General features: G+C 35.3%; 1 protein-coding gene across 9 annotated transcripts; it reads right to left on the minus strand.

The window, feature by feature from the left end:
• Nucleotides 1–26,698: 26,698 nt before the first annotated feature.
• On the minus strand, nucleotides 26,699–51,211 carry LOC109427566 (protein quiver). 9 transcript variants are annotated; one of them, XM_019703137.3, is made up of 5 exons: nucleotides 50,816–51,211; nucleotides 50,033–50,364; nucleotides 41,338–41,388; nucleotides 38,378–38,524; nucleotides 26,699–29,021 (listed from the first exon to the last, which is right to left on the minus strand). In XM_019703137.3, the coding sequence occupies exons 2-5, from the start codon at nucleotides 50,064–50,066 to the stop codon at nucleotides 28,789–28,791; spliced, it is 465 nt and encodes a 154-aa protein (XP_019558682.2). In that variant the 5' UTR covers nucleotides 50,067–50,364; nucleotides 50,816–51,211; the 3' UTR covers nucleotides 26,699–28,788. The 9 variants fall into 9 exon arrangements, with proteins under 9 accessions (XP_019558682.2, XP_062705950.1, XP_062705949.1 ...); XM_062849966.1 differs by lacking the exon at nucleotides 41,338–41,388 and adding an exon at nucleotides 40,619–40,672 and having other exon boundaries at nucleotides 50,033–50,310; nucleotides 50,816–51,209; XM_062849965.1 differs by lacking the exon at nucleotides 41,338–41,388 and adding an exon at nucleotides 40,619–40,672 and having other exon boundaries at nucleotides 50,033–50,344; nucleotides 50,816–51,209.
• Between the last annotated feature and the right edge of the window lie 20,878 nt (nucleotides 51,212–72,089).

Raw genomic sequence — 72,089 nt, forward strand, 5'->3', positions numbered from 1 at the left:
AGTCTTCACTTTCTCTTTTTGTCATATATCTATGCACTTTTCCTGATTTGTCAATACTGAAGATTGTTAATGTTTGCAAATTTTTTTGTTCTGGTTTTTGGTAAGAATTCCCCTTGAGGTTTCTGTAGGAAATCAACTTTTTGTGGGCTTACCCGCCAGATATTTTTTTTCTTGCAATTTCTAACAATGGATACTTTAAGATTTTTTTTTAAATATTTTCCACAGGAAATTCTCACAAAATATCACTCATAAATTTTCAGAAAATTTTCAAGAAGTTACACCAAACGTTTCTACGGCAATTTTTGTCGGCAAATATAGCTATAACGTTTTTCGAAAAATGGTTCAAAAATCCCATCCTTCGTTCTTCCTGAAGCTCTGGCTCTGGTAATTCATCCAATATTTCTTTGGTAACTCCTGCAGTAATAATTTGTAAAGATGGAAACCTTTCAAGAATTTCTTAGGATAGTTCTGCATTATTTTATATTATTTCATTCAGGACAAGGTATTTGGAGTACCTTTCTTCAAAAACGTCCACAAAGATGTTTTAGGATTGCATATTTTGTGAAATCCCACTGATGAAACTTCCTGGTACCCGCATGATATTTTCAAAGAACTGCCTGCATGTTTTTTTTTCAGAAATGGCTATTATTATGCGTTTACATATAAATACTACATTTACTTCAAAAGCAATATAAAATCACAGTACTTAAACATATACAGTCAGGTTTTTTTTTTACGCGGGGGATACGTACCGCGTAAAAAAACTCAGTTCAAAATTCGAAAAACCGCGTAAAAAAAGTCTCACCATTTCTCGACGAATCATGCAAAAATAAGACGATGATTTTTTTTTAGACTTAATTACTTTATTACCTGATTCAGAGGCTTCCAAGATATTTTAGAGATATATTTCATCTTAGGATGTTCATGCATTGGAACAAACATATAATTAAATATATCTGTGATTTTATCTAACGGGAGTTGTGTTAGAACTCCAGAATTTCATTTTTAACATTTTAAAGATGGAAGTCCTGAATAGACTTCATTAAAAAAGAAAAGACAAAAATCTCGGTAACACCGTGGTTATTTTTTGAAAGATCTTCTGAAAGAAGTTCTGGAGAAATTCCTGAAGCCACAAAGTTCTCAGATTCTTGTCAGTTCATAGAAGATAAAATAAAACCTTCTATCGAACTTTCACTGCAAGCTACTAGAAGATATAATAATGAAGATTGAATCAAAGAGCAAATACTCTCAATATTCCTTGAAAAGCTTTTCAGGAAACAAATCCTACAACTTTACGAGCTTTAGAAGAAATAACATGATAAACAACAACTTTAAGAACTATTTTTGGATAATGAGCACAGTGTCATAGACAAATTCGTTGATGGTGCATAAGAGAAAATCCTCCTTTGAAGAGTAAAATTGTGGCGAAATTCGCAAGGAAATTTTCGAATTAGGTTAGTTTTGTTAAATTTAGTTAATTAAGGTAATTCTGCATACGTTAAAAAAGGCTAAAATAAAGAAAGAAAAAGAAAAACAAGCTCCTGTAGAGGTCCTGCAGAAATTATGGTTTTAAATACCAACATTGTCCAATCTACGGATTAAGATTTTAAATGTAAAAACTGACGAAGCCTAACTTCATTATTTGTAAATTCCATCGCCATCCGCAAGCTTTCAAAATTATTCATCCGTATGTAGGTTCAGTAGAAGGAATGTGTGTCCCAGCTTTGCTCTGACTTTCGATTGTCTGCTATTAACCAAACACTCTTGTACTTTTATATTTTTATTTCCGGATCACCTCCTGTCGTTATTCGTTTCACTACACTGCAGAAGGTACCGTAAACCGGAGAAAAATTGATCTTCGGATTGAAATTGATCTGTCGTTTTTCCGTTAGATAAATCATACTTTATATAGTTTCCTTTATAGTATTGTTCTGTTGGGACCAGATACTAACTGAAATGTATATGGAAACTATTGAAACTATGCTTTATCTCATGGGAAAACGTATGATCAATTTCTACCCGGAGATCAATTTGACCCCGGTTTACGATAGTTAAAACGTTCTTGTCTGCACAGCGACAAGCCCGCAATATTCTTCCGAAAAATAAACGACTAAACAGATGCATTAATATGCACGATAGCTTGATGAACTTATAAAAATTCTGTACACTCAAACCTCCATTTTGGTAGGATCCATTTAGGTAAAATCTATTTAGGTCCCTCCATTTAGGTAACGTTACCTAAATGGAATTTGATTGTGTTCAGATCAGTTGGAGTACTTAAGATTAGGTGTAAGATTGGTTTATGGGAAAGAAGTAGTGAGTGGTGTAAGGGGGTGGGTATGGGGGGAGGGGGATGCAATGTTGCCCCCTAAACTCCCCCCCCCCCCCTTCCATGCAGTGTTGAAAAGTGTCGGTATCCAGCGTCATTTCCAGCTGAAATTGAGATAATCAACCATCCTTCCATCATTCAATTGATATCAGCTCCAGCATTGATGACGTCAAACCCGACACCAACCTATCATTCACCTGTTTTTATTTTGGCCACCAAACCCAACATAGACCCAACAGTTGTTCGATGTTGGTCCAACAAAGGCCCAACATACGATAAAAATTGATCCGACTTTGACCCGACATTCAATATTTTTTCAGTCTGGCGGAATTTTGCAGGGTTTTTCGCAAGGTTTTTTGTGTTTCGTACCCAGCTAGTCATTTGAATGACAATTCTGATCTAAGACCCTCCAAAACCTCCGAAAACGCCCCTGAAGCCCCTACCCTCCTGAAACCCACCCCCTCCTGAAACTCCTTGAAAGCCATCTGAATCTCCGCATGATCTCCTTTAAATCTCCTAGTAATTCTCCCTTGTTGAACTTCTTTGCAACCTTGTAATCCATTTAGGTAATAAACTGAATCCAATTAGGTAATGAATCCATTTAGGTAAAAATTCTATTTAGGCAGTCCCGACTCATTACCTAAATCAGTGATCCTCAGGCCCATTTTTTCAACTGCTCGTATTGCAACACTTGGATCGATTTGTGAAACATTCGACACGTTATTCTTGATTATTTCTTGAGTAGAACAGCTTCCATAAGAAACATTGCATTGTTGCTACGGCAACATAGAGAACTGGACATCACGTGCGGCCCGCGGGCCGCACTTTGGTGACCGCGGACCTAAATGGAGGTTTTGGTGTATATGAACAGCTATTTATGTTGAGAGTGGCTGGGTTCGAATCCCAGTTTGAGGAACTTTTCTCACAAAAAAACATGACAAGTTTAGCTAAGAAAGCTTTTGTAAACAGATGTCAATGTGTGAGCTTATGAGAAGCAAGCTCTGTCCCAGTTGGGTGGTATCGCCTTGTACTTTTATAGCAGTAGTACTTTGCTAGTTTGGCCAACAATAGGTAATTCGTTTTCCAAAGCAAACCAGTTTCACGCAGTTTGATGTCAACTACTGTTGTGCCTCTGTGACTCGGTTTTCCGACTTCCTTAAAAGGAATCAGAAGTACAGGGGATAGACAAAATGATCGGGACAGGCAAAATTTTCACTTTCTAAAAAATGTCCAACTAGTTGTAATTTTTCGAAAAGTGCATCAAATATTCTCAAATTTTCACTGTAAGTTCATCAAATAGTTGTATATCAGTGGTTCAAATTAGGAAAAGATTCTTCACGAAGTTATAAAGATTCTTGTAAAATGTATAATTATCCGATAGCCAACTTTGAGCTATTATATCTTCGGATTCAATGAATCGAATGCAATGAAATTTTGACCATTTATGACTTATATAATGAGCTACTAAAAACCTTTGACTTGATACAAAATTCTTAATAAGGAATAAAATTATAACGATTAGATTATTTTTCTAATAAAACATCAAATTATCCAAAACTTCAACATCGTTTCAAAATTCAAGATGCGAATTATAGTTCGTTTAATTTCCCTCTACTTGATTTATATATAAATGTGTTTTGAAGGAAAGTAATAACATAGCCGCCTATAAATTGAAAAAATAATGAGATGCATATTAAAAATAGACCAATTTACTAAAAAAATCGTGAAATTAAATCAATCGCTATAACTTTTTCTCTTGTTGAAAATTTCAAGTTAAATCAACCGTTTTTCAGAGATTATTGTATCCACTTATCCGCGAGCGGTAATGGCGGCGGCGGGCACAAATAACCGATTCGAATTTTGACGTTTCTTGGGGATCGCAATCGGTTGGCGCCACCGAACGGTGGGTGAAGGGGTGAGGAGGAGAATGACACTGTTTTGACTTTCCCCCAATAAACGTCAAAATCCGAACCGGTTGGATATGCCCGCCGCCGCCATTACTGCTCGCGGATAAGTGGATAAGTCATAAATGGTCAAAATTTCATTGCATTTGGTTCATTGAATCCGAAGATATAGCAGCTCGAAATTGGCTATCGGATAATTATACCTTTTCCAAGAATCTTTACTATTTCGCGGAGAATAAGCCGATCTTTTCCAAATTTGAGCCACTGATACACAACTATTTGATGAGCTTACAGTGAAAATTTGAGAATATTTGATGCACTTTTGAAAAAGTTAAAGCTTGTTGAACATTGTTTGAAAAGTGAAAATTTTGCCTGTCCCGATCATTTTGTCCATCCCTTGTAGGTATGCTTGCATAGAAAATGCAAATTGGATTGTCTGATGAATGCTTACTTTTCTTTTGTATTGTTGCCGTAACCTCTTGTGTCGTCGTTGCCTTTCATGAGGAAATAGAAAATATCTACTCTTGAGCACGTGCTTCATTGTTGGATGATTTGCAACATGTTTGCACGACGTGATTCTTGTTGGATCTACTTTAACGTTTTAACTATGAATGTGCGCAAGATTAGAGAAAGTTTCAAAGTTCTCCCAATTTTTTTTAAGGAAGCACTTTAAGTTACACTAGTTATTCAATGTTTATTTCTGCGACAATTTAAAAAAAAAATGCACCTAGATAGATTTAAGAAATTTCACAGAAATTGCTTGAAAATCATTATACAACGTACCAAGCGACTCCATCCAATCGATTCTTTCAAAAATCTCATTCCATTCGTTCTCCACGTTCGTAAGTAGCTGTCAGCTAATTTAAACCAGCTCATTTTGTTTCCACATTTTCCAATGCGTTGTTGATGATGTGTTTCTCTTGCTGCTTAATTGCGAAACTCGTAATTCGGGGGCTTCATTTTCTACCCCCAGAGGGATGTTTCCTGTCGACAAGCACCTTTCGTTATGATTGTGGCACATCTGCGCTGCTGGTGGGATTCAGTACAGTGCGGCTGTGTTGGAGCTGATTTATCGACGTCCGATCCAATTTACTGACGAATCCATTTGTCAACGAACGGTGATGGCGATGAGCATTGCGATGTATGTATGTATCTGGTTGAAGGATGTGCACAGGAATGATTCATTTTGGCACAGTTTAACACCTCCTGGGAAATATAGCGTAGTGATTTGGGTTCGAAGTTTAATTAAGACAGAAGTCATTTTTCACAATTAGAAATGGAAAATTTTGGATTGAAATCTGATTATGGCTGCAAACATTCATCGAACTATGCTGACACCTTCTTTTTTTTTGGTAAGAATATGAAAAGGGATATATTTATGCCAACAAAAATCACGACTTTCTCCTTGAATGTACCACAAAGTACTCAAGAAACATTGTAAGTCAATTGGACTCACGGAGGTCTTTAGTAACATCATAAAACCAAAATATAATAATTTTAGTTTTATCACGGCTTTCAGAACCTCTCCAGAACTAATTGGACTTCAGTGTGTTTTTGGGTAGTCAAAAATTGTCATGGCAGAATCAGAAAGAATATTTCACTTCAAATGGTGCCTCGAAATACTTTTTTTGGATACCAAATCACTGCCCCAATTTACCCAGTAACTCATTTGAGACGGTCTTCATTTGTCGAATGCATTTTCATTGTTCCGCATTTGATTGATCATCCGTAGTCACTGGAATGGGCAATTTCTGTTGATGTTGTTGAGTCCTGAATGCAAAATAATTCTATCGTGGGATAAAGTGATGCTTTCCATTGAGTTACGCCACCACTCTTTCCAGCAGATGTTCAGGTTTCCTGGCAGATAAATGTATACGTTTACGTTCATGTGAGCACCGTACAACCGTTTTATAAACCGTTTGAACTCTATTAAGTTTTGAAGAGGTTCTAAGAACCGTAATAAAACCAGAAATGGCTATAGTAGGTGTTATGGTGGTTTTGAGAACCTCCGCTAGTCAAATTGCCGTACAGTTGTTCCTAGGGAATGGATTAGGTTTCAAGAAATGTTTGTAGATGTGTACTGGTTGTTACTGTAGGTAAATTGAATGTAGCAATAAAATAAAATTTAAAAAAAATAATAATAATATTGTTTTCAAAATATGTCCACCGTGTGTAGAAGCAAACATAGAACTATAAATAACAGTAAGTGTAACTGAAACATGAAAAGGGTGAATATGATCGTGAGTGTCTGTGTTTCCAACATATTACACTTGTAGGGATAACCCAAGTATGTGCCTGTTTAGTGTTTTTAAACTTTCCGAAAAAGTTGAAGTACCGCTTACAAAAACCCTAAGCTTATACTGTAATCGTTTAAATGGCATTTAACATTTTTCATGGATTAGTTCCTGGGAATTTTGATATTTTTTTTTCATTTTGTTCATTTCTAGAAAAGTTTATTCCTGTTATTCTCTACTGTTTGTTCAATTTGAAAGATGAGTAAGTTTTTCGATACAAAAATAACCTAAAGTTCAAACTAACTTCTGGAGACTAGTAAAACTAACAACTACTCTATTGATAAAGTTTGTACATCATTCAATTACTTTGAGTCACAGATCGAAGTAATAGGATAAGGGGAAGCAAAAAACAAAAAAATCAAAAACATTCAACACACAAAAAGCCAAACCGTGTGGGTGGTCACATGCAGCAGCAAAAATACACACATCGATACGGGATATTCGAATGCAAACAACTCAAAACTCAGTGCTACAAACCGCATTCCAACGAAAAAAAAAACAACAGTGTATAGTTACAAACCAAACTCTAGTTCACACTCATTCACATTGGCATTGCAAGGGTTAGCAATCAAATTGTTGTCTAAATAATCATCCATAATAACCATTGTGGCATGCAATATTTCAGCTTATTTCTGTTTGTTAAACTTTGCACTATTTGAGCTGTAACTATGTGAAGGAAACGTTGAAACGAGATATACGACAATGTTATCGATTTGACCGGATTTTGGTGAACTAAATATGCTGTCGGTTTGGAGAAACGAGCCTATTTACATTGAACGGGTTCAGACAGGCCAGAGATGACTTAATTCGAAAATGAATCAAAAATAAATTGTAGTTTGGAACTTCACTGAAATAAAGATAAAGTTATTGGATGATATGGTTTATATCTCGAAAATATTAGGAAATTTATGTCTAACATTTTAGGAGAAACAACAAACAGAACTTCGGTGAAGGTTTCAAGAGTATTAACAAATGGGAAAATATTTTTTTTTTTGCATTTAGAAACCAACGAACGATCTAGGAAAAATTGCCAAATCATCTATTGATAACTTTTCAATAGTTCATAGACGTTAACCAAAAAAAAAACATTAAGCAATTATTTGGGTTCATGAAAATAGCCAAATGATCTTTTTTTTCGTAAAGTTTAGCTACATAAATATCCAGAATTTCATAAACTGCTCCATGAAATGGCTTAAACGATCCATAAAAATGAAAAAAAAATAGAAAGAAATTCATACAAAATATGAAAACGATCCAAAAAATCTAAAAAAAAAAAAAAACAATCCATAAAAAGTAGAGGTATGATTTATAAAATAAAGAAAATGACCCACTAAACTTTAGAAACAATCCATAAAATTTGAGAAGTGATTCATAAAATTTGGATCCTTCAAAACCATGGACAACTTCCTCGTAAATTTTACATAATTTGACGACGATGCACTTTTATGGATCGTTTACAAAATTTTATGGATAGTTTTTTTTATATTTTATGGATCGTTTTCATATTCTTTATGGATCCTTTTCTTATTTTCTATGTATATTTTTTTAATTTTTTTTAGGGATCGTTTCCCAATTTTTTATGCTTTATTTTTCGGAAAGGGGCCCATTGGACATTTTTTCATGGATCCAAATGACTGCTTTATGGTTTTCTGGTTGCTTGTGTTGAATACTGAAAAGTTATCAATGGAGATAATTGGCAATTTTTCATAGATCGTTTCGAAAGTTTAATGGCGCAAACATTGGGCTGCCCAACAAACACAAATTAAGACGTCTAACTTCCACATGTTCAACCATTACGTTGAGGCTCATGAAGTACATTAATCTTGGAGAATCGTGGTGTTCGGCCGCTAGTTTCCCATTTCTGGAAACCTCAAGAGGTTCCAGATTGTATATTAGTTATCGGCAACGCGTTCAAAAATTGTCTTGTATTTTTTTTTATGAAATTTATAATAATGCCAGCATTTCAATTGAGAAGCGACAATCCGGAAAGAGTGGCTGGAATCTAAAAAGCATCATGATGGAACATGTTTTGAGGCAATCTACAAAGATGTTCTGATTTTAACAAAATTCGCTCAATTTCTTTTGAAAATCTCCCAAGATTCGTGATGACCCTTCGTAAAGTACGTCGCGCTTACTGCGGAAGGAAAGTCTGTGTCGTACAATGTACAGGGGATGGCCAAAATGTTTGGGATAGGCAACTTTTTTTCTTTCACAAAAAAGTTCAACATGCTATAGCTTTTCATAGAGTGCACCAAAAAATCTCAAATTTTGACTGTTTGTCAACCTATTATATGTGCATCACTGGTACAAATTTGGGCTTGATTGATTAATCTTTCGCAAAGTTAGAACCGTTCGGGTAAAACACTATTTTTAAGACAACTCATTTTTGAGCTGTCATATCTCGGAAACCAGTGAACCGAAATGAATAAATTTTTTAACGTTTATCAACAATATATTGATACTTAATACAACATTATAAAATATAATATTTTCTCACGGCGAATTAAGTTATAACGGGTTGAAATTTTTACCCATATAGAGGAAAATAAGTCAAATTTACAATACCCCACAAAAATTACTAAATGTGCTCTTCCTTTAATCTAAATAGGCTTTAATATATCTGATTAAAGATAACTTGAGAACAGAAGTGGAAAATCTTTAGACATCAGCACTAAAATTTATTGACATTGACTTAAAAAAATTACATTTTTTCGAAAAAAATCCAAAAAGTGTAAATCTATGATAATTTTTTTCAACGTTCAAAAAGTATCTATGTTTTAATAGTTTGTGAAGCATTTATATATTGTTAGTGTACGTTCAAAATTTCATTCAATTCGGTTCACTGGTTTCCGAGATATGGCAGCTCAAAAATGTGTTGTTTAAAAAATAGTGTTTTACCCGAACGGTTCTAACTTTGCGAAAGATTTATCAATCGAGCCCAAATTTGTACCAATGATGCACATATAATAGGTTGACAAACAGTCAAAGTTTGAGATTTTTTGATGCACTCTATGAAAAGTTATAGCATGTTGAACTTTTTTGTGAGAGAAAAAAAAGTTGCCTATCCCAAACATTTTGGCCATCCCCTGTAGCTTTAGAAAAGTTCTAAGACAAAAAAGGCTACATTTTAAAATCCAATTAGATCTGTAGAATTTACGAGAACCGTGATAAAACCCAAATTGTTCAAGTTTGAATTTATGATGGTTCTAAAGACCTCTAGGAGTCAAATTGACTTCAATTGCTATTTGAGAAGAGTCCCATAAAAAATCTTCAATTGTGCACGGAAGACCCAAGAGATCCCAAGCAACAAATTGATGACCAGTTTACATTGAAGAGGTTTTAAAAATCATCATGAACCCGAAATGATTTTTAAGTTGGTTTTATGATGTTTGTTATAACCTCCTCGCATCTGCTACAAGGATTTTTTTTTATTTTCTTTCTATTCATGCAACCGCTACTAAGAATTTAACTTACCAAAAGCTCGTGCCAGTGCTTTTTGGACAACCTATCATAAAATACTAAAAAGTAGAAAGAATCCCATTCGAAATTGCAATGACTTTGAGCATATGATATTTTTTCTCTAGGAAGCATGAAAGGTTTTAAAGCGAAATAGTGATATAAGGTTAATTTGCAGAGATCCATACTGTGCGAAATAGGAAAGTAAAGTCATATATCATTTTAAAATTGTTGATTTGAAGAATTTGGATTGTAAGAATAGTTCGAACAATAAAAAAGGATATGAAAACAATTCAGTGAAGCTGAAATCATTAAGAGTTTATATTGTGGGGAAAAGGTGGCCATCGGATGTTCAAAACTAAATAAGTAGAACTGAAATATGAAATAGACTGATTTCACACCAACTCGTCAACGCGGTTAACAGCCCAACGGAACGTTGGTGTAAAAACTTTTCATTTTTGCAACTTTTTAATTTATCTTTGTGCAGAATGTCTGCCCGTTAACATTCGAAAGATGCTCCGGATTTGTCCACAATTTAGTCAGGATCTTGAATACAATTCCACCCAATAAGTAGAACCAAATTACAAATGTAAGATATTTAAAAGACAATAAAACTTGTTATTGCTTGTAAAAACTCCTAGAAAAACTTCTAGTGACATTCTTTGAAGAATTTTAAAATAAACATTTGGAGTGAAATGAGGTAGCCACATGAAAAAAACATGGATGTGAACATAGTTTTCAAGGGAATCATGTTGAGCAAATATTTTTGGCTAAATTAATTGAAAATAGTTTTTTTAACAATTGTTACGTTTACAAAACAAATAAAAAATACTTAGATATAGGCACAAAACTAGTAAGGACTAGCAAACTTCTTGAAATATTCTTGATAAAACTTCTTGGCGAATCAATATGCTTTTTTGAAACAGACTCCGAAATAATAGAAACAAGTTATTAATTTACAGCGATGTATTAAGAAAGTTCCCCATTAATTCCCCCTAATAATTTAGCCAAAGCACTCCCTAGTTTATCTTCTAATAAGTTTTCAGAAACAGCACCTAAACTCTTCTAGTTTATTTCCAATGATATCACAAAAACTTTTACATTTCTTCCAATTTATAAACTTTCCATGAGTTTTGCCAAAAATCTTCAAGACGTTTTACTCACAGTTCTTCCTAGAAGGAGTTTTCGCCATAAGCTTATGCCATAGCATGATTTTCGGAAAGCGTGCTCTTCAATTAATCGTATTAGCAAGTGAATTAAGTACCGTTAAATGGGGTAGCTTTGATTGAAGATAATGTATATTAGGTTTACGTTTAATTATTAATACAATCATCAAAACTGTGCATGTAAAAACTCATTTCCAGTGAATAAAAATGTTGGTAAGTCAATCATAAAAGAACAGTGGTAGAAACTAGGTAATTCTGGTCTTGAATCGTCTAGCTAAGTGTGTTCTTACGATTTGAAAACAATTATGTAAATAAAAATAGAGTCCTCCGCGAACGTCCATAAATTACGTCACACTTTAAGGGGGAGGGGGAGGGGTGTTTCAGTAAAGTGTGACAACCCATACAAAAAATCAGAGGTCTTATACAAAAAGTGTGACATAGGGGGGAGGGGGGGTTGAAAATATGCATTTTTGCGTGACGTATTTTATGGACGCTCCCAATATGCCTAAAAGTATGCAATGCCCTCCGATTTGTTGTAATTTTTAAATCATCATAATTTTAAAAAAGTTCCTGAAAGCTTGAAATCCTAAGAATTTTTAAAATCGACAAAACACACCCCTTTGCATCTGGGCTCCTCAACTGATTTGAGGACTCTTCAGCCAGTATTAATAATACGTTTACGTAAATTATGCTGGCTTTTCATTAAGTTGTCACACGGTATTTCACAAATTTATATTTATGCATAGAATTTTGTAGAAACATCTATGTTTTGAAATGGTATACTCTTGGTTTCTTTAATGCTATTCATACTTCGAAGATTTCAATTTGCGAATAATTTGTGGATTTGGGTATTTTTCAATGTACTATCAAAGTTACCCCTAAAAGGAAATTTAGCTCACATGAAAAATTATTATTTATTATTTCAACTTATCACTTATACAGCTTTCCAGTTGCAACTGTCAGTTATAAAAATAAAATACTAGTGAAACTACGGCTACATGGAACATAATTCAGATCTGCTGTCTATTATTATCAAAGTTACCCCATTTTACGGAATATAGTTTCAACAGAGCTGGAGTGGTGGGTTATAGAGTAAATCATTATGTACCTTGAAATCTGTCTCTGTTGATTCAGCGAACCAAGTGATGCCGAGACGCATTCGAAAAACTTGAATTCGGCGAAGCTTTCACCGCACGATTCAGATTATCTGCTTTAAGTAAAGACTTTCTTAGTTTTGTTCATTTTTCCATGTAAAAAAAAAACATTTCAGTCCTTTCCAATATATCAAAATATGTATTCACGGTTATCAATTGTATTTAACAATAATAAATTTTCCAAAAACATGGTTTGAATATCCATTTATCGTCCGTGTTTTTTTTTGTTCGTTTTATTTTACATTATTTTACAACTGTGGATTCTTGAAGCTTTCTATGCTAGTTTTTTGTTTTCGGTTCTCTTGTTTATGTTGTTTTAAACTTTTGCTTTAGTTCGAACATATTAAGCCTCCTAAAGTGATAGCAGCTGTGTCATGTAAGAAACTGTTTCGCGGTCATTGCCTTCTCTACTGGTAGAAGCCAGCTGGGATTAATAGGCAATTAATGCAAGAGGTTAACACGCTTTGGATTTTATCATTTGTGAAATTACCAAAAATACTTTGTCTGTTTATAAGACTAATGAATCAGTTATCTTATTTAAGATTCTTGTTTTGGACATTTGTTTCATTTTGGTCTCGTGTTTGAAATTATATTTTTTTTATTCTGCTAGCAATAGTAGGACCATTTAAGAATTTTTTTGGGAAAAAGTAATTAATTTGACTTAATAGAAAATACCATTTTTCCCGTAAATAAATTTTGATATAAAAGATGAACAATTCAATTATCAAAAATTCGCGATGTGTACTAACAATAAGCTATTGGTATTTAAAAATATAGTAATATAACCTGAACAAAAAGGTCATTAATGCTTTAAATTTTTGTACAAAAATTACACACAAAAATGGTGACGGAATAAGTTTGATTTTAATTTAAGGAGAAACATCAGCGGATTCAAATATGGCTGCCACAATGGCCGACTTCGACCCCTACTCATGTTTTCAAGAGCACCAATCTTAAAAATTCGTAAACAAATGCGCTCGATTTGGAAACGCTGCCTCTTTTTGCAAGTGAGCAAAGCCAGCATAAACAAGTCCGGCTTGATTCGATGCGTCGTTCTTCAGATTAGTGCCTCTAAAGCTTGTATGCAAAATTACGAAGGGATTCACGCAAATCCTTAAAGAAATAACTTGAATGGATAATGATTTCTTTTGAGTTATAGGACAATTAGGGCAATATGAAAAATTAACTGTCAATTTCGTTTGCTTGTAGTGTCAGTACATAGCAGGTTATTGGAAACAGTTTTTACGTTATTGGGTTTCGTTGTAAATATGGTAGATATATTTATTTAAAACATGCTCAAAAAGTGTGTAGAGGCCATACCATGGGCCATACCATTTGATTTATTTCAAAGGTTGGTTCTGTGCGTAGGACCATAATTATGACAGATAGTCAAATTAAAAATGCTTAAAAAAACAGATGATCTTGGTCTCGACTATTTGCTCTTTAGGTCATTTGTTATTAGACCCTATTAGACCAAGTTATTTTATTGCCATCTACCTGGTGAATGTTTTATTAACTATTGGGGAGCATTTTTAGCATTAAAAACCTACTGACCCTTGCATTAGTATTTCAAAGCTGTTTTGAGAAATTACTAAAATAATGCTAAACCTCAAGTTCATTGCATGAACAGCTGCTTATTATCAATCACTAGACTATCTAGGAGCTACTGTGTGGTGTTCGTGCACGCAGTGTGTCTATTTTTGTTGTTGCTCGTTTAGTAATATTTGGTTTGATTTTGGTTGATTGTTTTTTTATGAATTATCTTGGATGCCAAAAAAGTCAATATAAAATGAATTCTATCTATATCACTGTATTTTATAGTTCATCTGTGTCTTTATCGATCTCGCTCTACAATGTAAAAAAGTAACTTATCTATAATATAACTGTGGACGAAATATGGTGGATGGTGTTTGAAATGGGACGTTACTTTTTGCGTGACGACTATATATTGAGAAGATTGACTGCCACAACTGTCTTCGATTTCAAATTTCAGATGCATATTTCGGTGAGCATCGTAATTTCGGATGAAGTCGATCGCTTTCATTGGTTTTCGAACAATTTCCGATATGATCAAACCTGATGTTGTAAACTGATAACGACTGTAGATTTCATAAGACCAGCTGTTAAGGGTAACAAATGAAATGAAATCCGTTTAGGCGATTTGAGTGATTTTCCAAAATTCAAAAGTAGTGCAAAATAATTTTGAAAATAAATGTAAGCAAATCAATATCAAGATTTATTTTTACTATCAGGTTATAATTCAATTTAGATAGTTCATGAGAATTGATATTCAGTTTTCGTTTTGCCATAATTTCAAATCATTATAATCACAAATTTTGAAGTAATAATTAACCAACTCATATTTGGAAACTCATATGAAAGTAATGAGATCTTCGGACTCGCATATTTGACGCGGTCTAATAATCACAACTCGATCAATTGTTTCAACAAAGATCAATTTCATCGAAACCATGGTAGCTGCTACCATATGTATGTACATGCATGCAAAACTCATGGGATAAAACTATCAGAGGCATCAGTCCCATTGGTTCTTACAAGTGCTCCCATAACGATGTATGGCTTTGTCAGTAATCAACTTTTAATAACACAACTTAACTGTTTGTATCAGATTTTATACAATGATGCAATGACGATATGAAAGGAAATGGATGTATATTGTTAGTTTATTTTTCAGCTTCGTTTATGTTATTTTTCGTTTAGAATATTTTCTTCGAGGAATCTGTTGTTTTTTTTTTTCATTCGAAAGAGGGTAGCTTAAATCCACGTGGTTTGATTTCTCCGGCATTTGGTTCCTTCGCTTACTTTTTGTCCATATATTTTTAATTTTTTTTACAGAGACTGCGTTCCTTGAATTTATTCCAGTAAGCCCAAGTAATTTCTGAATGGACCCAAAATTTATTATCAGTTTTCGGAGAAATAGTGCTAACGGTTTGTAAAAACAAGAGTGAAAATAGATTTAAGCAAAATAAATCCAACGTAGTATGGCCATTACATCGTAGTTGTCGTGAACCTTCAATTTATTATTCAAACATTCAACTAATTAGTCAAACTTTGGTGAAATTAGCTGGGTTCCATATACCTATACCGTGTACCCCCGTTGATTTGGACAACACCTCATGCTGCCCTTTTTATTAAGCGACTCGCAGATGCACACACTCGTTGCTTAACCTTCCGTAACTCGCGCGGTTGACTACCTGAGTCAGCACCACGCTAATGCTGAGTACAAAAAGCGAGATTTTCTCAACGTGTTGTACAAAATACAACAGCGCGATCGCTCGAGAGTTAATAGTATTTTCTACACTAATATGATTTTCTGCATCTACATCTATCCTGATTTTTTTTCATTATTTCTCAAAGCTAAGCACAAGTGACATAGTTGTTTGGCTTGGAATGTTTTCCTTTTGGGGATATTTATGAAAATATTCGGAAGAGATCCTTCGTAATGCTTAGTGAGATCCTGAACAGATTTATAGTGAAATTCCTGCAAACGTGTAGTAAGTTTAATGGATTCGTTGTGAGAACCTCAGAGAAGTCCGACGTTGACTATTGGATGATTTTTGTTAGCTGGATTATTGCAAATTTCATGCAAGATTCTTGGAAGTTAAATTTGCCATAATTACTGACACGATTTTTGATGAATACCTTCAAGTTTTTTTGGAAGGTTCATGAAGAAATTGGAAATAGATTCCTTTGATGAAAAAAAAACATGTTTTCAGTAATATTTTTTGGTAAACTTGCTTCTAGATCATTGATAGATCCCTTCTCAAGTCCTACGCAAAACCTTGCAAATACCGTATACCCCCGTTGGATTTACCTAATTTCACCTTTAAGGCTAGTTTCAACTTCGTACGTACCAAAAAGATAGGACAAGTAACTTGACAAGTAAGGACTGTTCAATTTATAAAACGGACAACTTTACAAGGCTATAAAAAGAAGACGCGTAGTTCAAATTTAACCACCCTTGCTTCGTTGTTCAGTACATCATCTGTCTTTGTAGTAATCATTTTTGAATCGAATAAAAATAGTTTTATTTTATAGAAAATCGACCAGATGTTAAATGCGGTGAATTTTTCGATTGCTGAAAATTGAAAATATGTATAAAATAACTGTTCACATATGGTATATCGTTTTAAATACCAGAAAAGTATGTACCATGCTGCAGCAGCATGAGTAACAAACATTCTGGCAAAATTTAAACTCAATCTGAAAATTATGTGTTGAGATATTAAAGTCTCAAGTAAGATTCGATTTTTTGAATAAAATTCAATTGTAAAGCAAAAAGGGCATGAAAATATCGAATAATCAATTTTTTTATGCATCCAGTGGAAAGTGGGAGTAATGTGGTTTTAAATGCAGAAAACTGCTTCTTAATAGCATTGCTGGTTTGGTTACTGTGCGCTATTACAGACACAGTAATCAAAACAGTTTCGTTCTTTAAAAGTTCTTCCAAATAACAATGCAACCTAATGCAAATTTTGCATTACAATGATGTTGGAAATTAAAACTTTGCATTCGATTATTAATAAATAATATAGGACCAACTTTGATGGGAAAAAAATAATAACAAGTTTCGTTAGAGTCGAAAGTCTGCATCAATGGAGCAAAAAGTAAGACATTTTTTAATATGACCATCTTTATGGATAATTTTTTTTAAGAAAAATGCAATTATAAGTAAATTTTTCTTCTGTATCATTCAGAGAGCAATATTCTACTACTCTGGACACATTTTTAGCCGAATCCGTGATGCTATTGCAACACAGGACTTAAATGAATATTTTTTTAACAATTTCTATGAAAATAAGTCAACTCACTATATCAAGCTGGAGACTACTTCGTGCATTATTACTGACCAACTATTGAGCTTTACCTTTAGTAGAATAGTATAAGATTCCAATACATTGAAAACTTCATGAAAATGCGCATGTTAAGTATGTGGAAAATTATGTCGAATATTGAAAACTGGGTTTTTATTGATGTTTTACAAAAACCGCTTCAGTTACACATTAAAGAAGATTTTGCTTAATGTTATATTTTTCCTACATTTGGGAATAACTATAGAAAGTTATGCAAAAAACTGATAATGATTTTATTGAAAAATATAAAAGATATCGCACAAGCAAGTTGTCCGTTTTATAAATTGAACAGTCCTTAATGGTCAAGTAATGATTCCGCTTCAAAATTACTTGAGCATTTCGCAGATGGCAAGTAAGGAAAAAAATGTAACACTCGTAACGCCTCCCGTGCGAATCAAATGGAGCTGTCACTGTTCCGTGCGGAAAAATAGTCCGTGCTATTATTCCGTAAGGAAAAGTAACGTTTCTCCCCTTACTGGATCAGTTGTCAAAATCACTTACGAAAAAAGTTGGATTTTTACTTGAGCGCTCTACTTGGCAATAGGAAACTTAGCTTTAACCATCGATAGATCGCGCTGTTGTATTTTGTATAACGTGGTGCTGGCGGTGGTGGACCCTCGCTATCTGCACATCGTTCAAGCTAAACGTGGTTGAAATATCATTCTGCTCATGGAACGGGATGAAACTGAAAATTAATGAATAATGTAAAATAGCAAAAAGGGATACCATCAGTTTGTTTTTCTATGGCCACAGGGTTAATAGAAGTTCAAATGAAAAAATGAACCCTGTTGGTTGCAAGAGATGTCGTTCAAACCAACGGGGGTAGATGGTATCTGCTTATTGCTTCTGAGATGTTTATCAAAATTCTTCAAGATGCGAATTTTTGAGAAAATCGTTAAGCTATTGAAAGTTGGTATTGAAAGTTTTGGGAGCCTTTTTCCACCGTTCTTCACGAATAACTGTAAGGGTCCTTATAACATTCTTCATCAAGTTTGACTCTCCGGCGTGAATAATGCTTGAAGTTTCAAGTTTATTCTCAACCCCTCCGGCTTAAGCAGCTTGCAGTGTAATTTCATCGAGGACCTTCTGTTTTCATTTATTCAGTTTAATTTTCATCAAACAATTGATGCGTATTAAAATTAGGATTGAATTTTTGAAGTGTCGCGGTGCACTTGTCAAGGCTTCAAGTGCACTAAGTGCACCGCGGTGCACTATCTGGAAACCTCTGAACAAATAGATATCAACAGGATCTAGGACAATTTTAGCAGTAACCCTAAGTATGATGCTTACACAACAAATTTTTTGAAGCGCTTCCAGCACAAAAAAAAAATCAGCAAAACAAATTGCTGAAATTCAGCAAAATTTTTGCTGAAATTCAGCACTACGTTGCTGATCAACTGTCAAAATTGCTGGATGGTTCAGCAAGTTGAAAAATAATTGCTGATATTCAGTAAATTCGCATTGCTGAATGAAATCAGCACAAAAAAAATCAGCAAAGTTTGCTGAATACCAGTTAACAAAATTTGCAGTGTAGTATCTGATATTGAGTAAAAACTGTCAGAAAATCTCCATGAACTTAAATTTTTTATGAAAATATCATGTTTATCATAGAAATGGATAGTTAAAATAATGGTTTGTTCAGGACATTTATATGCAGGGGATAGACAAAATGATCGGGACAGGCAAAATTTTCACCTTTCAAAAAAAGTTCAACTAGCTGTAACTTTTTGAAAAGTGCATCAAATATTCTCAAATTTTCACTGTTAGTTGATCAACTAGTTTTGTATTAGTGGTCAAAATTTGAATCCGTTCGTTTTAGAAAAAGGTAGAATTATCTGATAGCCCATGTTGAGTTATTATATCTCCGGATTCAATGAACCGAATGCAATGAAATTTTATACTAAGTTCTGAAAAACTTTTAACTTAACTTAAAATTATTAACAAGAGAAAAAGTTATAGCGATTTTATTTATTTTATGATTTTTTATTAAATTGGTCTATTTTTTAATATTCTTCCTAAAACATTTTTAATTTATTGCCGGCTATGTTGTTACTTTTTATCAAAACATATTTATATTTACGTCAATTAGAGGGAATTGAAATGAACTATAATCAGCATCTTGAGTTTTGAAACGATGTTGAAATTTTGGATAATTTGGTGTTTTATTAGATAAATAATCTAATCGTTATAATTTTCTTCCGTGTTAAAATATTTATGATAAGTCAAACGTTTTGCATAGCTTATCATATAAGTCATAAATGCTCAAAATTTCATTGGATTCGGTTCATTGAATCCGGAGATATAACAGATCAAAATTGGTATCGAATAATTCTACCTTTTTTCTGGAACCTTTATAACTTTGTACAGAATAGCCCAATTTTTTTTTCCAAATTTTGACCACTGATACCGACTAGATGATCATTTTAGAGTGAAAATTTCAAAATATTTGATGCATTTTTCGAAAAGTTACATTACCGAAAACTCTAACGAAGGTCGATAAAAGTTCCTAACTTTCCCGAATTTTTTCGGTTAAAATAACTTAACGGATGAGACTTCGGTAAAATATTACCGATACCGGATACTTTTTCTAAGTGTGTAAGCTGAGAAGCTGATTTTGCCTTAGTGAGTACATCAAGTCAAGAAGAAGAAGAATAAGAAAGGCATACAGTTGATAGATAGATTTCAGAAGGTTTCAGAAGTCTTTCCGGTCGGTTTAGGTGCGTTTTATGGAAACTCTGGATGGGGTTCCAAAAATTATATGGTTTAGAAGAATTTCAGAGGGCTCAGGAGCATTTGAAGATATTGGGGCATTAAGGAGATTTCAGGGTATTTTCTAGGTGGTTCCAGAGGTTGTAGTAGGGGTTTCAAGGAACGACAGGCCTACGGGCGCTACATCTGCCCTAAAACTCTCATGAAATAGTCCCGAAGCCACTTACAGCGCTCGGAAATCCACCTCAAATCATCGTAAAACGCTTAGAAACCCACCTACAACACCTTAAAAACTCCTTGAAACGTTTTTGAAGCGCACCACAAACCTCTTTAACCCGCTGAAACCACCCTGTTAACTACTTTATATTCCCTGGAATCCCTGTGAAACCACTTGAAACGCTTATGAAACTTTCAAAAACCCTGTTAAACTTCAGCTGCTCTTCAAAACTCAAGCTATGAAAGCTGCTGAAACCTCCTTGAAAATCCCTGGAAAACTCTGCAATTCTCTAAAATGCTCTTGCGATCCCACCGCCCCCCCCACCCGCCTGCCCACCATTTGAACACACTTATGAAAAATCACCGGTGGTCTTTTACCGAAATGTCAACCGTTAAGTTTATTTTAGCAACTTACCAGCTTTAACCGAACTTCGTTAGCGTTTCACAGATAAACCACAGACAAACAGACGTAACATCTGATAATTCCCAGCGTACATCAATTTAACGGTCTATTTGAAAATATGCTAGTTGGCCGTGACGCATGCATCGTTTTTGTTCTAGTTTGACGTTTTCCCACTACCACCACCTAATTAATTGGGGACTATGAAGCAAATTACCACATTTGATCATGTGCGTGAAGCACCGATTTTTTAACATGGGAAAGCATAGGAAGTCAAATTTGAAATGCGTCTAAAAAATTGTACGTGTTCAGAATCTTCGTTTTCTACACAATCAGTACCTAATCTAGGATAAAACTTTTCAATCAATTTTTTTTTAAATCACTTAACCTAATTTACAGCTCTATTGTCCCCTAGGGCACTGCGTGAGCGATTCCAATTAGGAGCTGTATATCCCTTTCGTGACGAACCAACACAATTGTGCTGTTGAGCGGTAACAGTTTTGCATATTTTTTTCATCTGTTTAGACTTGTTTTATATGATGTAAATTGTTCCACTAATTCAGCCATTACTTATACTTGTATGTGTGAAATAAGCTTTTGTTTACGTTGCCTGTAAAATTTACCACAACAAGGTAAACAAAAAGTGGGCAAAAACGGTAAAACATGAAAAAGTTTTATCTGTCGCATATAATTTATTTCCGATTTATCTACGTAGTCAACGCTAGAAATCAAAAGATAAAGAGTAGTTCTTTCAAATGAGTAAAAATAATAATTGCTTTTTTGGGAAATCTAAGAGTTCTGAAGAGCCAAAATTGAGCAATTTGTATGGAGATTTCACTTTTTTGCGCTCCGTCACGAAAGGGATATACACTTTGTACAGCGGCTAAATGTATTCTATTTCTATTTTTTTACTATATCGAACTGGTGGCCGTTGCGCTGCTTCCACTTTCTACCCTATCATGGTAGAATGATGAGCTCGGGGATGTTGATGTGTGGCTGTTGGTTGTTCCTGTTTCCAGTCCGATCGGGAGTCCATTATGGGCAGTCCTGCAAAATATCAGTCTCAGTGCTTGTTTTTCAGCCGAAAATGAATGACTGCGGCGGTCGTTTTCAGTTTCTCGATGTGAGAACTGACAGAGTCCGAGAGCTCCATTCGTGAGCGACCCAACAAGATCAATTCCCAATCATCCACACACTACTCATGCTGAAAGGCCATTCGTCTCAAGCGGTGGCTTGTGAGAGTGAGTGCCCTATACGTTAGCACGGGTGAAAACACTCAACTACAGAAAATTGAATGGAAATTTAGCCCTGTCAGCTCTCGCTTTCAGCACGCTGCGTGCGAGTGTGAGTACCTATTTCATTTCGCTCCCGTGTTGCTGATCGGAAAGCAACTTTGACAGGAAAACCAAAACGGAGAAAATGAAAAAAGCAAAATATCGCTATCATAAAGGCCTGTCAAAAAATTGCAGCACTGATTATGGGTAGCCGTTCGCCGATGTTCAAGTATCCGGGTTCATTTGAGCCATGGGCTCAGAAGAGGGTCAGTGTCAGCTGCTCTCAGGGGGAAAGAGCAACTGACGAAAGTGCCGGGGCTGGGATCGAACCCATGGCCATCTGCTTATGAAGCAAACGTGTAGCCACTACGCCACGGGCCCCGGCAATCAAAATTATATGCTAAAAAGTTTACTAATTGAATTTCTCATCACGTACACCAACCCGCATTTAATTAAATATTGTTTTGATTTTTTTAGAAACATTTAAAAACTGACTTTCTATGCTTCCCAGTTCAGCCTATTGGACGCAGTGGCTTAATTTCCCCAACAGGGGAGGAAAACAAAAAAATGCTTCCCCATGCTAAAAAATCGGTCCTTCACGCATACAGTAAACTTTTTCCAGGTAGCAGCAGCGTACCTTCGAACTCACGAATGGTCTACTGCACGAATTTGTGCTGACCTTCTTACTCTCACCGAAAATTTGAGGTTTGAGCGGTGCCGGCACCGCTTGTTGGCCAAACATAGGTAATCCTTTAAGCATTGGGCGAACATGTTTCCGTGTCTATGATTTGAATCAAAAAATGTTCGAAGTGTTACGTCTATTTCTTTGTTGATAAACGATAACATTTTTCCGAAATTTGATAGTTTTTACAGAATTTCGGGTAAAACCCGAAATATCGAACGCGATTAGCAGTGAACATTCTGAAACGCCTTGAAATATCCCTAAATCTCCTTTGAATGTCCGTTTAATCCAGGGGTTCCCAACCTTTTTCGGGTGGCGACCCTCTTTAAGAATTGTCAAAACATCTGGGGCCCAATCTTTTTTTTTAGAAAAAAATATGAATTAAATGAACGAAAACGATTTTTTTAAACAGTCGCGAGTACTTCGGCTTCCCAAACTAACATAGTATTAAGGCAGTAATAAATTGTGAAATGTAAAATCAATGTAAATACAAAAGATTTCGGCTCAGTTATACCCATGTGGCGCCCGTGGAAGGCATAACTAAAAAACACGATTTTTTCTTGGGTACAGTGACGTAACCAGAAATCTACTGAGAGTGGGATTTTCGACGATCAATTTATTTTAATTTTAATTTATTTTTATTTTATTCGACACTCACATTTCGTAAACACTGATGTAATGAACATTAAATTTAAGTCGTAGCTGAAAAATAGCGGCGCAGCCGAAATTTTTTTTCTTCTGGAGGCGTTTTATACTAAAAATTGTGCAGTCGAGTCAAGTACAAGACACTGAAGACGACCTTACAGTTGAGGTCGAAATACGTATCTGTCAAAGGATGCAAATTCTTAGTGGAATTCAAAGGAACCGTACTTAACCCGATTTTCTTTTTATTTACTAAAAATTTGTTCCTCAAATTGTGGCTTTTGGGGGTGGCAGTATACAAAATAAAAAATTTGTTTTATTCTGCACAAAATAGAATAAAAATTCAACATGGCGGCCCCCCTGGACTGACTTCACGGCCCCCAAGGGGGCCGCGGACCACCGGTTTTGAACCCATGGTTTAATCCATTGAACTGCGGAACACCCCTAAACCTCCTTCGAACGCCCTGAAACAAGTCCGTTCAACACGATTTGACACGATCATTTTTTAGCTAAAACAATCATTTTCCAAGGTAGAACTTTTAGCATTTCCAACATTAGCAAAATAAGGGACGGCATATTGTGCTGTATCGCAGCAGCGAGTGCGGCGTGCTGAAATTCGAGTCGCACCCTATTCTTCGAATACAAGTTCGAATATCTCTAAAATTCTTCTAAATTTCTTCAGACGCACGGAATACAAGAAGACAAGACAGGATATTTACCATTTTGACCGTAAACATGTGATGTCATTATTATTGTCCTTGTATCACAGAGAACAGACATCCAGGCTAGAACAAATATCATTCAGAAAGTTGTGTAAGGATTTGCATCCTTACTTGAGTAAGGATGCAAACCAATACCAATACCCGATGAGAACACTAGCGCCGCTTAACACCACATTGCCACAGTCAGTGGAGGATTGAAATATTTCAAGTGGTGAATTACATTAGTATAAGAAACTAATCGATTGCAGCGCCACGCTATTGCCACTTGTGTTGCCGATGAAATATTCCTTACACAAAATTCAGATTGGACTTGGATGTCTGTTCTCTGTGCTTTTATGTTGATCAAATTGAAATGAAGTAGTAAATCATTTTGTTTGCATCTTTGAACGATATGGATTACGTCATCGAAAAACTGTAAGTTTTCTGAAATGTACCGTAGTACCTTGTGATCACTGCTCATAGTTCTATGAGACTGGGATGGTTTAAAAGATCCAAAGTAAGTAGTAAATAAGTAGATAATAATCAATAATCATGGAAAAGAGGGGGCTGCTTGTTTTGGCACAACAGTGCAGTGCGTAATGTCCCACTTGCTCGTATTTCCAGAACGGGAAAATCGATTTTAAGGACAGGAATCTTGCTGAACAGTTGGCCATTGTGGCAGCCAGAGATGGCATGCTCCTCTATTTGTGTGCAAGTGTGCGCGGTTTTAATATGAAAATAAGCTGCACTGTGCCTATTTAAAGTGCGGAATGTCATCCCTGATGCTGGCCATTTTATGATTCTAATATACTTGACTGTACGGCCATTTTGGAATTCAAAATGGCGGCCCAAACACAATGATGATGGCCATACATCTACGATCTGACGTTTAACTCTCCTAAGATGTTATGCTAGGCGCACCCCGATGGCGTAGTACAGGTTCAGTGAGCCTATCTAGGCCATAATGACCCCAATATCCTGCTAGGATTAAACCATGCTTCCATAACGAGGAAAGGAAGATATCTTGATAAGGTACACCGGGCAAGTTGAAACGGGTGGGGTAAGATGAAACACGAAGCTTTGAGAAAGATTTCAATATAATTCAGAAACTATTCCTTCGCTAAAAGATTGTTTGAATCAAAAACTATGTGTTATGATGATCAAACTGTTTATCATCATTAAAAACAGCATCTTAACCCGCTGTTTCATCTTGCCCCACTCGTTTCAACTTGCCCCGGTGTACCTTACCGAAAATCGATGTGCGACGCACACTGGGGCAGGATTGAAAATACATGGAAAAAACCTCTAGCTCGTTGAGATGTCGAGATCCACACTTGGTGTCTTCAGAGAAAATATTTCTATGAACAAAGTCGATATTCTGAAAGGTAGCATTTTTTTCTTACGTTATTCGCATAAAAGTCCTATAATTCATTTTGGCCATCTTTCATTTTAGCGGTATGGTGTCTTCGGCAAAGTTGTTCAGCTATTTATGCTTAAAAAGTTTTCCGAAGACGTCAAATTTCCAAGGCCTACTGTTCTTGAGATATTAGTCGTTTTATAAAATACCTACCTAAAATCGAGTTTTTTCATTAAATTTCGTTTGTAAACAAATTTAATGTCCGTTATCGAGTTATAATAATGAAAAATACTAAAACTAAACATATATCAAAGAAATTAGTTGGAAAAAACAAAATATGCATTGATTTTTTATGGAAAGTACCTCAAAATCACGCAAAATGTATATAGAACGTTCTTGCAGTCGGGCAAATTCGGGCAAGTTTTTTCATCGGCGATCACCTAAAAAATACATAAGCTTTCATGTATTTTTTTTTCACCGATATGATATTTGATGATTTTTTTTAAATTGCGTTCAAAGTTTACTGTTTTGTGTGAATTGATACAACATTTTTGCAGATATATTACCATGTTGTATGTTGCCAAGTGAACCATGAGAAGTTTAAATGCAATCTAGTCACTGGTTTTGTTATTTTTAAGCTTCAAACAAATTGTAAAACACATAAATGTCCTAAACACGCCATTTAGCCTTGGATTTATCATTATCTTATATAATCTTATTTAATAGAAATATTTTTTGTGTGTTCAATGATCTAAAAACTCACTTTTATTGGCGTTTAGGACATTTTTGTGTTTTACAATTTGTTTGAAGCTTAAAAATAACTAAACCTGTGACAAGATTGCATTTATACTTCTCATGGTTCACTTGGCAACATACAACATGGTAATATATCTGCAAAAATGTTGTATCAATTCACACAAAACAGTAAACTTTGAACGCAATTTAAAAAAAATCATCAAATATCATGTCGGTGAAAAAAAATTACATGAAAGCTTATGTATTTTTTAGGTGATCACCGATGAAAAAACTTGCCCGAACTTGCCCGACTGCAAGAACGTCCTATATACATTTTGCGTGATTTTGAGGTACTTTCCATAAAAAATCAATGCATATTTTGTTTTTTCCAACTAATTTCTTTGATATATGTTTAGTTTTAGTATTTTTCATTATTATAACTCGAAAACGGACATTAAATTTGTTTACAAACGAAATTTAATGAAAAAACTCGATTTTAGGTAGGTATTTTATAAAACGACTAATATCTCAAGAACAGTAGGCTTTGGAAATTTGACGTCTTCGGCAAACTTTTTTAGCATAAATAGCTGAACAACTTTGCCGAAGACACCATACCGCAAAAATGAAAGATGGCCAAAATGACTTATAGGACTTTTATGCGAATAACGTAAGAAAAAAATGCTACCGTTCAGAATATCGAACTTGTTCATAAAAATATTTTCTCTGAAGACACCAAGTGTGGATCTCGACATCTCAACGAGCTAGAGGTTTTTTCCATGTATTTTCAATCCTGCCCCAGTGTGCGACGTTATGACGCGCGGGTGGGTATTGCGCGTTTCGCGTAGATATCGCGCAAAAGTGTCCAAAATCGCGCATAGATTGACTGCGCGCGCGCAGAAGACACCGAAACGATCAAATGCAACCGCACATATCTATTGGCGTTTTCGCACAACTTTGTGCAAACATGTTTCTTGCAATGCATAATATAATGAGTCCGTTGTTGCGTATTTTCCCTTCTCCTGTAGAATATATAATTAGGTATAAAGTCATTTGCAAACATGTTCCAAACCTCAAAATGACTAGACTTCATAAACGACATGCAAAAATTTAACCAAAATCTAATGAAAAATCAAACAGACATGCAGTTACATTAGTAAAGTGAAACTAGGAGTTGTTAACTAAACCAAGTCTTTATTTACAAGTTAACTAAAGATGATGACTGTAACCGTTAGCACACTTCTTTCCGACATGTTTCTTTCGTATTCACAAAAAAAAAATCGGAAGGTATCGACTGAAGATACCTTCCTGCTTACTTACTTAACATCTCCTGTTTCGAATGTCGTGTGGGAAAGCTGAGCAACTGTTTGGCTGTTTTGGTTTTGATTTAGTTAAGTAATAATAGCTATATAGATTTGTAGTTGATATACGTTTTATTTAGCGATTCTATTCGGTTAGAAGAAAAAAAAAAGTTTTGACTTGGCTATGTACAGTATGACAAATGAGTCGATGATTTCTAGAAGTATAACTAACAACTCAATTTTATTGATAACAGAGCTTTGAAACTCAACTACTAATCAGATGTAATGGACGAGTGAATAGATGTGTCTATTTTATTGGCATTACAAAACTCTAACTACTGTAAAAAACTGCGATTGAGAACAAACCAACAACAGGTGAAATTCAAGAAACGGCTCTACGCACACGGGGCCACTAGCCAGGCTGTTTATCTTGCTCTCTATTATGCGTTTGTTATATGCAAGTAGCATAACTGTCTCAAATCTCTCATAAGTGTTCTATTCAGTGTGATATATCGTTAGCTCATTATCATTTCAAAACTGGCCTAAATTAGTCTATGTAGGTAACTGTACAAATTTTAAGAAGTGGATGGAACGTAACTAATCATTCAACTATTTTTTTACAAGAGTAGAGAAACTCGTTTTATGCAGACTATCTATAGAAGGTAAGAGGGAAACTTTTCTTTGCTGGGTTTGAGTGATAAAGTGATTAAAAAAGATCAAAAGGAAAACAAAACAAACGAATCTTAATATTAAATTTTTAATGTTCACATGCAGTTACTGAGAGGAATAGAGTAAAAATTGGAGATTGGACTAATGATTAGGTATACTGCTTAATTCACAAAGGATAAAAAAAACTTGTTTTGTTTTAATATTCTAATCTGTTCTAAGTGGAGTGTGCAATCGTAGCACGATAGCTAGGAGTGAGACCTAAATAATGATGAAGTGGTTACATTCTAATCAATTTCATATTTTTTTCCGTGAAATACAAAACTAGGAATGGGATAAATGATCATACAAAATTCAAAGAAATGTTCAACTTTATGTTCAACCTTTACGTTCTGAGCAATCCAATCAAGTGATTACAGTAGCTGTCCGGGAGGAGTTCGGGGCCTTCTGACTAGGGTTTGATGTGTTGTATTAGCTTGAACGAGAGGAGACAATTGAAACGTGGATGGGTACTTCTGAACTAAAATACAGAACTAAGTTCGGTAACATAAAAAAAAACTGAATCAGACAAGGAGGGTTTCGATGTTCGTAAGCCAGCCTGCGATCGATTCAACAGGGGTAATACAAAGTGTTAGTATGTGAGTTGGGTGTGTGTGTGAAATATTGTGTTTCAAGTTTCTCTCTGCACAATTGAAAGGCTTTGCGGTGCAGTACTGTAGAGGACCTGGAAATAACTCAAAAAACGTCCAAGGTTAATTTCCGGGTTAACGAAAACAACCTTCATGTAATGTGTTGCTAGTTTTGCGTTCAATTATCTACCGACTATAAAAAAGGGGTTTCCTTGTAGTTTTCACGTTTCACGTTTCCCAGCGATTCTGCGCCAGTGTTCAACGGCGAATTTTGGTCTGCTAAACCAGCGAACTCTCGCGGTTTACCGAAGCACTCTCTGCACGACATTTAGTAGAAAAACGGCTATTACGCTACTGACGCACATCTTCACATTGAGATGGTTAGTGATAAGTAAGCTAGGGCTCGAGTTACACATATCTTCCTCACAAAAACACATATGACCATTGCCTGAACTTTCCATCATACACACATGATCTACCATAAATAGATTTATCTGTAACTGTGATGTGCACATTCGTCTTACAACTTCATAAGCTGAAATATTTTTTTTATTATTATTTTATGTGGTTTCGTTTGTGGAACAATTTGTTTAATTTAGGTATATGCATTTCCAACAATTTTGATTATTTTGGGAATTTTGGTTTGCGTTTTTTTTCGTTGTATAACATAGCGTGGTGACCGAATAACCAAAAAAATAAGAATACAATTGCAACGTAAAACACAGATGGGAATAACAATCCAGCACGCAGGACGATGACCAGGAAGCGCGAAATACCGTTTTGTGTGTTTGGATAAAAGTAAACAGAGAGAAAGAGAAAACATGTCCGTTAATATCACTTGGGGCTCACTTGGGTGGAAGATAATGGATATCTCTAGTACAATGGGTTTGAATAAACTAAAATTGTGACGAAAGTAAACCAATAAGTGAACCTAGAAGGGGATGGGAAACTATAAATACATGTAACGATAGACACTTTGTAAATGAGGGTCATACTGCAACCTAGAAAAAAAAAAGAAAAAGAAAAACTGAATATACTCATTTATGTAACCCTTATGATGAATTGATGTATTGTACCCTTATACTGTTAAGACTGTTTTTTCTGAGTTTATTTTGTTTCAGCCGACAAGTTAATTTAATAATCAGCATCATTGAAAGATATTGATTCATGGTTCAAACAAACCTGTAAAATTTAAAGTCTTTGTCAAAGAGCCTAAAATTTATTTGAAAAAGAAATTATATTGGAAAAGAAAGACAAACAGGGTCACTGTTCTATTAGTAGTCCAAGGATCACAAATTCATCCTCTTCGAAAACAAAGAAATTACAGCATCGGTTGATTCCGTTCTTTCTGTTATCAAACGTGCTTTCCCCTAATAAAATAAATAAGGCATAAAATAAACTGCGCTTCAATTCTCTGTTTTGTTAACAGTCACATCGTTGCAATCTCTGGTGTGGTGAAAAAAAAGCACTTACAGCAAAAGAAATAGCACTATGTTCATTTTTGGATATTGAAGGTGCTTTTGATAACACTTTCTATTCTTCGATGGCTCGTGTCATGGCAAATAGGGTTTTGTTTGTCACGGCTATCATTAACTGGATTCAATCTATTATTGCAAAAAGAGAAATTATTTCTGAGTTAGGTGAGGCGTCTATAATGATAAAGCAATGAAAGGATGTCCTCAAGGACAGTCACCACTAATGTGGTTCTTAGTTGTAGATGATCTGCTAAGAAGATTGGAGACACTTGGTTTCGAGGATGTAGGCTTCGCAGATGATAGTGTCATCATAGTGAGAGGAAAATTTGATGGTATCATTTCAGAGTGAATGCAACAGGCTCTGCAATTTACCCATTCGTGGTGTTTAGAGGAAGGCTTTAACATTAACCCTTCAGAAGCAGGAATTGTTCCGTTCACCAGGAAAAGGACGTTCAACCTCAAAACATTGAAGATTGGAGGAGTGCGTCTTAGAGCACCGCCACGGAAGTGGTCTAACAACACTGTTAGAAGCGCGAACCGAATTCTGCGAATATTATTAGTGTTCTAGAAGTGGATCCCAACGTTTTTTTTAAATATTGTTTTAGACGGATTATGCTTTCACAAAGCATTTCAGAACGAAAGCGATTAACACTTCTAATTCCCTGAAGAAGATGTAATAAACATCGAAACGTCGGATGAAGGAGAATATCTGATCGTTTGATTGCAATTGCGACTGCCAAGCCGAAAATCGTCCCAGGTTACCTCTTATCTCAAACAAACCAATATAACATTTTGATCGTCAGTACTTGAACTCTGCCCGGGTAAGTGCGGGATGGAGAATAAAACTGCGATTTTGCATCGAATCGTTTTGGTGTCTTCTGCGCACTTATTCAGCACCTTGTAATGCATAAGTGCGCAGAAGACACCGACACGATTCGATGCAAAATCGCAGTTTTATTCACGATCCCGCACTTATACTGACTGCGAAAGGGGTCCAGTGGGGTGGGAAATGCGCAATACAAACTGAAACAAATTAAATATGTCCTTATGACTTTTGATGAATCCTGCATAAAATCACACAGGCATAAAGGGGGCACAGATAAGCACACGTAACACTTCTAACATTTCGTCACAGACAAGCAGACGTCTCCGGTCTCCCTCTAGTCATTTCCTATCGTTTTATTTCTTAAAGAATATATAAATCAAATATTCTGTAGTTTGCAAATTGTTCGCAGACGGCGCTCACATAATTTTTGTTCCTGTTTGACGTTCGCTCACTACCGGCACCTACTGAGCGTTTTGTGAAATAGCGTGTTTGGCATTGGGGATTATGTTTACATGACGATGATTTTAATAGCAATTTCTTTTTAAGTGATACGTTTGCTATTCAAAATCATAGTCGCGGAAACATATTCACCCAATCTAAAAAGACTGCGATTGGCCAATAGAGTGGCCAATCATAAACTAGGTGACAATAGTGAGCGAATGTAAAACTTGAATAAAAACGCTGGAGCGCCACAGATGGGAAGTTGGCCATTTATTAAATTTTTAAATAAACCGTTCAATACCACCGGTGTGAACATGGGTCCCTATTCAGGGCCCGGAAATAGGGATAGGGACCCAGATAGGGACGCCCGTGGCGATGCTCTTGGTGAACAAGTTTAATACCTTGGTGTGATATTAGACGCCAAATTAAACTGGAATACTCATATTGAGTATGTAATTAGCAAAGCTACCAGTGCTTTTTGGTGCTGCTCCAAAACATTTGGAAAAAAGTGGAACTTTAAACCAAAAATGATAAAGATGATTAACGCATTCATTATACAGGGGATAGACAAAATGATCGGGACAGGCAAAATTTTCCCTTCTAAAAAAAATTCAAATAGTTGTAACTTTTCGAAAAGTGCATCAAATATTCTCAAATTTTTACTGTAAGTTCATCAACTATTTGAGTATCAGTGGACAAAATTTGGAAAAGATCGAACTAGTGTGCACAAAGTTATAAAGATTCTAAAAAAAGGTAGAATTATCCTATAGCCATCTTTGAGCTGTTATATCTCCGGATTCAATGAACCGAATGCAATGAAATTCTGACCATTTATGACTTATATAATGAGCTTTGAAAAACTTTTGACATAATTTAAAATTTTTAACACGGAAGAAAATTATAACGTGTAACCCGCGGTTACAATTTTGTGCCAAATTTGTGAACACCACTGTGTTTTGCAATATTTTAACTTGTTTGTTTTTTATAAATTTTTATTTGAATTTAGTTTAGTTAGAATGTATGGAAATGAAATCGAAATTATTGTACCGGTGAGGCATTTGTCCCCAATTCCCCACTCCATTGTACACATCGACGCAGCAATAGCAGCAGAAGAATCGAGCGCGGTGTGTGGCAGGCTGTTTTGTTTTGATTGAAGAGCAGAAAGTTACGAACCGCGACGGACACAATTTGATTCCCGCATCAATTGGTCCGGGAAAAGTGCAATCAAATCCCCGTGTCGTTTTATTTTCTGCTGGATGGCAGTTCCCAGCCACGTCGGGAGTGCGCGTTAATAGTCCCCACGGGGGAAAGTGCCGGCCCGCGGTTCGGGAACATTAGAGTGCTGTGATAGTGCAGTGCGAAAAGGGTACGAACCGCCACCATTTTGGGAGTGCTAAGTGCAAAGGAACCAATCGCCTCCCGGTGGTTCAGTTAAAGGTTCGAATACCCACCGTTCTCGCTACGGCCGTTCAGCCGAATGAGCCAGTCTCACGGCCGTAGCTAAAAGCCAAGGAGAACGAAGGTAGGTCGGTGCAAAGGGGCGCACTGCCTACGATAGTTTACTGCGGTAACTCGGGACCACTACGCGGAGTAGACCGGTCCGGTGTTTATACACCACCGTCGCTAGGGGGGATCCGACAAAGGAGCCCGCTCTTCCCCCTAGCTAATAGTTAAGGACGGCTGCTTCGGTAGCCTGATAGTGCCCAAGAAGAAGAAGCAGAAGAAGAAAGAAGAAGAAGAAGGAAGCTCCGCATAGTCCGTGCGGGAGCGAAGCCAGCGACGACCACCACCACCGTTTGCAGCAAGGGCCCCAACGAGTGACGTCGACAAGTGCAAAGAGGAAAACGGGGTAAAACGCACTTCAGGTCAGATTAGAATATAAGTAGTTAAAATTGCAAAATTTATTTATTTTACGAATTAATTCCATCCAAAGTCCTAATTTAGTGGAGGTACCCTGCTTTAGGCAGCCCTGCCGGGTAACAGCGGGTAAGGGCTGAAAGCCGCACCTTACAAACGATTAGATTATTTTTTTAATAAAACACAAAATTTTCTTAAATTTCAACATCGTTTCAAAATTCAAGATGCTAATTATAGTTCATTTGAATTCCCTCCGATTGTCTTGAATACAGATATGTTTTGAAAAAAAATACAGCATAGGCGGCAATTCATTGAAAAAGTAATGGGAAGCATATTAAAAATAGACAAATTTACTAAACAATCATAAAATTAATGAAATCGCTATAACTTTTTCTCTTGTCAATAATTTCAAGTTTAGTCAAACGTTTTTCAGAGCTCATTATATAAGTCATAAATGGACAAAATTTCACTGCATTCGGTTCATTGAATCTGGAGATATAACAGCTCAAAATTGGCTATCGGATAATTCTACCTTTTTCTGAAATGCTTGTAACTTCGTGCAGAATAACCCGATCTTTTCCAAATTTTGGCCACTGTTACACAACTAGTTGTTCAACTCACAGTGAAAATTTGAGAATATTTGATGCACTTTTCTAAAAGTTACAGCTAATTGGACATTTTTTGAAAAGTGAAAATTTTGCCTGTCCCGATCATTTTGTCTATCCCCTGTAGGGGATTCTGGGGTAATACGCACCACTTAAGGAAAATGCGTCCAAATGCATATAAAAAGGCAATAATTTATTGGTTTAATGCATGCATTCATTACATAGACTTTCATTCTAAGATAAATCAAACAAAATTTCAGCCTTAATACAGTTCAGCTCTTGAAAATAACGTTTTTTGTAAAGACTAACATTACGGCTTCGTATGTTTATGCGGGGCAGTATGCACCCTTGCTCGGGGTAAAATGCACTACAACAATGGGGCAGGATGCACTCAAACAAAGGGGCAAGACGCACCACAACATTGAGGCAAGATGCACCGTCGAGTTTAGAATCTTTTTACTTCTTAGGCAAAATGCATGTTTTATAAGGTTTTAAGACAAACAATAGCTCAATTTTGTTTTCGATTACTTACAGAGCACTCATAGATATTATTACAGCTTGTTTTCTATAGGTGCGTTTTGCCCCAACCAATGGAGTGCATATTGCCCCAATCAATAGCAAAAAATAAAATAGTTTAAAACATATAATTTACGTAGATTACTGTTTAAGTTATTTTTCCTATGCTTAGCATTGCCCTCAATGAACTGAATAAACACAACAGCATTAGATGTTTGGTCGGTTTTCACCATCCAATCATTCGACAAACGGTCGGGAAAATTACATCAGAATCGTGCTTTTCAATTTTATTCATTTTTCTCACTAATTGCGTAACGCAGATATGTAAAATTTTCCAGATGCTCATTTATTAAGACGTTCTATTAGACTGATAAGGTTTCAAAGCTCTAAAACCGATAATCCCTGAAAAACAAAGGGGGTGCGTTTTGCCTCGACAGTGCGTATTACCCCAGATGCCCCTACATCCAAAAGTAACGTATGCTTCGCTCGTGTGGTGGCCAAAAACAAGAGGCCACTGCACAGGCTAAGCTAACGCAACTTCAACGCCTGGTGTCTATCGCTGTGATGGGAGCGATGCGAAGTACTCCGTCAAAAGCGTTAAGCTGTTAGTTCACAGGGTCAAATATTTGTCGAAAAAGAGAACATTGCTCAAATATCTTGTTCGACTCGGAATCGTGGCATGGTGCCGGAGAAGGCTTTGTGACCGAAAAGAAAGAACTTACACGAAGAACGTTGCGTTTCAGAATGAATCATGTATTTCTGGTGCTTGAATGTTTTATAACTAGTTTACAAAAAGGGTAGGTATAACTAAAACACAGAGCCAGCGTGATGCGTCGGTCGTCAGGGTTAAACGCTATCAATGTGTCGCGCAGCTGTTGAGTTGCGCTTGCATCAGCATTAAGAAAATGGTCAAGGTTGCGTCGAGGGTGTTTTGCTTTAATGGTCTTTTATGACAACAATAAAAGGAAAGCAGAAAAGAACTGCAACGTTTGGAGGTCGTCGCTCAATTATGCAAATAAAGAGAAAGTTGTGGAAAGTTCTGGAATGTGACTATGTGATGTGATAGGGTTTAGTTTTATGCTGTGAGATTGAATATGAATGCTACATCGGTCAAATTTTCATTAGTGTCATACTGATGTTGTTTCTTGAGTTCTTTCCTTGTCAAATATTTGATCCTGTGTACTTCAGGCCTTATATGCAATTCTTTATTTGCTATCATTGCATGAATTTGTGCAATAAGAAGCGGAAAAGAGTAGGGGAGACTGGGGAGACTTGATCCCTTTTTCTTAATTTACCTGTAACTTCAAGAAAAACACAAAACTTGATCCGTTTTTCGTACAGAATAGAAGCTAAACATCTATTGCAAGTTTATACACAACAGAAAGACTTTAAATTATTGTTAAAGTTTTCAAAACTGTGTTTATATGGAGGCATGTCTTATGATGATTTTTTTGAAAATGGGCCACAAATGATCCCCTTTTGAGCACATGGTTAATTTAAAGGGAAAATAACTCCAGAAGCTTCCTATTCATTTTCATTTCAAGTTTTCTCGTATTTTTGATGAGTATGGTGAATTTGAAATTATAAGATTTCCTTAAATTTTTAAGAATATGCCGTATTTTCAAAATGGGGAGACTTGATCCCCCTTTTCATGGTTTATACTAAAGTTTTAATTATCTGACACATTTTATCGTTGAATATACTAGAATTCCAAGTAAATAGAGGCTTCCGAATAGAATTTTATTTTTCACATTTATAATGTGTGTGTAATCCTCGAGGGATCAAGTCTCCCCATGTCACTGTTGTATATACCAAGCTACATTGATTAAAATATTTATATAACAGCCTTATTTGAATAAATACGTTTGATAGTATTTTATTTACATTATGTGCTCTAAAATTTTGACACGATTTGGTTCAATTTTTACAAAGTTATTGAGATATTTCGTAATCGCCTAAAAGATTTCTGAAGGACTGAAAACAAACCATCAGCCATTAAAAAATAATGCAATGCACAATCAAAATCAATTGTAACTGTAACATTGTCGTCTGTCAAGATGTAGTTTTGGAAAAAATATGCTAGAAGAAAACTGTTTTTGATTCCGAGAAAATATGGGGGGAACAAGTCTCCCCAGGGATCAAGTCTCCTCAGTCTCCCCTATGATCAGATTAAAATGCTTGAAGGCCAGGAGATTTAGTAAGTCACTTATGCATATCATAATACTTCCAAAGTAACTATGTAAGTAATGAATATGAATGTAGATTGGATGGAAAATTGAGAGTGCACAAGCTCTCCAAAGATTGTATGGGAATAAACTATGGGAAAAAGAAGTTTTTCATTCAATTGACCGTAGCATTTCCCCAAGTGCCCTAGAGTGTTAGTTGACCCTTGGTTCTCCTAGGCTACTTTATCAGCTACAATTTTGCCGAAGACCACATTCAAATCGAACGCCTCATTAATCAGCTTAAGTTTGATATAGTAGAATAGAATACATTGAAGCACTGTATAAAGTAAAAGTGCAGCTGCCGATTGGTTTCACTCAAGTAGTGCCCTAGTGGACAAAAGAGCTGTACATTAGGTTGAGCAATGAAGAAAAAAATACACAAAGTTTATTTACCGTTTAATTTCTTAGGCAATTTCAATTAGTTTCTTGTGAAAAACTGCCTTCTATAACTAGGTATTGTGATTTGAAAAAAATATATATTTTTAATCTTTTATTTAGAAAGAGCACCTTTTCACTTGCCCGTATGCAGATTTGCAGGTTTCAAATTATTTGTTGTAATATCTATGTAAGATTAAATTTTGAGGTATCAACAAATCCCCTCTTTGAAAGCTGCACTACATACTCCTTGACAGCTCGTCTAGAGCAAAATTAGCCAAGCGCCAAGGGTTCATTCAAATATTACGTAACGCAAAATTTGATCAATTTAGACCCCCTCCCTCCCCCACGTAACAAATTTTGTATGGACAATTTTGAATTTTTGTATGAAGCGTAACACAGGGCAAGACTTCCTCCCTCCCCCCTTAGCGTTACGTAATATTTGAACGAACCCCAAGTTTCAAATCGCTTAAAAGCAAAGTTTAAATCATTTTTCAAAATAGCTCTTGTACACCAAGTTAAAAAAAAATATCGGCTCAGATTTCCATGAAGATTTTATCGGTTAATCCGGTGGTTCAAGGTTCCATCGTTTTTTCATTAATTTCCAGTAAAATTTATGAAAGAATCATTACAGTTCCTCTTGGATGTATCAAGAGTGTTGAAATTCAAAAAAAAAAATCTCTTGATTAATTACTAGTGAAACTTTAAGGGGGAAATCTGTGTGTATAAACTCTTGGCAATATAACTAAAATATTCTTCAATAAATTATAGTAGAGTTTTTGGTTCAGGACAAACGTCTTGAAATCCCGCTTCAACAGTGCATCAGAATTTCAAACGCACAAATCTCAAGAAGCATGTTTCAAACAACAGTGCATTGTATTATTCTGTTCTTGCTCACTTGTAATAAGCTTAAAATAAAAAGCTCAGGTACGCTGGTTTTGTTTACGAAGTGATTTGTGCGCTCAAAATCGTGAGTAGGTGCCAAAGTCGGCCATTGTGGCGGCCATTTTGGGATCCTTACAAGTCTGTCCTTAAATATTTGTAACATTTAAAGAGAAGAACTTCCATAAAACTTTCAGAAATTCAATAGAAATTTCCGTACGAAACATCTCCATCATAATTTCTATTGAACAGTAATTTCTTCAGCGGTTCTGTCACAATTCTGACACAATTATTCTTTCATGTAATTTTACAAAACAGTCGTTTGAAAATGTCTTTGCTATACCAATATAGGATTGAGTATGCTTCTTGAATAATTGTTAATATTTCCCAGTTAGGATAATCACTAACATCATCGAGTTACATGACAGTATAAATGAGTATATTCATACAACGACCTGTAAATCATTATTACTATGTATTCCTGAAATAAAGTAAAAAAATGGTGTAATGGTGATTAAATTAAAGTACATAAAACAAAATAGAAATATTCGTTTAATAGACTTCTGAAAATCAACTAAAATTATGCCAACATCCAATAACGTGACACTAGGGATGATGCGAAGATAATTGTTATCCGGAGTGATATAATAATACAACATTATCAATTTTCGATCCAATCTGGTACTTACGCGTCCGCGAGTGTCGCACCATCTTTACGCAACAGCCGTTGCACGTCATCAGCGGGGGCTGATCGCGGGGAAGCGCTGTGTAGTTGAAGGGATCCTTGCAGCGGGCGTCCGTCCAGCTGTCGCACTCGTAACAGTAGATCGACCGAGCTTAGGGTTGGTAGTGGGAGAAAAATATGTTAGAATTGTTTGAGCAGTTATATTCGGGTGTTACGGTCCACACCACCGCGACAATTATTTGCACGAGAGGTGAAGATTTTCTGGTTGACATCGAGCGCTACGTTTTTTCACCTACGACGGTGGGAAATTACAGTGGTCCACACAACATGTATACGGTAATGGTACATAGTAGCTTTGGCTTACAAATTTCACCTGAATACATCAAGCTGTGCTTTATGAAAGAAACCTTTCCAGACGTCATTCAGAGAAATGTGTCATATCTTCCATCCAAAATAAGTTAGAAACATTTGAGATAATCTATGGATGCGAATGCACTGATTGTCCCTATTCGTTTTTCGAGAGCGACAAATATTTTTTCTTGCCCGGCGCACCTTGGTCAAAATTTAACTATTGGGAATGGAAATAATGTTTCCAACTTATTTTCGATACAGTCCTTACATAACACACACCATTCAGAGCACATAAGAGCCACATTTACACACAACAGACACAGGCTTTTCGATAATCCATCCCAAGCGACATTTCAATGAACGAATAGTTTTGAGGAGGTCTTAGAAACCGTTATAAAACCAAAATGGTTCAACTCTTGTTTCATGATTGCTCTAAATACCAAATCGAATCTAGTTGACTACTAAATAGATTGACATCATGCTAAATGTATGCCTACTAATGCTACTTCATTTTGTTCAACAGTTGATCATGCAAACTCCGTCATACATATTGCGGAGATCTCATCGCTCAATCAGAATACCATATCGCCCATGGTTCCACAATCAAACACGTTTGTTTCACTTTCAACCCACGAGCAGCTTCCTCAACCAAACAAATGTCTCGCACAACGCTCACTCCAAAAGAACCAACGTCTACATCTACATACTACGGATATATGAATGGCCGTCTGACTAAGAAGCTACACTCCCAGCAGAAAGGCAAATCATCTCTACACAACAGCTACGCTATTTTAAACAGACAAATTATAAACAATTCGAGCTGATAAACAAATCAAAATGACCGATGGCACTGATGGAGGGGAAACGAGTGCTAAAAACACGATCCGGAACCACCCACCCGGTGGTGAGGGTCTGACGCTAAAGAATACATAGGTAGTCGGGACACTTCTATCGAAAATGTTTCTCTAATTGAAGACACGATTCGTAAAAAATGAGAAATTGGGAATTATGGAAATAGATAAACAGTTTGTTTGAGAAACCACATAAGCTCACATCATTTGCAGGGCAGAACTCTTTAAACTATTGATTAAAACCTTGATCAAAACTTAAATTCGATAATACATAAAAGTATAGCACAGACAAACAGACGTAACACCTAGAACAATTTTCGTGAAAATCCATCGTTCACACCATCATCACCTGGTGGACATGTTGCACGAAACATTGTGTTGTGCAATATCGTCATCAGAAAGCGCTAGTGTGAAACGTCAAATGCAAAGAAACACGATGCGCGTGTCTCTGGTTGTGAAGGCCTCTCTCTCTCTCTCTTCTTGGCGTAACGTCCTCATTGGGACAAAGCCTGCTTCGCAGCTTAGTGTTCTATGAGCACTTCCAGAGTTATTAACTGAGAGCTTCCTCTGCCAATGACCATTTTGCATGTGTATATCGTGTGGCAGGCACGAAGATACTCTATGCCCAAGGAAGTCAAGGAAATTTCCTTTACGAAAAGATCCTGGACCGACCGGGAATCGAACCCGTCACCCTCAGCATGGTCATGCTGAATACCCGTGCGTTTACCGCCTCGGCTATATGGGGTTGTGAAGGCCACAACTATGAAAATGTGAAGTGATCATTAAAAGCATGGTCGATGATAAATTTGCCTGTGTTACATCTGTTTGTCTGTGGATTTGAGGTTCAGAGTTTTTCTCTAATTCAAGACGCATGTCATAATATGTGATGTCTCAAATTCTATACTACTTCCTATATTTCGCTACGATACAATCATGCAATCATGCACCTCTTCTACATATATACAACAACACGAACACTGACCGAAGTGAGTTGAGTGTGGGGTAATTTTGGGGGAGAAAATTAGTAGGTTAAACTGGCTTACTTTGGCACTCGGCTGACACCTGTGGAATCCAAAACCAAAACACTCCTACTAGCGCTGGGGGAGTTGGAAGCAGGTTATGTTTGGAGGCAGGGAAAAAGAGAAGAATAAGAGTTGGTGTATTGTTAGTGGTTTGTTGAAGTTTCGATGTCGCGGCATGATTTGTATGGGCGTGAAATGATGTTATGAGAATATAATATATAATAAAATGTCATATAAAAAGTCTTAAATATGAGCCTGTTGGAATGGTTACCCTGAGATCTATTGAATGTCATAAGTTTTTCATAGTTCACTGTCGATTGAAAAAGCATCAAGTAAAGCAGTGGTGGTTCGATCTAAAGCATGATTAGTATGAAATTTTGTTCGACAGCCAAATTTTAATACCGAAATTCGATATAATTTGGTAGACAATTTATCGAGAGAATTGTAATGCATAACTTCTATTATTTCTTTTAGTGTTATCTGAAGTATCGGTAATAAATAAAAAAATATTTTATACCACATAGAAAAATTCTCGGAAGAGAAAAAAAATGCTACATATTGGGATTAGTGTTGGGACGGACATACAAATAGTTATATTTACGGGAAAAAAGAACAAAATGAACACAAAAAAGATAGTTTGGTTAATACTACTGAAAATAAGTCTAAGCATAACAACAACAATTGATAAAACAATACAAAACTTCATGAAATCAAAAACAGAAATCAATATATCAACTTACACGGAAAACAATTGTCTGATGAACTCAACTGAATAGATGCGAAGATAATCACTATCGAGAAAATAACAAACATAATAATGAGTTACACATACGCTGATGACTGGTTAATAGAAAAGTCATATGTAAGTGTAATTATCCGAGAAAGATGAATTTGTTTTGTATCGACGGAGTTTTGGATTGTAACTGAAACAAGCTATCACTCAAGGTTACAACGTACCATTAGGTACCTTAAAATTTCAATCAAAAAGTAATCATGAAAGATTGCACACACCCATCGTTCTCAGCTAAGAAGAAATCAGTAATATCTTGTACCGACTTTTCGAACCCTCTAAGCAGAATACCCTCTTCGAATGAGTGTAATCAGCTTTGTACCTTTTAATTCCGCTCTATTTTGCTTATCTTTTGACAGATACGCGTATTTCGACTACCACTTGAGATGGAGAACTGACACTGAGGAAGATTACAAGTGGTAGTTTAAATACGCGTATCTGTCAAAGAATAAGCAAAATAGGGCGGAATTAAAAGGTACAAAACTGATTACACTCATTCTAAGTAATATCTGTCAAAATCAAGATCTATGTATAAAGTAACATGTAGCTTATTCGACTTACATATAAACATCGGAACAGAAGGAACAGAAGGATTCACTTTACAAACTAAACCGATTAAACTGATGGAACGTCACGATCACCAAGGCAATCTTTGATTATTTCACTGCCTATTTAATGAAACATTTCAATAATAGGGGGATTCACTTAACAGCGTAAACTAATTAAACTGATTAAACGTCGCTTTCACCAAGGCAATCTTTGATTATTTCATTCGCAAAATCATGAAACATTTCAAATAAGCAGAAAATCATGGCTTACGCAGCAATTTAATCTGTTTAGTGAGTACCCCTAATCTGTTTAGTGAATACCCTTATGATTTTATATTTCAGATTTTTAACCGAAGGACCTAGTAATTAAACCAAATGCCTTCAAGAAAACGAGGAAACCAGGATGAATCGGGTAGACAACTGTTTCGAAGCTGTCTAACAATGGTGTGCTTTGAAGGTAACCCTTCCACTAACAACATCCATATTCCCTTGACACCTAAGTCTGAGAGGTCGTAGAACTGCCTCAATCTTTCTTAGGTGTCCCAACTGACCACCCTTTCCCATTCCTTAGCAGTCACAAGGACGTGACCAGCACAGTTCTCGACCATTATTGGAGGATTGCGTCAGTCTTGTCTAAGAGTCCAGAGATTAGTCCCAAATCTTAGTACTTTGGGTCGGACAGGAAGAAGGCAACCCTCATAACAGCGGTAAGAAATTCAGAAATTCCTCCAAAATTTTCTACAGGGATTCCTTCGGAAATTTTTATAGGTATTTCTTCAAGAAGCCAATCAGAGATTTTTCAGGAATTGCTCTTGGGATTCCACTAAAAATTTCGGCATCAAAGTGCCCAAGAATATCTTTAAATCTTGAACTAATTCCTCCAGAGATTCTTCCATAAATACTTTCAATGATTCAGGCAGGAATTTCTCCAAAGATTTCTGCAGGAGTTCATTTAGAGATTCCTTAAGCATTACCTTCACATATTCCGCCAAGTTTTCCCCCAGAAATTTCTCCGGCATTTCCTTTAAGGGTTACTTTAAGAATTTCCCCTAGTACTCTTTAAGTTATCCTTCGACGATACTTCAGATTTATTCCAAGTACGAGGAAGACGGGGTAAGACGGCCACCCTAAGCCAAAAAAATCATAACTTAAAACTGACAATAAATTACACTATTTTCAACACAGCATATCTTTTTTTTCAAAGTGTTATGCATCCAAGAAAATTATCTTTCGATACATTCTGGTGAAACTATTAAAATTTTTAGCCATTCGATAATGTGATTAAAAAGCACTTTAATTTTAAACGACGGGATAAGACGGCTCACCAGCGGGGTAAGAAGAACACGAATTTTTCAAATAAAAGTTATTAGAAATGTTTGAATTCCATACGTTGTTGAAATAAGATATGACTCCTTTAAGTCCTTCACATAGAAAATTGGTAAGCATAGTTGGCCAAGGGTTATTGCTGACTGCACCCCAAATTGGACTGACACAATAGTGCGCACAGACCTTCAAAGTGTGATTGCAGCGTAGGACCACGTCGGATCGAGTTGAGGTCTTCGGTGCACTTATTCCTTGTAAATAGAGGAATAAGTGCACCGAAGACGTCGAGACGATCCGAGGCAAATGTGCACTTTTATCACACTTTTTAGGCGTATCAAAAAAAGTGTGATAGTCCAATTTGGGATGTAGTCAGCAATACCATTTATTATTTTTATTGGAACACTGTAATTATGGATACTCAAAACTCATTTTTATCACAAAAATGATGTTTTTGGCTACGTCAAGCGCAAACAACGCAAACATGAATTTATTTATGTGAAATGGCATAATTGAAACGAACAATTTTCATTAAGTTGGGTTGCAGCTATATTATTCTATGAGCTGGGGGTGGCCGTCTTACTCCGTTCGAGGTGGAAGCTTTTACCCCGTTTGAGCAGATTTCATTTATGGAGCTAGTTCCTAACGATTTTTTTGCCAATCTCAATCCCGCTTCACTTATGTTTTGTTAACATTTCAGGTAAGTCATGAAGCATCATCTTTGTTTTGTTTGTTTTGAAAATCTTAATGTAATCATTGCACAAAATGGCTCAAAATGACTAATATCTTGTACTCGCTCAGCGTATTAGATGAAATGTTATAGAAAACGGCCTTTTCGTGCTGAACTCCAGGTGATCCGTCCTACCCCGTCTTCCCCTATTCCTCTTCCATGGTTTTCCTCAGAAATTCCTCCACAGATTCTTTCAAAAAATCCGTACAAGAATCCTTTCAGGAAACCATCCACGGTTTCCTGCAGAAATGCTTTCTGCGATTTCATCAGTTGTGGTAAATGAATAAATAAATTTAAATAAAGATATCTTCAGCAAATCAAAAGTTCCTCCAAAGATTTCTTCAGAAAATCTTCCACGGACTTCTCCAGAAATACTTCCACAATTTCTTTCAGAAACTCTTTCAGTGATTTCTTTCGAAATTTTCCCGTAGATTTATTCTGATTTCGTAGATTCATTCATACATTTTTCTAAGAATTTCTTTAACAGATCTTCTATGGATTCCTTCCAAATGTGGTCCAATGATACCTTCATATATTACTCCAGAAATTCAGTCTCAAATCTATCAAGGTTTCTTTTGGAAATTCTCTCAGGGATTTTCAAACAAACTATTACAGGGCTTTCCTCAGATATTGGCTCAAGAATTTCTACATACATTTCCCCAAGAATTCTTTTAAGTTGATTTTCATGGGTTCCATCTGAAATTCCGCCAGGTATTGCTACATAAATTATTCCTGGAGTTTGTTTAGAAAATTCTTCAAAAAGTTTCTCCAGGAATTCCTCCAGAATTTTCTAAAGGGATTCCTTCAGAACCTCTTATAAGTATTTTTTCAAGAAGCAAGTCAATCAGAGATTTTTCATGAATTGCTATAGGGATTCCAATGGAAATTTTGACAGGAAAGCATTCAGGACTTTATTTAGAAAATCTTGCAGGAACTCCTCCAGAGATTCTTCCATTATTACTTTCAATAATTTAGACAAGAACTTCTTCAAAGATTCCTGCAGGAGTTCTTTTAGAGATTCGTTTAGGATTTCCTCAACATTTTCCGCCAAGTTTTTTTAATAGAAATTTCACCGAAATTTCCTTTAAAGGATAACTTTAAGAAATTCTCCTCGGACTTTTTAAGGTATTTATTCAGACACATTTCCTCTTAACTCCTACAAAAAATATTCTAGAAATATATTTAGAGTTTGAGTCTAAAGATCTCTACAGAAGCTTATCTAAACGTTGCTACAGGTAAACCCACATAGAAACTCCTTCAGAAATACATCCACTGATTGCTCCAGGAACACATTCAGAAAATCCTCCAATAACTTTACCAAAACTTTGGTAAAACTAGGAATTGGTATAGCTGTTTTTCTTGTGTCCTGGAAATTACAATGCGGCCGATGATTTTTTGTTCTTGTGGTATTGTTGTTTTTTTTATGAGAAAGTGAACTTTTTATGAACGTGTGAAAATGTGAGCTGCAAGTCGTACGACAGTGGAAAATTGCCCAAATTGGCGTTTGTCAGTTCACTGGAAATTGGCAAAAGTGCAAACATCTCACAATCCAACCGTTTAATCCTATCAACTGCTCTGCTGTACGTATCACAACTCGCAATTGGGTTCTTTAGGGGTGTCCGGATTATTTCATAATCGGATTCTCCACCCAAAAATTAGTCGAAATCCAAAATTTCATAATTTCTGGACTGCGGGAACTATGTTTAAAATGCATTTAAAGTTTGTATGGGAAAATATTTTTGTTCGGGTCGAACTGTCATTTTATCAAAACAAAGCTATTGGAATCCAATAAAATCACGTTACACTCAGAAAAATGAGCTCTATCGATTAGGCTATAGAAAATAGCAATATTTTATTCACTAAACAACCCAATTCATTTTGATCCACATACATAAGGTGATAATATTGGTTCATCTAGAGATGCTCAGTTTTCTGCACAATGTTTTGAATAAATATTCTCTATTTTATCTTTTTATCATCTATGGAAGCCGTGTCAGTTCTATGCGCTTTCTAAGTTGATTCTTCGATTTTTTCACCTCCGTTTAACTCGTAAACCTGCTTTATCCATATAGATAAAACATGTTTAATGCTTAGGCAGGAGTGAAGAAATCGACCCTTAAAACATAAAAATGCTTTCAAGGACATGACCAGGAGTGTGGAAAGTGGGTCTATGATGTTGTGAATAGTAGGGAAATCTCCAAGGGCAATGGACATACTCATCTTTGCAACATCATCCACGTTCATGCTATGCTATGCTACCTTTGATAAGGCCTGTTTTTTTGCTAAAATTTCTAATTGCAAAAAAAGCATGACAAATAATATGCCTACTGAAATTGTAGAAAAAGAATAAAAAATGAAATTTTTGAAGGAAACTACAAAAGAATACCTCGAGAAACTGAAAACCCCCCTACAGGTGTTCATAGAAGAATTCCTATTTCCTGAAAAATGCCAAAGCTTATATTCTGGGGTAAATTCAGTAAACAAATATGAGAATTTTGACAAATTCCTGGAAAAAAATTCTGAAAGAATTCCTGAAGGCAAGTCTGAATAAATTCTAAGCAATCCCTGAATTAACTTCTTGAGAAATCCCAGAAGAATTTTGAGAATTTTCTTGAGAAATTTCTAAATAAATTGAATCCACTGGTAGGTACAACAAGTAATCTTTAACGAAATTCAGTACCTCATATTGAAATCTCGACTTTGTTCACATTTATTACATACTGCGTTTGTTAAAACTATGTTGCAAATCTTTATGGAAATTACTTTTTACTACACATCTATGAATCTTATGTACCGTCAAACGGGGTTACTTGCAACAGCGGTGTAACTTGCAACACGATGACATACATGTAAACTATTTTTTCATACCTAATAATGAAAGCTAGTGTGCTGCTCCCTTATTTCGGTTATCAACATTATGTATACCGAAGATCGTTTTAGTGGAAAAATCAGTTTTGTTTCTTTGTTTATAGTTTAGCTACATTGTTAAACGGTTTGTTAATTTAATGCCATAAAATCAAGCATGAAAATCGTGTTTTACCTCTCTCCTATGATGAGTGCGATTAGTCTGAGGACCTTGATAACAGTTAGGGTACTTAATAGTAAGCTTAGCTGAACGATAAAAGTTTGATAAACTTATCGACTAAGTAATTGCGTTATGCGCTCATTTTTAAAACATTGATTCAATTGTTAAGTGCCCTACACAATGCATATGTTTGCGTGTGCGTGACAGTAGTTTGACAGATTTCCCATGGGAAAACTGTCAAAAAACGCAAACCTCGACGGAGCGGATGTTATGTGTTCTAGGCCTTACATTTTTTTGCACGTGAACTTCAATCATTGTTGAGGACTGCCATATTTTGAAATGTTCCGTGTGACACCTTGTTGAAAGTTCAATTAAGTTTATGTATAAATTTTAAAACTATCACCAACAATAATTATGAACCTAGATGGAATAATTTATTTCAGCTCAGCTTTGGAACTTAAAAAGTTGAATGGGTGTTTAAATCATGTTATTTCAGCTGAAGTAGACAAACACTACTTCAAACTGAAAATTACCTAAAGATGACTAACTTTATCTTTTCAAGAAATGAAATTAAGCATTAATGACAATTTGTTACTAGTACTGAGGCACGAGATCTATATTTGTTTTCTATTTGAGGGACATGAGACTTGTTGTGAAATGATATATTCTCGCTTCTAATAACTATCAACCCTTTCATGAAAAATCATGTTTTAGTTGAATAGTGTTTCTTTTCATTGCATTTTTTAGACATTACACCAAAAACTCATAATACGACTAAGTACTAGAATGTCAGTGCAGTTTAATAAGAGCTAGCTCAGCTCTATGTCATCCCGGGTAGAGGTGAAATACTGACGATCAAAACGTGTTTTTGGTTTGATCCATATAAGAGATAAAAGATCTGAAAATAGTATCTAAAATATGTTCCTAGACAATATCAAAATTTGATATTTTAAGATCAATCGAAAAGTTCGCTGGTTAGATCTTACAAGATTTAAACATGATATGATGATGATGTTCCAGGAGTAAATTTTTGATATTATTTTCAGATCTTTTATCTCTTATATTAACCAAACCAATATCACTTGTTGATCTCTATATCAAAATATGCTATTATTGAGCTTTTTTTCCTCTACCCGGGATGTGGTGCAAGTTACCCACTGGTGGGTTTTCGCACCTCCTGATTAGGTGGCAACATATTTTAGTAAATCAAGTGCTGCATAGTATTCTACTCAAGGTAATTAGTGGTAATTAGCTTCACAGTATTTTTTCAAATTTTAAGATTTTCAATGATATTGCTTCTAAGAACTGTATCGGAAATTAACTATAAACATTCAACATGCTCTATCTCGAAGCACGGTTGGTCTTTTTATTCCGGTTCTTCTATGAAATCTTCACAATATAGTTAAGTTTAGAACAGCTTGAAAACATTTGGAAAATATTTAGTATTATTGAAAATATGGTTATATGAGTACACCACAGAAAATAACAGTCTGTACAAAATGCATTTTTTTTTATTTTTAACGTTTCAAAAATTTGTAGCGAACAAAATTTGTACGGGGGAAAATCTGGAAAATAATGATTATTACTAGCAGTTATGTACACATAACATATTACTCAATAACCACTTTTAAAATTCTTATTTTGGATAGAAAAACCTACAACATGTAAAAAATTGTCTATCCCAAAAAGCACCTACTTTTTGGTCGAACTTTGACGCTCTGTTTTAAATATCTTCAGAGGTTATAAAATTCCGTTCTTTGGTTAAACTACCTCTTCAATAGATTAAAATACATAACCAATTGAAAAAAAATGCAAATTTTCAACTTTATAATTTTTTTTATTTGCGTAATCGTTTTTTGAAGACGCATAAAAAAAGAGTTCCTCGAAAAATGGCCTTTTTTCAATTTTAAGAATTGCCCTAAACTGCAGAGGGAATTTTTCTTGATAAAAATAATTTTCCTATATCATGAGCATTCTGGGAAAGAATATATTTGCGCAAAAATAAAAGAAAAAAGAAAATATTTTCCCACAGTTTTCGCAATTTCAAAATTTTAGGAGGTGTGCAAAATTTTATAAACATATGTGCAATCTTTGAGATAAAAGTCCAAGTTAAATGATTATTTTTTGAAAATCAGAACTGCCATTCTTTATTTAAAAGATTTTTATAGTATCTCCAAAAATAAAGTTATTTCCGATATAGTCCTTAAGTCGAAAAGTGTGGCGCAAGTTACCCCATTTGATAGTACCTATCAACCTTTCACTAAGATAAAACATCCTTAAAGCATAAGGATAACTTTTCTGTGCCATTGCTGGAAAACCATGGTTATAAGGTCTGAAGTACACAGGGTCAAATATTTGACAAGGAATGAACTAAAGAAACAACATCTGTTTGACACTGATGAAAATCCGATCGACGGTAGATTCAGAGCTGGTAAACTGTTGATATCAAAACACTGAAAATTTCAACATGGATAGGGATTGCAGATGGAATCTAAATAATATTGAAAACAATTTTGAAAAATTAATCAGTCAATAGGTTGGTTTCCATAAATTTATTCGTACATGCAACAGCTGGCTATCATTTTCCTCTCTCCATCGCTACGCACGTTGTTTAGCGTACGAGCGAGCAGCGACGTTATGTAGGTGTATCCTTGGGCTGAGTAGAGTGACAGCAATAAAAACAAAAATATCAATCGACGAGCTGATGAAACGACCCGACCGACACACAGCTTTTCCGCGAGGAAAAGCGGGTGGGCGGAAAGCCAGTCGGCTCTCTTTGCTTGTTCTCTATTCGTTTGTTTACATACAACGCGTGTTGTGTTATCGCCCTCTCCCGATCTTAATGGTGAGTGCATGAGAAATGGGTCCTTAAACGACCGCGATTGGTGAGAGATGTTGGTGAGAATGAGCTGTTTGGTGCTCACGATGATGATGGAAGGATGAGCTCACGATTTGTCGAGATATTTAGTTGTACATGTAGATATGTAGGCTACTTTGATCGAAGGAAATTTTCTCAATTTACCTATCGGGATTAAAATCCAATGCTTTCGATCCATTTTGACGGATGATTTGTTGCCTGTTGCTTATTGCAGCAAACGTTGTTCTCCTATAAAAAATGTTGTATTTTCTGAAGACTTTGATGATCCTGCTTCTATGGTTGGACAGGACCGTTCTGTGTCGTTGTTTATCACCAATAAAAATTATTCACAGCACCAGGTATTCGTTGATTCCACTGAATCTGCTTCACGTTTGTTCATAGAACATTTCGACTATCACATCGCTCCATTGCTTCTTCACCTCCTGGAAGATTTTCCTTTTCCTGTATTGTTACGTACTGCTTCCGTCACAATATTTCTGTAGGTAGAGATATGTGTTGCACATACAGAGAAAACCACTGATATTCCTATCCAACAAAGACGATTCGACGACCTTCTGTATGCACAACACTAATCAATAATCGTGGATTGCGGGATTTTCTTGATCTTAGTAAACTTTGTAAAAGAAAAATTTTCTGAATAGGAAGCTCAACGCAGTTGGCTAGAACTCCTATTTTCACGTTGACTACGCCAAAAATATCGATATCCACACTATTTTCATATCCATGTGAGAACTGCATGAGGTGTCACTTCGATTTTTCACCTGCCATGTTACGAATTTTTCCTCATTAAATACCAATTTTCTAACCACACATAATCTTAATACCACTTCAACAGATCATTAATTTCAATGGAATCACCCAACACTTGAAACACTACATAATAACCATTCAAAAAAGCATATTCATCCCCGTTTTTCACTTTCCAACCTTCATCATCCGCAATGCGACATTAGAGCAGCCAATTTTTCCGTCCCATTTTCATCACCATGGGGAAAATGTGAAATTTTCACTATCCGTCGCCTACTTGAACGGGACTTTTCTTCGATTTGCACTAGCCGAATAACGACTTCCGTGTGGAACCGATGACCATAGCGACCAATAATTTACTACGTTTTCCTCTAAAATACAGTGGAAAATTCGAATCTAAAGTGGAAAATTTCTTCTTATTATATTTTTCTTCACGCGAAAAGTGGCCTGTACGGAGTGAAGAGCACTCGATTTTTCAGCTAGGTCAGCACCAACGAACGGCAGCGACGAGAGTGACGACGTTTTGATATAGTCCCAGCTAGATCAGAAGTAAGTATGCTTTGGCCGTCGCCGTCGTCGTTCACACGGGTTTTCGCGAAGAAGCATACCTACCCGACCAGATGGTAATAATAAGAATATATCTGGTTGAGTTGTCTTGTTACAATAATGATTTTGGTTATGAAGGTAGTTATCAAAATAGCTAATTATGTAACGAGTTGCAAAAAGTTGATTTTTTTAGCATAAGTCGTACATCGTACACAAGATAGAAGATAGAAGATAGAAGATAGAAGATAGAAGATAGAAGATAGAAGATAGAAGATAGAAGATAGAAGATAGAAGATAGAAGATAGAAGATAGAAGATAGAAGATAGAAGATAGAAGATAGAAGATAGAAGATAGAAGATAGAAGATAGAAGATAGAAGATAGAAGATAGAAGATAGAAGATAGAAGATAGAAGATAGAAGATAGAAGATAGAAGATAGAAGATAGAAGATAGAAGATAGAAGATAGAAGATAGAAGATAGAAGATAGAAGATAGAAGATAGAAGATAGAAGATAGAAGATAGAAGATAGAAGATAGAAGATAGAAGATAGAAGATAGAAGATAGAAGATAGAAGATAGAAGATAGAAGATAGAAGATAGAAGATAGAAGATAGAAGATAGAAGATAGAAGATAGAAGATAGAAGATAGAAGATAGAAGATAGAAGATAGAAGATAGAAGATAGAAGATAGAAGATAGAAGATAGAAGATAGAAGATAGAAGATAGAAGATAGAAGATAGAAGATAGAAGATAGAAGATAGAAGATAGAAGATAGAAGATAGAAGATAGAAGATAGAAGATAGAAGATAGAAGATAGAAGATAGAAGATAGAAGATAGAAGATAGAAGATAGAAGATAGAAGATAGAAGATAGAAGATAGAAGATAGAAGATAGAAGATAGAAGATAGAAGATAGAAGATAGAAGATAGAAGATAGAAGATAGAAGATAGAAGATAGAAGATAGAAGATAGAAGATAGAAGATAGAAGATAGAAGATAGAAGATAGAAGATAGAAGATAGAAGATAGAAGATAGAAGATAGAAGATAGAAGATAGAAGATAGAAGATAGAAGATAGAAGATAGAAGATAGAAGATAGAAGATAGAAGATAGAAGATAGAAGATAGAAGATAGAAGATAGAAGATAGAAGATAGAAGATAGAAGATAGAAGATAGAAGATAGAAGATAGAAGATAGAAGATAGAAGATAGAAGATAGAAGATAGAAGATAGAAGATAGAAGATAGAAGATAGAAGATAGAAGATAGAAGATAGAAAATAGAAGATAGAAGATAGAAGATAGAAGATAGAAGATAGAAGATAGAAGCAGGCACGGGAAAATTCATTCACTAACATTCATCTTTCCAACTGCGCTCTTTGTTTTGATTGCTTTGTATCGTTCGCTCACGGTTGGATCAAACCGTTCCAATGAACTCCACCGAGTCTCAATACAAATGAACTGCAGAAAGAAAGATTGCATAAAGAGAATGGCACCGAAGCAATTGAATCATGTCGATCGTGGTTCTTCGGTTGGGCCGTGATTCAATGAATCTTTCCGCGAACGTTCACACACGAATCAAATTTTGGATTCAGTGTGAATGAAAGATTGCATTCGCGTGATTGTTATGACAATATTATTTTGCGGGTTTGGTGCGTTTTCTTAATTTATTGCTAGATGGGAAGGTAAAGCATGTTTATTCGTGTTATACAGGGTGTTAGGTTCCTGAGTGCAAACTTTTTAAAGGGTGATAGAGGACCATAAATGGTGAAAAAATTGTTCTACGCATATGGTCAAATCTCAACCGTTACGTAGTTATTGAACTACCCATGTTTTTTACTCTTATTGCCTAAACTGGCTATAACTTGAAAATGGTCAAACTTTTCGCAGTTTTTTTACCCTTATTCAAAAATTATTGAATTTTCTATCAAATGGCATCTTTGAATCGATTGTTTTAGTTAAGTTTTGTAGAGCAAAATAGCTAAAAATAGTGTGCTTTAATTTGTTTTTGTCAATTATCTTTGAAACATGCGTAATAAATAAAAATTCTTTCTTTGGCAAAACTGTGGCTCCTGTTCCACTCTACAGTTTGTTCTTTGATATCAAACTTCTATCTCTTATCGTTTTCTTGCAATTTCGATTTAAACATCGCATTTCAGATCATAAATTTGCAACTGGCATGGTAAACACTTTTTTGCGCACTGTGCCGCACATTTAAATCAAATTGCAAGAAAACGATAAGAGCTACAAGTTTTATGTCAAAGAACGAATTGTACAGTGGAACAGGGTCCACAACTTTGCCAAAGAAAGAATTTTAATTTATTACGCATGTTTCAAAGATAATTGACAAAAACAAATTAAAACACATTAGGGGGATTCACTTAACAGCGTAAACTGATTAAACTGATTAAACGTCGCGATCACCAAGGCAATCTTTGATTATTTCATTCGCAAAATCATGAAACATTTCAAATAAGCAGAAAATCATGGCTTACGCAGCAATTTAATCTGTTTAGTGAGTACCCCTATTATTTTTAGCTATTTTGCTCTAGAAAACTTAGTTATTCAACTAAAACAATCGATTCAAAGATGCCATTTGATAGAAAATTCAATAATCTTTCGAATAAGGCCGTTACAAATATTTATTTCACTTTTTGTCCCACCACTCCTTGGCTGGTCGAGGGGGGGGGGGGATAAAAATAATAAAGCATTTAATCTGAAAAATATTAAAAACTCATCGGATTTGTTAAAGAAGTTTTAGCAAAACCCGATATTTTGATAAATATTTTTTTATCTGCCCCCTCAAAATGCCAAATCCTGCCAAAAATTTTTGAAGGGGGGGGAGACAAAAAGTCAAAATTAAATTTGTATCCGCCTAAGGGTTAAACAACTGCGAAAAGTTTGACCATTTTCAAGTTATAGCCAGTTAAGGTAATAAGAGTAAAAAACATGGGAAGTTCAATAACTACGTAACGAATGAGATTTGACCATATGCGTAGAACAATTTTTTTCACCATTCATGGTCCTCTATCACCCTTTAAAAAGTTTGCAATCATGAACCTAACACCCTGTATTTCCTTGGTCGTGCGAGGGCAAAGGGGGAAAATGCGTTGACCTTGGCGGTGACATTGTGCAGATGGTGCGGCGCGGAAACGGTTGATTCGGTAAAATATATCTACTATTGTACCATGCATCATGATGAGATGTGCTAGCTTTCTATCAGAAAATATTTCCACATACTTCTACCGTACTTGAATGCATGCATGTCTACCGCGCCCACGCCCGCCGGGACATTGATGAGGATCAAACTCGCCGATTTGTGCCTGATTTGCCTGAACGATAAATATTTGACCACTTTTGACAAATACATTGCGGCTTTTTCTTTGATTTGTTTTTTGAGAGTGACAAATATTTTTGTTTGCCCTGTACTCCTTGGCCAAAATGTAACTGTCAAAATTGGTGAAATAGTGAAATCTTTGGTTAACATTAAAAACATAAACAAACCAGAGTAATAATTCTCCTGATCTATTAAAATACGGTACAATATAGCGGTAGTATTTTCTTTCCTTTGTCAAGTATGTAAACTTGATAATTTATTGCCCTTTTCCGGTAATTTATTGCCCTTTTCCGGTTATATTATAATATTGTTTTCCTAAATCAGAAATTAGCCCATCTTTGCAATAAGCCCAAATAAATAATGTACGTTTGGCGATGCACAGTGGTTCCATTTGTTCAGGGAAGCGGTCATAAATCATTTTCTTCGCTTTTTGTAGGGCAGAATCATTATTAGTGACCAAAAATAGCATGTTATGACTCGAAAAGGATATATAAGTACGTTTTCTTGAACATCACTTGAAAGATATTAACTTTGGACATTTTTAATAATGATAATGAAAATACCATAAAAAAGCTATATTTTGCACAGAAATCCGAAATAAAATATTATCAATTATTATGAAGAAAGGGTCGAATTATATCAGTTTCTGCTGAGTATAACAGGTTGAAACATCTATCACACGACAGCATCATAATAGATTCTTGTGTATAGTCTAAGTATTAGCATTATAATTGCGATTTTTATTTTATTATTTTATTAGTAGGTTTTATAACTGCTGTAATAAAAATTATTTAAAATTAAAGAATTTCCTGCGTTTAAAGTATTCAAGTATTTCCAGTGGTTTTTGTTTCTAGCAATTGCAAAGGAAATGCTATCCAGTAAAGAAGTACTTGGAATTTTAAACAAAGACCAAAAAAAAAACCAATTAAAGAAATTTATACAAAAATCGCTCTATATTGCTATATATTCGACAATGGGCCTGCAATAGTATCAAAGAAATCAACTTGAATACAAAAAAAAAATAAGTAAATACTTTGATAAAATTGATAAAAGATTTGGGAAGGGAATATGAAGAATCAGGTCCAGTAATTATTACTAAAACCTAAAAACCAAAAAAAAAAAAGCAAATATTACTCAAAGAACGTATTTACTCCTTCGTCTCCCAGCACTACAGTTTTAGGCGCTGGATGGATTTTGAGGAAATGTTAGCAATAAATGCGAAATTTCTTATCAAATTTGACCATTACAAAGGTAAGTTTTGACGAGGCCAAATGAGGATGGTTATTATGAAATTACTCGTACCTCAAGTTATACCTCCAGAACTGTATTTTTTCATAATAAAAAAAAAATAAAAACATTTACAAAGTATGTTTTGAAACAAAATATCCCTCAATTATTGTAAAAAGCATTGGATTAACTCTTGTAAAAAATCAGTCATTTTGGTACGCATTTCAGAAAGTTACAGAGGGACTAGTATGTATATCCCTTTCGTGACGAACCAGCACAATCGTGCTGTTTTTCGGCATTGGTCTTACACATTTTTTTCATTTGTTTCTTCCTCAAAATATGTGATGGAAATAATTTTTATGATCGAGTTATTACTCTAACTTGTATTTCTGAACCTCAGCTTTGATTGTAATTGTTTATAAAAAACGCCACAATAAGTTAAACAAAAAGTAAACAATCATCCAAGAAGTTGAAAAAGCTTTATCTGTCGTATTTTTGCAAATATTTGTTTAAACCAGGTATGCGGGGATAAAAATCGATAGAAAAAGAGTAGTTCTGCAAAACGACGAAGAAAAAGTGGTGCTTTGTTGAAAAGCACAAGATTTCTGGGTGGTCAAAGTGAGACCAGCACAATTGTGCTGTTCCGTCCCCAAGGCGGTCCAAGTTCCATCGGAAATTGCCTATTCTTAGGCGTTTTATGGTATAGAAGATTGATTTTAACTATTAAATCACTACAAAGTGTTAGTTTGCAAAAACTTAGACGTATAATTTCAACTCAAGGAACACGATATCAGCTTGTACGAGTTTTTTTTTAAAGAACTTTGAATGCTTAGGAGAATAATATTACTCCATATTATCGATATCATGAATTAGATTGGGACAGTGATTTGCTGTTCTTATTATCTTCTTCTTATTCACTTCTATGATTTGAATACTCTGTTAAGCTGATCTCGTGTTCCTAGATTTAAAATTATGCGTCTAAATTTCTACAAACTAACACTTTGCAGTGATTGATGATAATTACAATAAATCTTCCGTACCATAAAACGCCTAAAAGTAGGCAATTTTTAGCAATTACTTAGAGAACATCGAAAGGCTTGAGGACGGACCAGCACAATTGTGCTGGTCCTAGTTTGACCCCAAAAAGTGCATAGGTGGATAAAGTACCGAAGTAAAGAAAGTTTTATTCTAGAGGACGTTAAGTTTATGAGAGAAAATTTGAGATAATCATTCTTTTATGGTCCGTCATGAAAGGGATATATAATTTTGTAGTTATTTCAATAAATATTTTTATAAAAATAACAGGTAACTTCCAATACATCCTGCAAACTTATTTGCAAATATTTGCAGCTACAACCTTCACATATTGATTCTCCTACTCAAATCTGATCATTTGATGGCTGACGATTGATTAAATGTGATTAAGAACATGTTTGAAATGTTACATGAAGTTTTATTATGTATATATTCTATGGGTAAAATTATGTGTCTATTACTCACATCCCCATTGACTCGAAAACATCCAGTGACATTTTTTCGTGCTTTGAATTTGAAAGATAAATATCACTTATGATTCTCTGCGTTGAAAAACATTTGAAAATCCATTTGGTTTTGTTATACGAGGACGCGGTGTACAACTCAAAAGTCATATATTTTTTCGACAAATTTTGAGAATATCAAATTGCATAACACTACTCACGCTCTCAAGCAAAATATGCAACAGAAACTTGCATAAAAATGGTTTTTCTGCATTCTTGGGAGCATCATTGATATATAAAAAATATACCTACTCATTAATTAGAGAATCAATTTTTCGATTTTTGGCCTATGGCGGTACCACTGTGCGATGTTATCCACATGCACTAGTAAAATTGCCTGATTTCAAATTACGTGGAAATCCATAGACCCTTTCATATTTACCATCGATACTAGTTAATTTCCTAATTAGTTAAAACACGCAATTGCTTAATACCCCCAACAAACGGGATAGATAAAACTAGCACCATCAGCATCAGCGGCAGTACGACGAACGAAACGAAAGAATCGCCGCGATTGAAGGAATGCATTCACGTGTGATCCTTTCAAGACATTCGCCTTGCGATTGCAGTCCCGTACCGAATGAGTCAACGGATGAACGTGAACAACGATGAACGTTGCCATAATTTTCGTGTATTTGCTTTTTCCCCTTCATTCGCCTGAGTGCGTAACACACTATGTACAGGATTGCTGGGATTGTGTTTCGTTCCGCGAGAATGTTTATGAGAGAGCTCGAAATGAATGAATCGTGAACGATTATTTCCATGCCTGGATAGAAGATAGAAGATAGAAGATAGAAGATAGAAGATAGAAGATAGAAGATAGAAGATAGAAGATAGGAGATAGAAGATAGAAGATAGAAGATAGAAGATAGAAGATAGAAGATAGAAGATAGAAGATAGAAGATAGAAGATAGAAGATAGAAGATAGAAGATAGAAGATAGAAGATAGAAGATAGAAGATAGAAGATAGAAGATAGAAGATAGAAGATAGAAGATAGAAGATAGAAGATAGAAGATAGAAGATAGAAGATAGAAGATAGAAGATAGAAGATAGAAGATAGAAGATAGAAGATAGAAGATAGAAGATAGAAGATAGAAGATAGAAGATAGAAGATAGAAGATAGAAGATAGAAGATAGAAGATAGAAGATAGAAGATAGAAGATAGAAGATAGAAGATAGAAGATAGAAGATAGAAGATAGAAGATAGAAGATAGAAGATAGAAGATAGAAGATAGAAGATAGAAGATAGAAGATAGAAGATAGAAGATAGAAGATAGAAGATAGAAGATAGAAGATAGAAGATAGAAGATAGAAGATAGAAGATAGAAGATAGAAGATAGAAGATAGAAGATAGAAGATAGAAGATAGAAGATAGAAGATAGAAGATAGAAGATAGAAGATAGAAGATAGAAGATAGAAGATAGAAGATAGAAGATAGAAGATAGAAGATAGAAGATAGAAGATAGAAGATAGAAGATAGAAGATAGAAGATAGAAGATAGAAGATAGAAGATAGAAGATAGAAGATAGAAGATAGAAGATAGAAGATAGAAGATAGAAGATAGAAGATAGAAGATAGAAGATAGAAGATAGAAGATAGAAGATAGAAGATAGAAGATAGAAGATAGAAGATAGAAGATAGAAGATAGAAGATAGAAGATAGAAGATAGAAGATAGAAGATAGAAGATAGAAGATAGAAGATAGAAGATAGAAGATAGAAGATAGAAGATAGAAGATAGAAGATAGAAGATAGAAGATAGAAGATAGAAGATAGAAGATAGAAGATAGAAGATAGAAGATAGAAGATAGAAGATAGAAGATAGAAGATAGAAGATAGAAGATACCCAACTAACAATCACTCATTTAACAGGCACCATTATGACGAATTTATTCAGCATAATGTTGAATAACATTTGAATTATTTTCACGTACAACCTTTGTTCGGGTTTTGTTCACACAAATTTGGAGAAGTTATAAAGCATCATGTTGTGCACCAACTTATTTTTTTGTTGTTCAAAGCGTTTTACAAATGTACAGGAAAGTTGTTATTCAGCTTTGGCAAAAATGATAGAAAATAAATAAAATGCAAAAATGTTGAACTCTCACGAGAGTAATTATTTGCTCTCATGTTGAGAACACCTATTATGAAATGAGAATTACATATAAAATTACCTAAATCCGGATTAGAACTCGAGACCTGTCGATTGCCAGCCGCATGCCTTCCTATCTGCGCCATCCTAGAGATGGTGAGATGCAGCACCCAAAGCAAAACATAATCTTCCCATGACTCAATAATGATCACTCCTGAACTTGTGTTCAGCAGTGGTGAATTAGCACAGCACGTTGTAATCAACTGAACAACGCCTTATACTCAACAGCTGTTCAGCCCAAAACACGTGTTTTCCATTCTGATTCCGCTGTCAGTATTTTTATCGCACGGTGAGAAAACTTGTATCGAATGCGGCCAAAAAGTGTTGGTCCTTATTAAAGATATTGTTTCCAGACGTACTAATTGCGATATGAATATGTTTTTATTTTTATTATTAAATATCGATCTTTAAAAATGTATGACAATATGAGGTGCGGTATGGTCTTGGACATGGTGCATTCACAGCATCTGTTCAGGTAATCTACTCATGCTCAGTCGAAGGTCCGTTAAGCAATTTTTTTATATATGCTTTTGTCATGGAATCTTGATGTTGTGTTGAATAAATAGTGCATAAGGATGTTTAGGGATACTTGAAATGTGTCGACTTCTGAATGTTGTTTGGTTGTCTAGGTGACTGTTGGAACAATATTCAGTAAACAGACAGCATTGAAATGTCAAATGCATCGATCCAAGCGTCTCGTAAAATCGAACATATAATAATCAAGGTACAAGATATCTTTTACAGACTAATAATAATAAATAAATGTCTCATTTTTACGTTCATTACGTCTCTTGGCACTCAATGTTAAATTACATATATAATTCTATTCTGTATTATTTTATGTGATTCGTTTAAAATAATGGTTTTTTAATAACTTGGTTGTCTAAACAGTTTTAGCCATGATTTATCCCATAATCCGAACAAAGTTCCGGGTCAAACTATGACGGGCTGAAGGCGTTTATTTGACAAGTGAAAGGCACATTGTTCAGGAGCATATGCTTATTGATACATCAGCTTAATAAGATGCAGACAAATGTTTTGTTAAACTCTTTTGTTAAGGAATCAATGCTTGTCGAATAAATTTCTTGTTAAACTTTTGAAAAGTGCTTTAATTTATCATTGTTGATACCGATGAGGAAAGTCGAACATTGACTACATTCTCAATTGAAAAATCATTTAAACAGTAATGTGTAGAGCATAATTTTAGTTCAGCTATCATTACCATTATTAAGCAACAATTCAGCAAGCTTGCTTGTTTGTGACTTGCAATTGTTAGTTGGGTAGAAGATAGAAGATAGAAGATAGAACATAGAAGATAGAAGATAGAAGATAGAAGATAGAAGATAGAAGATAGAAGATAGAAGATTGAAGATTGAAGATTGAAGATTGAAGATTGAAGATTGAAGATTGAAGATTGAAGATTGAAGATTGAAGATTGAAGATTGAAGATTGAAGATTGAAGATAGAAGATAGAAGATAGAAGATAAAAGATAGAAAATAGTAGATGCTTTATTTCAGTGGGGACGTTTCATCACGACAAAGAAAAAGAATAAATTAGTTAATCAAGATTATTGTACAATTTTATATATATATATATCAACTGAAATGGTCATGAGTGTTAAAAAAACACAAAATTGCATAATCTATTTGATAAAGAAAAAATCTATCACATTTATTTAAAATAGAGCAAATATTATTAGTAATTTGTTACGAAACTGTGATAAAAGCATGTATATCAATATAAATGATTTAACAATTGTTGTAATGCATCCATCGGTTAAAATAATTTAAACAAACATGATTGGAATTATGTTATTAGAATTACAACAAATTTTCTATCAATATTTCCAAAAAAGAATCCATAAAAGAAAATTAAATCGATTTCTGTTATCTGTAACTGCAGCAGTTATAATTTTGTCATGTGATTCTGATCGGGTATCTAGTGCCATGATGGTTCGGTTCGGATCTATCGATTTTGAGAGCGCGCTTGTCGAGGATGTCGTCATGAGTGCAGGCAGAATTGTTGGTAGGTGAGCGAGTGGAATGCCATACCGTGCTCGGTCGTAGTCATCGTCGTCGTCGTCGTCGGCCGTTTGTTGTGTGTACGGATGCCAGCAAAGGAAAATAGTTTCCCACTGTGATGAGAGAAACATCTTTTTGGGGTGAGCTGGCGACAAGTGAGATTGAGCTGATGGGGAGTTCTGCGGAGGTGTGTGGGTTGACATTTTCCGATGGCGAGAAAATCTTTTGACTTTGTTTTGATGGTTTGTAATAGGGGTGGTTTTCATTTAGTAATAATCTAAAGCGATCATTGTATTTTTAGGATTTTGTTGGGGTTCTAAAGCCTGTGCAATTTAGAATTGGAACGCGGAATCTACTGCAGATAAAAATTGGTTTGACATAGTAGAAAATGTCGGCTCGCTCTACCTCATTTGATCATTTGGTGTAATGCCGTTTGACATAAAGCAATATGCCTCACGCCATTTGGCATAATGACATTCGACATTGTACAAAGAACAGCCTTTTTGTTAACCCTCAAAAGGATACCTTAAAAAAAGTCCGTTTTGGGAACCTGGGGTCCATTGGACCCCAACATATATTCTTGCGTATCTCGTGATCCTTACTTTTTAAAAGGTTGATGTTTTCAGCAAAGATGTTCGGTAAGTCAAGGCCTATCTAGTGATGAACAATTTATTTTAGGAAATATCCGTTAGTTGGCGCTAGAGAGCATTCCAAAACGCCCCTAATCAATGGGATGTAACGTACCAAAGCAAGCGGACAAGACGCACATAACAAAAGAATAAATCACACTTCTGTAAATGGGTAGACATAAATGTCCGGCAGCTCAAAAAGGTTCGTTCAAATATTACGTAACGCTAGGGGTAGCGAGAGTTTCTAGCGCTGTGTTACGCTTTATAGACAAAAAAACAAAATTTACCACACAAAAGTGGTTACGTGGAGTAGGGAGAAGTTCTGAAATTGTCAAATTTTGCGTTACGTATTATTTGAATGAACCCAAAGAGACATCACAGACAAACAGACATATCATTGATAAAATAACATCTCATATATCGCAAGATCCTGATTATTTATAAAGTTGGTGTCTTCGGCAAAGTTGTTTGATTGGTGAAGGGGCGCTAGTGAGTATACAAATTTTGTGTCTCATATATCTCAGGATTCTGATTACTTAGAAAGTTAGTGTTGTTCGGGAGGCCAAATATTTATTTGATTCGGAACTTTGACATAGGCTGGTGCTAATAAACATTTTTTTACATTTTATATCTGTTGTACATCGGAATACTTATTATTTACAGAGATGGTGTCTACGGCAAAGTTTTTGGCAAGCATGGGCCAAAATATATAGACACTATAGAATCGACATGCTTACGGATACATAATTGAGTAATGAAATTGTTATGTACAATTTATATTTTAGAAGAATCTCGGGAGAAATTCCTAGAAGAATCCCGAGAGGCATTCCTAGAGCAATCCCAGATGGAATTCCTGTAAGAATTCCTGGGGGAATGTCAGGAGATCCTGTAGAGAACGCGGGAGGTTCCTGAAAGAACCCCGAAGGATTTCTTAGAGGAATCCCGGAAGCACTACTGGTGCAAATTCTTAAATGAATCCAGGGAGGAATTTCTGGAAAAAAATGCGGACACCAAGTGCATTTTCTAGATGAAGCCCTGGAGGAACCTTTGGAGAATCATTGAAAGATTCCTTGATTTAATTTCAAATCAGACTTAATTGAATTTGAAAACTTACATTCATATGAATAATTCCGTCGAAGACATCAACTCTCAATATTTTCTCTCGATCGAGACATCAACGTAACATATGTATATTACATTTTTGGAATATGGTTTAAAAGTCTCATCTATGTGTGATCTTTGCAGCTACATTTGCGCCACCTGGTGAGGCAATTCTGATGTAAATTATCCACCAAATAGGAAGTATTGGTATTTTTAACAGTATGTTAATATATTGTATCAAGACATTCACCTCAAAAGAAGTTTCCTTTTTTGAGGACATTTGTCGATCGGGGTATCTAGGATGCTGGGCGGACATGTATTTATTAGCGCCAGCTTGCAGATAAACTGTCAATACCAATTGACCTTGATGTATTAAACATTTTTGCCGAAGACACGAGTATTCTATACATTCAGAATATAAAAATATTCGAACTAAATAGAACTTTTAATCTGTAATTTTAATACACACTAGCGCCATCTACTGAGATAATTCGATTCAATTTATTTATCATAAGATTGCCCTTGGTCTAATGAACAATTTTGTCGAAGACAGCATTATTCTAGCAAGTCACGATCGAAAGATACAATCTTTTGTACCGTGGGGTCCAATGGACCCCAGGGGTACAAAATCGCCCGGTTCAACTTTGAAATCCAAAATAATCCATAGTACGCCATGAAACTATCGGTATTTTCGCACAAATAACTTATCACGGTGTAGTTTAAAGGTACTGTAAAAATGGGGCCGATATATCAATCCAAACTTTTTTGCAACCACTTCAAAGTGGCTCTGGGGTCCAATGGACCCCAGGTATCCATTAGAGGGTTAAGAATGTTTATAATTCTTGTTATGCTATATGGCCATTAGGCCAAATGGCCGTTGTGTCAAAATGTAAAGGCAAATATCGTAAAAAGCAAATGAAGCTTATTTATTTTAAATCAGCAGTCCCGGCAAACGTCGTACTGCTTGCCAACTCTGTTTTTTGACATCCGGTTCCATGAAGAAATGCCCCTCAAAATGGAATTTCTGATTTTCCCGTTTTTCTTGCCTTCCAGATCACTTTTCCTAAACACCAGATTTTTATGATGGTTATTTATAATGAATTAAATAAAATTGTTGTAAAGTTTGAATGGCATCCTTAATTTCAGAACTTGTTTATCAATCATCAAGCATCAGATATTCTCATATATCCTTTGGTAATGGCAATCTGAAAGTGGCCCTATCATTTTATTGTTTCGCATATCTGTAACTTTTGATGTGGTTGACAGAACTCAATCAATAAATACAAATCAAAATTCACGTAACTCCATGGCGATTGTCAACATTTCAGCCAAATCAGTTCACTAGAAACCGAGCATCACATCGTCAAACTTGGCCATTTTGTATGAAAACTGGCTGGTGGTCTTATTGTTTTGTCCGACACAATAGATGAAAAAACCATGCAAAAATCGCTGTCTTTATTTTTTTTAGATGAGATATCGCTCTAAATTTATGATTTATGCCAGTTTTTCTCGGCACAAATCGAACGATTCCCAATCATCGTGGGTTCTAGATTTGCGAAGCAGCTTAAACATCAAAACCGTAATTTGCACAATATAGAATCATTTTGATTTGGGAATATTGAAATATTCCATGAGTGTTATAAAATAACCGATAGCTATAGAAAACTATTTATAGGCATTGGAAAATCTGAAGCATTCACACAAATTTAAGGCAAATTAACTCGGCACAAACTTTAGTTCGGGGAATACGACAAACTATACAAATACATACTACTGTTAAGCAACAAACCCATGAAATGACCTAAACAACATGTATAACGAAGGCTTCGTTGGATATATTTCAGTGGCATCCCAACAAACATAACTAGCTGAAAAACAGTTTCTTAAGCCAAAGTTTGCCCAAGAGTGGTTTCTTCCACTCTTATACAGCAAAAATGTTTGTTGGGATGTTATATCTACCGGGAACTGTAAACCAAAAATGTAACTACCTGGAAGACTATTTCCTGTGTACCCAGTATTAGGTCTATAATTTGACAAGATACCTCCAGTATAATTTCAAAATCTGTATTGTTTTTTTTAGTATGCAGTTCTCATTCGTATTTTATGCCTTATGAAGTTTGATTTTCGACTGCTGTGCGAAAAATAGTGAACAAATCCTAAATAAACCAGTTACCGTCGTGTGGGGTTACTTTTGAAATGCGGGGCTACTTTGGTTCAAATCTGTTTGATGTCTTTGGGACTATTATGAAGCAATATTTTCCCCTTCATTTGGTTGGAAGTGTTTTTCCAAACAAACCCTTTATTACTTGTCTGGACGCGAAAAAACATCGAATAAACCAAAAATATATATATAACGTATCAGAACATTTGCTCTCTATGCATTGTTTCTGCAGTTCATAAATTTCAAAGGGTTGATCATTTTATTTGAAATGTATCAACGTAGCATATACAATCGAATATTTGAATCGTTATACATTATAAATGACTTCTTCACCTAAATAATAGATTGATGGTTTCTTTTTTAAGGCTGTCTATATTACAATATCACGCTGCTCATAATACCAAAGATAGCACAGAACCATCTAAAAACGCATATATTAATTGTAATCATGTACGATATAGTATGCTATAGTATTGATACAATGTAGTTTTCTAAATAACCCTGGAATTTTAAATGTAGTTTTGTTATAGTTAAAAATGTCCAAAGTAGCCCCCATCCAGTTCTATATGAGATGTGTCCGATTGGTGTATGAACAACTTTTTTGTTTATTGATGGATTTAGCTCAAATTTTGCATACATCCTACATACATGCTCACGATTATTGTGTGTAAAAATTGTGGAAATTTAATCACTACTCTGGGAGTTATAATGTCATAAAGTTGAAAAACCATGAAAAAGTGTATAAAGAAGCCACGCACGACGGTATACTGAAGAATATATTGACATTGCTGCTTTGGACATTGCTGATAGCAAAGATTATTAAGTGCAAGATATATCCCACTATTGCATTTCTAATACTATCGATCAGCGAACAGATTCGTTCGAAGACAGTGCAACTTGCGGCGAGAAATCAAATCATTAAAAAAAAATAATCGAGGTAGCAATGATTTTCTGTTGCGTCGTAGACGTCATTTTATTTTGAGGGAGTCGTAGTTTGACGTTGCCCAGTTCTATTGCAACTGAAAGAAAATGTATCTAAGCTCAATTTTTACGAAAAAGAGCATAAAACTTGATTTTCTTTCGTCTGTATGGGAATTATCTATAGTTTCTAATCGTAATTCGTGAACATGTAAAAACTCATCATTACTTACATCCAAATTAAAATTGAATTCATGCATTCAACACATTTGGACTTGGTATTTTGAAGTACAGTCGGAACCCGCTCGTCGAGCCACAACCTCCACCCAACCAACGAATTCGATTCTCTGGTTGGGTGTAGTGACAGCAACACAAGGGGCGTGCGCATTGTTTTTTTTTCAAATCATGTTTAGGTTGGAAGTAAAAGTAAAATTTTTCAATTTATTTACATTTAGGCAATATTGATACGTTTTGCAAGATACATATATGGCCAATGCGAGAAATAGTTATTTTCACCCATTTTTACTCGGTGAAGTGAAAATATAGATGTTTATGAAACCACCCGGACCAAAGTGCAAGCACAAAACGCTTTCAATGATCGACAAAATAAAGATTGCCGATGTTTTGCATTTGTTTCGAAGTAATTGTACATATTGTTTTATTTTAAGAAATATGAAATAGAAATTCTTTTCGATTATCAGTAAAGTTTATGAAACCAAAAATTCATTAGCTCGCCCCTCATAATTACACTCATTGCACAATTATGGGTCACTCAAGGAGCAATCATTTCATAATATGAATCGTTTTTCATACAAAAATGACACTTTCATTATTTTTATTTTATATTCTCTTCATTGAAACTTTCTTTTGTTGTTTTATATAAAAATCTGCTTGTACAATTCACTTTAGGCGGTGAAAATTACTGAAATGTTGGTGAATAATGAAAACCACAATTATGAGTCAAAATTGGCTGTGTAACAATTATGGGTCAATTTGTTGCCTATTATGGGTCACTCAAGAGGAATCGGCTGAACAATAATGTTTTGTCTATTTTTACCCTTCTTACACCCATAAGAAGGGTATAAATACCGCTTGGAAAACCGACTTTCGATCCGAGGCCCGCAGGGCCGAGTCACATATACCAATCAACTCAGCTCGACGAATTGAGCAAATGTCTGTATGTGCGTGTGTGTGTATGTGTGTGTGTATGTGTGTGTGTGTATGTATGTTACAAAAAAATGTCACTCACGGTTCTCAGCCGTCTGTTGACCGATTTGAGTTCTCTTGGAAGCAAATGAAAGCTACTACATCCTAGTAAAACGCTATTGAATTTTATTTTGATTGGACGTTCGGTTACCGAGATATCTTTCAAAGAGTGCTAGGGAGTAGTACAACTTAATTATTTTAGATATTTTTGACAAAGTGTATCACCATAAATTTCTCAGCCGTCTATCAACCGAATCGGGTTCTTAAGGCTCGAAACGAAAGCTACTACACCCTAGAAGAACGCTTTTGAATTTCATTCCGATTGGACATTTTGTAACCGAGATATCTTTCGGGGAGTACTTTGGAGTAATACAACTTAACTTTTTAAGAGGTCTTTGACAAAATGCTTCATAATAAATGAATCAGCCGTGTGTCAATCGATTTGAGTTCTCTCAGCATCAAATGAAAGCTACAGCATCCAAGTAGTATGCTATTAAATTTTATGCCGTTTGGACATTTTGTTTCCGAGATATCTTTCCACGAGTACTAAGGAGTAATGAAATTTACGCTTTTGAGAGATTTTTGATAAAATGTATCATAATACATTTCTCAGCCGTTTGTCAACAGATTTTTTATGATCATATTTGGTTACACAAGTTAGTTATACATAAAAATGCAATTGCATCAAATACATAAAAGCTACTATCTCTTTGTTATGTTTGAGCCTAATAAACAGTAGCAAAAATATCACGGAATGTATGTAGGAAAAGCCTTTTTTTATGATCAAATTTGGTTTCTCAAGGAGCTCTGCATGAAAATGCAATTGCATCAAATATATAAAAGCTACTATCTCTTTGTAATATTTGAGCTTAATAAACAGTAGCAAAAATATCACGGAATGTATGTAGGAAAAGCCTTTTTACCCTTCTTACACCCATAAGAAGGGTATAAATATCGCTCGAAAAACCGACTTTCGATCCGAGGCCCGGAGGGCCGAGTCTCATATACTAATGAACTCAGCTCGACGAACTGAGCAAATGTCTGTATGTGTGTGTGTGTATGTGTGTATGTGTGTGTGTGTATGTGCGTTACAAAAAAAAGTCACGCACGTTTCTCAGCCGTCTGTCAACCGATTTGAGTTCTCTTGGAAGCAAATGAAAGCTACTACATCCTAGTAGAACGCTATTGAATTTTTTTTCGATTGGACGTTTGGTTACCGAGATATCTCTCGAAAAGTACTTTTGAGTCATACATCTAAACTTTTTAAGATTTTTAACCAAGTGTATCATAATAAATATTTCGGTCGTTTGTCAATCGATATGAGTTCTTTTGGCACAGAATGAAAGCTACAGCATCCTAGTAGGTCGCCCAGAAATTTTATTTCGATTGGACATTTGGTTACAGAGATATCTTTCGAAGAGTACTTAGGATTTATACAACTAAACTTTTTGAGATTTTTTACCAAGTGTATCATAATAAATATCTTAGCCGTCTGTCAACCAATTTTGGTTATCCTGACACAAAATGAAAGCTACAACATTCTAGTAGAACCCTATACAATTTCATTAGGATTAGACATTTGGTTACCAAGATATCTTTCAAAGAGTACTTGGGAGTAATACAGGTTAACTTTTTGAGAGATTTTTGACCAAGGGTACCATAATAAATATCTCAGCCGTCTGTCATCTGATTTGGGTTCTCTAAGCACCAAATGAAAGCTACAATATCCTTGTATAAGGCCCTGAAATTTTATTTCGATTCGACATTTGATTACTGAGATACCTTCCGAAGAGTATTTCAATAAATTCTTTTTTATTATCATATTCACTTGTTATCTTGCATTAGTTTTTGATCAGTCTATGGGAGATTATTTTTCAATAAATAATGCTGTCCTCATACAAAGTGAATACTAGCAGGTAATTGTTTTCAACAAAGCTATAAATAACAAATTACAAATACACAGGAATTTTATGAAAACTAACAATATGTTAAATGAAAGCTTTGAATTTATATATTGTGGGAAAATGCAAGAACCGGGTAGCCAAAATCACTAGCTAATGTCAAAACTGATTAACTTAGTAGATATATCATTTTTGTCCTTTTTACACCATGACCACGAATACCAAGTACTTCGGAGCTAATTTAATCGACTGATTAAGAGATATTAGACAAAGTGTATCTCGCTGATTTTCTTACCCTATTGTTAATCGATTCAAGATCTTTTGGCAGTTAACAAAAGATACAATATTCCAGAATATGTAAGCTATTTTTTAAACATTGCATACAAGATTCTAGGAGGTGTCTGGCATTTCTGGTAGTTTTTTCCATGGTCCATGATGCTATTTTGGAAACCAATCTACTAGATGCCAAATCCACAATATTTTCTAGAACTTTTGGTACATCACACAAAATAAATAAGTTAAATACAATTAATACAACAATAGTTTTAATAAGTGTAAGAAGGGTTCTGTTCACCATAGGTGGATTAAATCGGGTTTTTCAATGAATGGTCACTTATTCTAGATAGATCAGCTATAGTAAAATCTAAAACTGGTCTCAAACCTCTTAACGAAGCGTGTTTTCATGATTTGGAATCAATTTTTCAAAATTGGGACAGAATCTCCAACACAACCACTGATAAACGCCTAAAAGTATGCAATACCCATGTACGCAGAACTGTCAATATTATGCTGCACAAAAAGCAGTGGGGTGACACGGCTGTCAAACTCGGTACATCGCCGCTCCACCCAACATCATTTTTGGTACGGCGCGTTTTGGTACCCACTTTCTGGTCGGTTTACCCTATTTTCCTCCTGATTTTCGGGTGTGTGGCTCGTGTGTTGCTAGTGCTTATTTCAGAAATTACACATTTCAAACGAAATCGTTGTTTTTGATGATTATTTCTCTTTCCTTATCACTTTGCACGATATTTTATGTAGCAGCGAAGCCGTGTCGATGTTTCCAGCGCATTTTTTCCATGAATTAAGCAATCAAAACAAAAACATTGGACGCCATGTTGAATTGAATGCTGGGTACATGATTCTGGCTCTTCGTCATCCCCCTGACAAAAAGTGACCCATAATTGTGTGATTTTCGGTGCTCCTTGTCACAATAATGAGTCATTTAAATTTTGCATGAAATAAGCTTTAATTAGCTACAGTCACATGAATTTTTACATTTAGAACGTAAATCATACTTTTGTTCTGGTGACGATACCATTTCGCACTTGAAAATCACTAAAGCTCGCCTTTACAGAGCTTACGAAAGCAGTGCACGCACTTTCCGATATTCACAATCGAAGCGTTACTTTGACAGATGGTTTTACGCCGAACGAAAAATTCCTGAAAATATGTATGTTTTGACGTATAAGCCCGTGTGCGATACGTATAGTGACACAAAATGAATCAACTCATCAACGAAAAATGATAATGGCTAACAAAAGCTTGCAATTAATTAGTATTTATCTATTAAAGTGGAAAGTGACTAATAATTGTGTGTGACCCATAATTGTGCAATGAGTGTAAACATTGGTTGTCATTTTCAGTTTGACATTGAATTATGACATCCAGGCACTTTTTAGTTAGCTGGCAGCTCAACTAACGGAGCCCCAACTAAAAATCCACCCAACTATTAAACCCCCAGCCATCGGGTCGTGACTGTACCAAGAAAGTGACGTCCGGAGCTGGTTAAGGTATCATGATGCATCACTGAGCTTTCATACGAATCATTGACTTTTTGCTTTTCAATGATTGTTTGCCTCGAGTTTTTGAAGTGATAAAAACTGATAATTCTGCAGTAAAAAGTATCATCACAATCACTGCGCGTGAGCATATTTTAATTCATACCCCGCTTATTCGACATATGTCGAATTAAAAAGTTTTCAAATGTCACAACGATGTACACTGTAAATGCAAAACAGTTTGATATTGCGCTGCGCAAAACAATTGCGATATTGAGAGTATACACCCGCATATAAGTGCTTTAACTTTGCCATATATTGCTATTTAAAATTGTGAATATAATGCTGTATTGCTTTAAACATCTCATTAAAGTAATATTAAAATCGTAAAAGGCCCCACTAAAATCACATTTGTGCCTCATATAGCAGCACGTTGATAGCCATTACTAAGGTAACATAAATGCATGAGCTGTACATTTGCATTTAAACATGCTTAATACATGCAATACGGAAAACCAAAACTAAACTCTATTTTTAGGACCATTTCATTATCGACGGTACTGGATGCACATACATATGCGATGAATGTTTTCTAACCAGATTGTTTGGTGGCGGTGTAGCCTACAACGGGATTCGAACCAAGAGTGTTGACGACCGCTAGATAAGTTCCATACGCGCTGGTGACTTGAAGCGTTTCTGCTGCAGTCATAACAACAAATATATAACTTAAGGGCGGACGGGACGGTCGGGGAAATATCCGCCATTGCTGTGTTACTACTAAGATGGTAATCTCAGATTCTACTTCATATTTTGTAACAAAAACCTATCACTGTGTATGCTCACTTGCAGTGCATATGCTGATTGTTTTTCAGCATCTTCAGTGCAATAGAACTCGAGATAACCATCTTCAAAATCGCGAGGCAAATTATTAGAAAGAGAGGCAAG

The sequence above is a fragment of the Aedes albopictus genome, chromosome 2 (assembly GCF_035046485.1).
Source record: "Aedes albopictus strain Foshan chromosome 2, AalbF5, whole genome shotgun sequence".
Classification (NCBI taxonomy): Eukaryota; Metazoa; Arthropoda; class Insecta; order Diptera; family Culicidae; genus Aedes; species Aedes albopictus.

What these genes read in the sequence shown, in the direction of transcription:
- LOC109427566 (XM_062849966.1), bottom strand. Translation starts at nt 50,066, where the DNA reads ATGGATCGAAAGCATTGGATTTTAATCCCGATAG. An exon ending in GGTGTCAGCCGAGTGCCAAA is followed by an intron (nt 38,525 to 40,618) that starts GTAAGCCAGTTT and finishes ACCAACCCTAAG; the next exon opens with CTCGGTCGATCTACTGTTAC. An exon ending in GGTGCGACACTCGCGGACGC is followed by an intron (nt 29,022 to 38,377) that starts GTAAGTACCAGA and finishes AAAATATTTCAG; the next exon opens with CTTATGAAGTTGTAAGACGA.